Source organism: Felis catus, chromosome A1 (genome assembly GCF_018350175.1).
Source record: "Felis catus isolate Fca126 chromosome A1, F.catus_Fca126_mat1.0, whole genome shotgun sequence".
Classification (NCBI taxonomy): Eukaryota; Metazoa; Chordata; class Mammalia; order Carnivora; family Felidae; genus Felis; species Felis catus.
In genome coordinates this window covers 88,523,184-88,595,272 of record NC_058368.1, presented here as the reverse complement: position 1 = coordinate 88,595,272, position 72,089 = coordinate 88,523,184, and the positions used below count along the sequence as shown (strand labels likewise).

Genomic DNA, 72,089 nt, shown 5'->3' with positions numbered 1-72,089 from the left:
TTAAATCTACCCAGGATCTAAGATGTTTATTTAAAAAATAGCGTGTGTGTGTGTGTGTGTGTGTGTACATTGGAAGGATATACACTAGATTTAGCATTATTTATTCGGGGGAGTAACATAGTCAGTGATTTAACCTTTCTTATTTATATCTTTTTGTGTTGTCTAAATTATATTTCTTATGAAAATATTACTTTTTTGTTAAAAAGCAATCAGGTTATGTTTATTTTGGAAAGGAGAGTACTTTGGGATGGTGCTTCAGGAATAGAATAGATGGATTATAGTTCCACACAAGGCTGAATGCAAGAATCTTCATGTCAGGTGAAAGACACCAGACCTGGAAAGAATACGTGGAATGTGACTTTATTGATCTAAATTGCAAAGTAAGCAAAACACTGTTGTTTAGGGCTGTACTCTTAGTTGGTACCACTAATTAAGGATGAAACAGAAAGTGAGGAGTGATTCTCTCCAGAGTTTGGACAGTCGTCCCCTGTGATAGGGAATAAAGGTTATTGTTAGGGGCTCAGAGAGGTTGGGATGCTGCTAGTATTCTGCTTCTTGACCTTATTCCATAAATAATTCATGAATTTTTTATAGAGAAACAAATCACATACCATAAAATTCACCCCTTCAAAGTATATAATTCAGGAGAACAGAAGATACATGTTCATACAAAGACCTGCATACATATGTTCATGTAATAGCCAAAAAGTAAAAAAAAAAAAAAAAAAAAAAAAAAAAAAAAAAAGTTCAAGTGTCCATCACCTGATGAATGGATAAACCAAATGTGTTCTATCCATACAGTGGAATATTATTTGGTCATAAAAAGGAATGAAGTACTCATTCATATAACAACATTGGTGAACCTTGAAAACATTATGTTAAGTGGTGTCGTATGTGTTTTTTTTTAATTTATTTTTTAATTTAAATCCTAGTTAGCATATAGTGCAACAATGATTTCAGGACTAGATTCCTTAATGCCTCTTGCCCATTTAGCCCATCCCCCCTCCCACAACACCTCCAGTAACCCTCTGTTCTCCATATTTAAGAGTCTCTTATGTTTTGTCCCCCTCCCTGTTTTTATATTACATTTGCTTTCCTTCCCTTATGTTCATCTGTTTTGTCTCTTAAAGTCCTCATTGGAGTGAAGTAATATGATATTTGTCTTTCTCTGACTGACTAATTTCACTTAGCCTAATACCTTCTAGTTCCATCCACGAAGTTGCAAATGGCAAAATTTCATTATTTTTGATTTTGAGTAATGCTCCATTGTATACTATATACCACATCTCTTTATCCACTCATCCAATGATGGACATTTAGGCTCTTTCCATACTTTGGCTATTGTTGATAATGCTGCTGTAAACATTGGTGTGCCTGTGCCCCTTCAAAACAGCATACCTGTACTCCTTGGATAAATACCTAGTAGTGAAATTGCTGGGTCATAGGGTAGTTCTGTTTTTGAGGAAACTCCATACTGTTTTCCTGAGTGGCTTCACAAGTTTGCAATCCCACCCACAGTGCAAAAGAGATCCTTTTTTTTTTTTTTTTTTTTGCATCCTCGCCAACATCTGTTGTTGCCTGAGTTGTTAATGTTAGCCATTCTGACAGAGGTGGTATCTCGTGGTTTTGATTTGTATTTCCCTGATGATGAGTGATGTTGAGCATTTTTTCACAAGCCAGTTGGCCATCTGGATGTCTTCTTTGGAGAAGTGTCTATTCCTGTCTTTTTCCCATTTCTTCACTGGATTATTTGTTTTTTGGGTGTTGAGTTTGATAAGTTCTTTTTTTATTTTTTTATGTTTATTTTTGATAGACAGAGATAGACAGAGCACAAGTGGGGGATGGGCAGAGAGAGAAGGAGACACAGAATCCAAAGCATGCTCCAGACTCTGAGCTGTCAGCACAGAGCCTGACGCAGGGCTTGAACTCATAAACCATAAGATCATGACCTGATGCTTAACTGACTGAGCCATCCAAGTGCCCCGAGTTTAATAAGTTTTTTTTTTTTTTATAGATTTTGGATGCTAACCCTTTATCTGATGTCACTTGCAAGTATCTTCTCCCATTCCGTCGGTTGCCTTTCAGTTTTGCTGATTGTTTCCTTCGCTGTGCAGAAGCTTTTTATTTTGATGAGGTCCCAATAGTTCATTTTTGTTTTGTTTCTCTTGCCTCTGGAGAGGTGTTGAGTAAGAAGTTGCTGGGGGTAAGATAAAAGAGGTTTTTGCCTGCTTTCTCCAGGAGGATCTTGATGGCTTCCTGTCTTACAGTGAGGTCTGTCATCCATTTTGAGTTTATTTTTGTGTATGGTGTAAGAAAGTGGTCCAGGTTCATTTTCCTGCATGTCACTGTCCAGTTTTCCCAGCACCACTTGCTGAAGAGACTGTCTTTATTCCATTGGATATTCTTTCCTGCTCTGTCAAAGACTAGTTGACCATACATTTTTGGGTCCATCTCTGTGTTGTCTATTCTGTTCCATTGATATGAGTGTCTGTTTTGGTGACATCTTATGAGTTTTTGACTTGCATTTCCCTAACAACTGATGTTGAGCATCTTTTAATGTGCTTATTGGCCATTCAACTCCTTTGCCAGTTTTTTAATTGGATTTATTGTTGAGTTATAAGTGTTCTTGACATATCAGGATACTAGACCCTTATCAGATTACATGGCAAATATTCTTTCTCTTTCTGTGGGTTGTCTTTTCACTTTATTGATAGTGATAGTGAACTTAGATTTTGATAACGTCCAATTGATTTAATTTTTCTTTGGTTGCTTTTACTTTAGATACTATGTCTAATAAACCATTACCTAATCCAAAGTCACTAAAACTTACACCTATATTTTCTTCTAAGTCTTCTACAGCTTTAGCTGTTAGGTTTAGGGCTTTGGGCCATTTTGTGTTAGTTTTTGTATATGGTTTGAGCTAAGCGTCTAAACACATTATTTTGCATATGGATATCCAGTTATTTTGGCGCCATTTTTGAAGGGACTATTCTCTTCCCATTAAATATTCTTGGCATCCTGGCTGAAAATCAATTGAACATAGGTGCATGGGTTTATTTCTGGACTCTCAACTCTATTTCATTGATCTATATTTTGATTCTGATACCAGTACTATACTATTTTGATTATTGTGGCTTTATAGTAAGTTTTGAAATCCAGAAGTATATTCTCTTTTTCAAGATTGTTTAAAATTCTGGCTCTTGCATTTCCACATGGATTTCAGGATTAGCTTGTCATTTTCTGTGAAAAAGGTCAATGTAATTTTGATAGGAACTGCATTGGATTTGTAGATCAGTTTGAGAAATATCACCATCTTAACAATATTAGTTTTCCAGTCCATGATCCCAGAATATCTTTTCATTTTATTAGGTTTTTAAAAATTCCTTTCAACATTGCTTTATAGTTTTCAGGGTAAAAGTTTTTACCTTTTTTTTTACATTTATCCTTAAATATTTAATTCTTTTTGTTGCTATTGTAGATACAGTTGTTTTCTTAGTTTACTAGATTGTTCATTGCTAGTGTATAGAAATAAAACTGATGTTTAAAAAAATGATCCTGTATCCTACAACCTTACTGTACTTATTAGCTGTGTGTGTGTGTGTATGTATGTGTGTGTGTGTGTTGGTGTGCATTCATTAGAATGTTCTATGTGCAAAATAAGTCATCTGTAAGAGTTGGTTTTACTTCTTCGATTCCAATTTGGATGCATTTATTTCATTTCTTGCCTAATCGTGTTGGTTAGGACTTCAAATAAAATGCAATAGGACAGGAGTGGCAAAAGCAGGTGTCCTTGTCTTGTTCATAGTGTTAAGGGGGATGTTTTCGATCTTTCACCACTAAGCATGTTAACTGTGGGTTTCTCATAGATAATCTTTATCAGATTGAAATAATTGCCTTAAATTCCTAGTGATTTTTTTAGTGTTTTTATCATGAAAGAGTGTTGGATATTGCTGAATGCTTTTTCTGATCTATTGAGTGAATCATGTTTGTTTTTTTTTTTTCTCCTTCCCTCCATTATATTAATATGGTGTAATACATTGATTTTCATGTATTGAACCAACTTTGCATTTCTGGGATAAATCCCACTTGTCATGTTGTATAAGCCTTTTTATATGCCACATAAATCAGTTTGTTAGTATTTTGCTGAGGATTTTTGTGTGTGTATTCATAAAGCTCTTCTATTGGTCTATAGTTTTCTTAGATCATCTTTGTCTGAGTTTGGTATCAGGCAAAACATTTCTGAAAACAACTTAGAAAGTGTTCCCACCTCATTAGTTTCTTTGGGAGTGTGTGAAGGATGGTGTTAATTCTTTTTTAAATGTTTGGTAGACTTCACCCTTCACCAGTGAAGCCATCTGGTCTTCGACTTTGTGGGGAAGTTTTTGTATTGCTAATTTAATCTTTTAATTTTTACAGGTCTCTTACATTTTTTATTTCTCTTGGATTAGTTTGTTAGTATGTTTCTAGGAAATTGTCCATTCCATCTAGATTTTTCTGTGTTGGCATACAATTGTTCATAGTACTCCCTCATAATTATTTTTATATTTGTTAGGTGAGTGTGATAACCACTACCCTACAAAAACAATTATTTTTATATTTGCAAGTTCAGAAGTAGTGCTCCCTCTTAAATATTTACATGCTCTCTCTTTCTTGGTCAGTTTAGCTACAGGTTTGTGTATTTTCTCAATCGTTCCAGAGATTCAACTGTTGGTTGTGTTGATTTTCTCTATGTTTTTTCTATTCTCTATACCAGTTATTACTACTCTAATCTTTATTGCTTCCTATCCTCTACTTTTTTGTTTACTACTTTTTTGTCTACTGTTTTGTTTTTAGTTTAGTCTTCTTTCTCATTTGTCTTAAGGTGAAAGATCAATTTATTAATATAAGCTTTTTTTATTTTTGGCTTTTTGATATATAAATTTTAAGCACTGTATTCTTAGTATCTCATATGTTTTGGCATGCTATATTTTCATTTTAATTCATCTCAAATAATTTTATGATTCTGTCATAATTTCTTCTTTGACCCTTTAGTTATTTGGGCATGTTGTTTACACAAATTTGTGAATTTCCCAAATTTTCTTCCGTTATTTATTTGTAATTTTATTACATTTTGTATGTTCTTTTGTATGATGTGTGGTTTATACTAGCTAATGTTCTGTATACATTGATAAGAATACCTATTCTGTTGTTCGGTGGAATGTTCTATAAATGTATGATTTAATTTTTTATAGTGTTCAAGCTTTCCCTTTTTTGTTGATATTCTACTAATTGTTCAGATTATTGAAAGTAGAGTGTTGATATCTTCTATTTTTATTGAGTTGTATTTCTCCCTTCAATTCTGTCAGGTTTTGCTTCATGTATTTTGTGGCTATATTGTTATGTGTATATAATTGTTACGTTTTTTAATAATACAGACACATTTAACATTATCAAATGCCTTTCTTTATCTGTAGTAACAATTTTGTATAAATGTCTATTTTTCCTGATGCTAGGAAAGTCCCTCCCCCCTCCCCATTTTTGGCTACTGTTGGCATGATATGTCTTATAAAACCTTTTTACTTTCAACCTATCCATTTATATGTAACGTAATTACTGATAAGATAGCATTTATATCTGCCATTTTGCCACTTGTTTTCTTTATCTTACAGTTTCTTTCTGTTCATCTATCATTCATTACTATCTTCTTTTGTAATAGATGGATATTTTCTAGTGTATTATTTTTATTTCATTGTTGTTAAAAAAAAAATAACCTTAGCTATTTTCTTAGTGGTTGCCCTGAGGATTACAATTTCCACCTTAGATAACATTGTAATTTAAATTAACAGCAACTTAATTTCACTACTACATGAAACTTTGTTCCTATATAGCTCTGTGCTCTCCTACTTTGTGCTCCTGTCATACAAATTACATGTGTATATAGTGTGTACCCATATATTGTGATTTATACTTACTGAATTATCCAGTTGCCTTATATTGGATAAGAAAAAAAAAGAGTTACTAACAACTATGCATGTATGCATTTTTTAAAAATTTGCCTATGCAGTTACCTTTATTAGTGCTTTTTATTTCTTTGCATGGATTCAAACTACTATCTAGGTCCTTTCATTTCAGCCTGACAGTCTTTCTTTGGTGTTTCCTGTAGGGCAGGTGTGCTAGTGGCACATTCTCTTGGTCTTTGTTCATCTGGGAATCTCTTGTTCTTCATATTTGAAGGATCCTTTTTCTGCTTTTCAGAACTCTTGGTCAAAGGTCTTACTCCTTCAGCACTTGAAACATGTCATCCCACTGCCTCTGGCCTCCATGGATTCTGATAAGAAGGTAACTGTTAATCTTCCTGAGGAGCCCTTGTGCAAGAAGAGTCACTTCCTGCTTTCAAGATTCTCTGTCTTTGAATTCTGGCAAATTGATAATGGTGTGTCTTGTGGTGGATCTTGTAACTTGTGTTCTTGTGTTTTACTTGTAATTTGTTGAGCTTCTTGAATATGGAAGTTTGATCGTATTTGGAAAGCTTTTGTACATTATGTCTTCCAATATTCTTTTGGACCCCTTTAGTCTTTCGTCCCTTTCTGAGACTCCCGTTATACATGCTGGCGTGCTTAATGCTGTCCCATAGGCCCTGAGGACTTGTTCAGTTTTCTTCATTCTGTTTTCTTTCTATTCTTCAGATTGGATAATTTCTATTGACATAGCTTTCAGTTCAGTGGTTCTTTATCTCCCTGCTCAGATCAACCGTTGCACTCCTCTAAGGCCATTATATTTAACAACTCCAGAATTTTGATTTGGTTCTTGCTTAAAATAGTTCTTATCTCCTTCTGCATATTCTCCATTTTAGTTCAACTTCATTTTTGTACTTTATGTAGTTCTTCGGGGATGGTTGTTTAAGTTCTTTGAACATATTTAAAATGGCTGATTTCAGTTTTTGTCTAGTTAGTCCAATATCTGGGCTTCGCCAGGATATTTTTTCTTAATTGCTTTTTTCCCATGCATAGGTCATAGTATCATGTTTTCTTGCATGCCTCCTATTTTGTTTTTGAAAACTTCACGCTTAAAATTCTATAACGTGATGACTCTGGAAATAGGGTTCTCCCCCCTTCTCAGGGCTTCTGGTTATTGCAGCTTTCTGTAGCTGTTGTTGGTTTAGCGACTTTTCCAAGTGACTTCTTTGGTTTGTATTCTGTGTTGTATTTCGCCCCCCAGGGCTCTGCTCTCTGGTGAGGTAATGCTTGGTTAGAGATTTCCTTGAATGCCATGTGTAGAACTGATGAGTCCCCCAGTCTTTGCCTGGAGGCTCTGTGTGCATGTTGGGACACACCTTCAGCACATAGTGCTGTCATTCACAGCCCTGCCTTAGCCTTCAGGCTCTGCTTATGTAGAGCCTCCAGATCAGCTGGGGGCTAGAGCTTCGAGCCTTCTCAGCTATTTCCTGAGCCTATGCCCAGCTCACTATGAGTGGCCTTCTGGATTCCCAGAAACTTTTAGGAAGTTTTCAAAATGTAGGCATCTCATTCCCCCAGCTTTTCCTTTTAGGCTTTTGGTTTCTGTATTATTTACCCCAGCTGTTACCCATTGCCTTAGGCAGCTGTGAAGTGCCCGTAATTGTTTTCAACAAATGTCCCCCGGGAAAAGGCTTTTTACACTAAGTGAATTTTATAAGTTAGATGAGGGGCACCTGGGTGGCTCAGTTGCTTAAGCTGCTGACCTGGGCTCAGGTCATGATCTCATTCATGGGTTCGAGCCCCATGTCAGGTGCTGTGCTGACAGCTCAGAGCCTGGAACCTGTTTCAGATTCTGTCTCCCTCTCTCTGTTCCTTCCCCCATTCTCTCTCTCTCTCTCTCTCAAAAATAAGTAAACGTTAAGAAAATATTTCAGGTGAAATACACATAGTCTGTGTGTGACATTTTCTGGTGAACCACCTGATAGGTCAAATAATGAAAGTTCTTTGAGAATGCGGCTTTGAAGGAGCACCAGCTCATTCTGCTCTCTCCAAGCTGTTGGTTTTTAAGGGTTCTGCAGAGCCAGAGAGCAGAGCATGGGACTAAGTCACAGTAAAAACATCAGAAACACCACGGACACTACAATGTGGCTGTTCTTGCTGAGGATACAGCATTTTTTTTTTTGAAATAAATACTCCTGCATTGCTCTAAGTCTGGTGAATTTCCAGAGTTCTGAAAAACTGGATTTTGACATTTTTTACTATTTTGTTCTTCTATGGAGGAAAGAATTTTTAGAGTTCCCTATACCACCAGTTTGGCTGACTCCAATTCATAAATATTTAGGATTCTCTTCTATGATATGTTATTTTTCTCAAACATGTGCATATTAAATAAAAACTGTTTAAATTGGGGTTGCAGGAGATGGTGTGAAGCAGTCCCTGAGCAAAGTAATATTTTTTAAAATATAATTTATTGTCACATGGGTTTCAATACAACACCCACTGCTTATCCCAACAATTAAGGGGCTATTGATTGGGTAGAGTGAGGCCAGCCCTCAGAAGGGCCTGATGGCTTACAGGGTGTCAGCCCTATGATAGTCAGGAATTTTGCTGATCAGCCACTGTAGCTTTGTGTCTCCAAGATTAAGGCTGTCAGGGGATCAGCTTTGCTCACATCAATGGTACAGAGACCTTACAGCTCTGCACTGAGCCTGCTTGGGATTCTCTGTCTCCCTCAGCCCTTCCTTCTTTCTCTCTCTCTCTCTCTCTCTCTCTCTCTCTGTCTCTCTCAACAAAAAAATAAATCAAACCAATACCACATTAATCAACCTCCAAATCCCACTGGGGGCTTATATGCCACCTTATAGCTTAAATAGGAGTTGTTTGAGGCGACCAGTGTGCCTATCCATTCTTCTGGCTGCTTAGCATCTGCAGAGGAGGTGGGAGTTTATTGAGTCCTTCCTGTAGAGCCAGCACTGTGTGTCTTTAGGAGCAAACTGAGGGCTGGCCACGACCTGTAATGTTGGAAAATAAGGGAGACAAGCAGTGTCCTGGTGAGGTCATGTATTGTGGCCTTAGTGCATGTGGAGACTTCTGTGACTTTGACCTATATTTTGGGCATCTCTGAGGCAAGAGTGCCCTAGTTCCTTAGCATAAAAGTTTTGGAACAGCTCCTAGGCAGTGGCCCAGGAGTTTGTAAAAAGGTGCAGATGGAGCCATTTGCTGGCCAGAGCATCCAGTGATAAAATGGCAGGCTAAAGTTTGGCCATTTTTGCTGGCTATTGAGTGAGTTGTGTCCTTTATCAGGGACATAAACATTCCACTGAGCTCCGTGATGTAGTATGGTGGTCATATAACCCATAAAGTATACAAAGTCCATTGTTATTCACTAGGTTGATGTCAAGGGGGCTCTTGACATAGCCAAGGGGATTTGGGGAGGACCGGGGAAGGGGTTACCTCCTCTGGTATGGTAGCATCTGGCAAGGGACTAAGGAAGGAGAGAGGAGGCATCTTCCTGTGGTGGCATATGCCAGAGCGTCCAAGTTTGACTCTATCCTGTATTGAGTCATCAGTAACTATGCCTCCCAAGGCTCAGTTGGCTGCTAGGTATGGAGGGTCACAGGCCAGGGTCTGTGAGAGCCTCTCTTTACAGGAAGCCCAGTATGTAACTAGCAGTTGCTGCTCAATGGGTGTAAAGTTAGGCAGAGAAGGTATTTACTTGCATCCAAGGGCCTCTTTGGCAACATATATCCATTACAGGTATGTGGTCCAGGAGTCAAAGAAGCATAAGAAGATGTAGCTAATGCTTTGTCAGTGAAAGAATTTTTCAGGGCACTGATGGCAATGCCTGTTGACTTTAATTTTGACAGATTCTAGAGCCTTTTGTTTGAGATGCCTCATTTAAGGCAGCCTCCTTTGCAAGTGACAGCATAAATGGGCATAAGTCAAATGTGCAGAGGAGGACTGTGTTTCCTCCAGAATTCAAAAAGGACTACAACGACTACAAGGACTTCAAGTCCTTTTTGAATTCTGTGAACAGTTTATTAACAGTGTGGCTGCTGAGAGTCCATGGCTGTTTTCTGATAGTGTCAAGGATGGAGTTGACCTCAGTTTACCAAAATAATTTTTAGGAATTTGCCAAGGTGTCTGGCTTTGCTCCACATGCGGAGTAATGGCTCATCCTCTCTTTGCAAGCTCCTTTCTGAGTATTTTTCCCTTAGTGACTATGTCCCATGAGTCTCCCTGGAGGAGGACATCATAATGTGATGTCTGAACTGTGCTCCTCAAGAAAGGTGCATGCAGTTAAGATGTTGCCTTCAAAGACCATGCATGGCAGAGTTGGTGAGGTATCCCACGAATAGCCTGGAAAAGTCTTCTGTGTCTGTTCAGAGTTGAAGGTCACCTCAGCCTAAGAGGCTGTGGAAATAGGCATTGAACAGAGCATATTAGCCAGATCACTAGTAGCAAAATCCTTACTGGTGCTGATAAAGGGGAGTCGGTAACCTCAGTTACATTGGATGTTGGGCATGGGGGGTGCAGTGGATGGAACCAGAGCATTAAGGATGCAGTCATTCACTATGTGGCAGGTTCTTTTCAGACTTAAGAGCAGGTCAAGTAGGAGAAGCAGTGGGGATAATCACCCTTCACCAAGTAGGTCTGGTATGATAAATTTCAAACCTTGAAGACCCTGTGTTAACTTACATTAGGCTGTGTTAACTAACTTGTTTTTAGCTGGGTGGAGGGGAGTGTTCCATGGGGTCCCATCTTGACAGTTTAATTTATAAGTCAGACTAGGTGCAGGAGAGCCACAGAGTGCTTGCCAGATACAGACTGTCCTGAGGTGCCTCCTGCTGGACTATGGCAAGTTGGCAGTAGTTCTTGCCTTGGTGATGGGAGGAGATGGTATTACCTGGGAGAGACAGTGGGACATAGAGCAGACTAATAATACACGAGCTGGCCAGCAGTTAGTGGCTCCGTCCCAGGCAGCGCTGACCACTCCAAGAGCCAATCAGGCAACAAAGAACAGTTACAGTGAATGCTGACCTGGTGTCTTCTATCAGGGCTGGACAGTCTTTTTTGTCATGCCAACTGCTGTGATCACCCCCTCCTTACTCTGTGAGGGAGGGGTTCCCACCCTAGCATATGAAGATGGCAAAACGCATGACCCCAGCACTGGACCAGGAAGTCACAGTTCATTGGTAACACAAACTCACACTTTGGGGGAGGAGAACACTGCCTACCACCCAGGGACACACCGGAGCGTTCAGCAGAGGTGGCCTTGGGGCATGAGAATGGGCCTTTGGGGGTTCCTTTGAAGAGAGGGACTTCAGCAAGAGGAGGCAATGGTGATGCCAGAGAGAATGTCTGTTTGGGATATACACTGTGAGGTGCAGGGGGAGTCATTGGTGGAGTATGCTGAGTCAAGATGCACACAGACAACAAAGTGTGACAGATAGGGTCAGAGGTCATGACCCACTAGACATGGAGAGTAGTCACCGTGGAAGGGGCCTGACGACATGGAGGCAGTTCACCAACTGTAGTCATCAAGGTGGAGAGCCCACTGTGTTCATGTCACAGCCTCCTCATCATCAGCAGAGTGTTGGGACAAGGGAGGCCCCTCGATAACCATGTGCTGACTAGATCCAAAATGACCTGTGTTTCAGCTTAAATCACTGTATGAGAATGGATAAACCCCTCTCCTCCCCCTGTTTCAACCCTGTAGTGCCCTGGTGTCTGGAAAAGCCTGACACACAGTAGGCTTAGATGAATGTGCACCAGGTGAGGGAGCACGGAGCTTTAAGTGGGGTCACATAGGTGTCATGGAACATTCCCCCAGATTGAGAGGAAGGGCTTCAGAAGGACAATCTGGTGATGCTTTTGTTGTAGAGAGTTCTCTTTGTGTTAGCTAGGAGACAATGAGAACTGACTCCAATAGGAAGGCTGAAAGCAATCAGTAGGAGGATGGAGAAGAAACAAAACTAAGGAAGGAATGTGTTTTGTTTTGCCAGACCAGCACTTCCAGCCAAGGGGAAGCCCAGCTAGGTGTCTACCTGACAGCCCTAAATAGGAGCCAGAATGAGCAGTCAGGAGGTTGAGGACCTGCACAGAACACCAGCCTGAGTTGTCCTGAAGTTACCTTTCACTCATTATAAAACTAAGATCTCCTCCTGTGGGCAGAGATATCCACCATCCTGGGATACAGGATGCATGCAGTAGCATGCTGACAGGCCGGGCATCACAGCTGAACCTGTAAGCTCCTGTGCCTTGTCCCCTAATGCATTGCATAAAAGCTCTCTGTACTAACCTCTCAGGGACACAGTCTTTTGAGAGGTTTCTCCCTGTGTCCTTAATTGTAACAAGTAATAAAGAGTTCTTTGTTTTCAACTCATCCTTGGATTGTATAAACTGGATGCACCTCAGGCTGTGAATCCTTTCAATTCTGTTCCATCTGCTGTCTCAGAGAAGCCATAGTAGGGAAAGCAGCTGCTATACCCGGGCTCAGTCCTATATGTAAGAGCTGCTGCTTCCTAGAAGTCAGGTTAGATGTGTGGGTGTGCAGGTCTAAGGATGGCAATGATATTTCTCATCCTTCTAGTATCTCCTCACATCTCCCTATGAACCCTCATTCTCTGGAGACCTCTGGGCAATTCCTCCCAGTCCATGGGGGCCGGGTCAAGCTGTCAACTTTCCAGCCCAGGAAGACCAGAGTTCACACTTAACCTTGAAACACACCTTGTTCCCGATGATGTGATGACATATGTGAGACACCCTTGGCCTCCTGTTTCCCCATCACTCTCCTCCCACACATGTTTCTCTAACACATTTAACTAATCCAGAACCCACACTCCCAACCACCCCCCTCTATGGCTCTCACACTCAGGGCCATGAGTCTCCTGGACTAATCACCCAGGGACAAGCACCAGACAGCAAGGGAATCTTCTATGCTTCAGAGACCATAGAGCCTACTCCAATAGCCAATTTTGAGACTAATAACCCTACATCCACCCATCTTCACGAGGGGGGATCTTTTCCACAGATTAAACAATTTCTTATCATTAACAGTTTATACTCTTATGAGGGTATGTTTTAAAGGATTTAAACAACCACAAAAAAGAAGGCTGGTTTGGTCTACAGGAAATGAGGATTTAGTAGGAAGAATGAGGCATGTACAACAATAACTCAAGGGCACATTAGAGACTCCTGGTAAGGAAGACTTGAGAACAGAAAGAAGTGAGGATAAAGAAAGACGTTGTGGAGCAGGTGACATCTGAGCCACAACTTGAGGGGAGACGGTGAAACAGATATCAGCCTGGAAAGGGGGTCCATGTGGAAAGATAGGATGTGGGGGGTGTGAGAGTACCAGTGAGGGCTGCAGAGTCAGTTTTAACTAGACATAATGATGTTTGGGGACAACGAGTGTGAGGTCGTTCTTACGCAACATACGGATTTCTTGAGGATTTATGTTACCAGATATTTTCCTACTAGGGATCATGCTGTTTAATCAACATCAAAAACGTCCATCTTCTGTGGTTGTCATTCAGGTGAAGGGAGACATTGAACAAATGAGTCAGTAAAAGTTACAACATTTTACAACAGAAAAATTATACAGGGAAGGACATGGAGAGTAGGGGGAAAGCTGCATATTAAGGTGGATTACCTAATAGGATGACACTCTTCCAGAGACCTGAAGAAGTGGAGGATAGAATCCAGCACAGCTAGGGGAAGGGTTTCAGGGAGAGGCACAGCAGGTGCGAAGCCTAGGGACAAAGGCTTACCTTGATGTCCCAGCAGATAACAGAAAAGCAACCTTCATTCTACAAGATTATATTTTTGCAAAATCCCTACCCTGCTATGGTGACTAATCGGATGGGAGGTAAATCAAGGACAGGAGAATTAGAAGGATATGACAATAGTGCAGAGTGGTCACAGGACCCCAAATTAAATGGAGCCAGAGGGATACCAAGCCAAGAAGAAGCAAAGGAGAAGTCACTCCAATTGGAACAGCCACACTCTGGGAAACAGTGTGGTTGATTGCAGCCAATTTGTCAGAGCTAGGGGCCAGATATTTGTTCAAACATCACTGTGAATGTTTAAATTATAACATTTTTAGATGAAATTATCATTGAAATCAGTGGACATGGGGTCAAGCACACTGTTCTTCCCAACTAATCAGTTGAAGGCCTTGCATAAAAGAAAAGGCCGACTTCTCACAGGCCATGAGGCTGTCTCCAGCACACTACCTTTGGGTTCGATCTGCAACACTGACTCTTCCTAGTTCCATGGTAGACAGGCTTTTGATTCAAACTGCAACTTTCTCTTGAGTCCTCAGCCAGCAAGACATCCCCTTCAAACTTTGGACTCACCAAACTTCCACATCCACAAGGGCCCATTCCCTTAAATAAATCTCTCTGATAGCTAGCTAGATATATAGATAAGATAGAAAGGTGACAGGTTAATGAGAGCTAGGGAGCTAGATAGATTGGTAGATATGTGAAAGATAGGTGATTGGAAGCTAGATAAGATAGATTGTTGATGATAGATGATAGATAGATAGATAGATAGATAGATAGACAGGTAGCAACCCATATGGCTTTCTACTTGTCATGAAGCACTTTTGGCTTCCTCCCCGAGGATATCTCAGGTGGCCATGAGCACCAGTTCTGTTCCTCGCCCACAGGTGGGGTGAGGTGACCCTTGAGGGCAGATAAGTACCTATGATTAGGTTTAGTTCCTGGAAAGGGACCAGGGATGAACCAGCAGCAGTGCCAAGCTGTCCCCAGAGGTCTCAGTGGAGGGCACCTGATAGGGCACGGGTGAGCATGCAGAGCTGGCTTCAAGGGACGGCTAACTATGTGTGCCAGGTGGAGGTTTGGCATCTAGATCTCGTTCTCTAGGCCCAAGCCTCAAAAGTATGGAAATATCACTGTGAACATCAGGATTTCTTTCTGAGTCATTCTGAACCAGTAAAGTGCCCCACATCACTTCTGTCTTCACATCTGCTTGGTGGACAACCTCACAGCCAGAGGCAAAGATAGGGACAGAGTTCTGTTCCTGAGGCTGAGATGGGGTGAACTCAAGGAGTGCAGTGATCTCCTCCGTGGGAATGGTTGAGAGCATATGTCAGAGTGTGGATCACAAAAGGGATTGGCTTCAGGGATTGGCCGATCATGTGGGACAGGCTTTAGCTTTAGCTGAGGATCCCTTTCTGGAGTTCCAACTCGGACAAGAAAAAATCATGGTAATCTGACACATTATTTCCTGGCAAATGCCATGCAAGTCAGGTGTCTCAAGTCCTTCTTTCTACGGAGCTAGGATGAGGGACCCCTAAGACCACAGCCAAGGTTAGGGTTAGGTTTAGGTCCCTGGAGGAGACAAGGTCAGATCCAACATCAGGGCTGTGTTCCCCCCCAGAGGACTGTGTTGAGGGAAAGGGACAGGGTGAGCATCAGGCTTAGGGTTTCAGCTAGGGAGCCAGCTGATTGTGTGGGTGAGTAGGATTGGGTTCAGAATCCTATTTTGTTCTGTAGCCCCATTGTTGCCTTGGAAGTGGCATGGGGAACTTCTGGGATTCTCACTGAATTATTGTTTGCCTGGCATGGACCCCAATTCTGTTGTTTGCTGAGACCTAGTGGGTGGGCCCCCTGAGAGTAAGAATCATGGGTAGAGTTAGGATCAAGCACCTGGGGGACACAGCATCTGACAACATTCATGCAGTGACCTGCCTGAAGGCTAAGTGAGTGTGTGTGTTAGTGTTGTGGTCAGGCTTATCATGTGGCTCCAGGGTGTGGGCAAGCACCTTAGAGCGGCCAAGGTCTGGGCACATGATGCACTTCTGCAGGCCCATACGGCCTTGTATTTGTCATGATGAACTTCTGGCTTCCTCACTGAAGAAATCTCAGGTGGCCATGAGGACCAGTTAGATTCCTGGCCCACAGGTGCATACAGACTGCAGAGCTTAGAAACAAAATCATCTTATTTCTTAGTGTTCTGGAGGCTGGAAGTCTGATGTCAGGGTATGGTATGGACAACTTCTGCTGAGAGCCCTCTTTCAAGGTGCACATGACTGTCCATGTGCTGTGTCTTCACACGGTGGAAGGTACAAGGGATCTCTCAGGAACCTCTCTTAAGTGGGTATTAATCTCATTTATGAGGGCATCACTTGCATGACCTATTAATTTCTCAAAGCCACCTCCTCCTAACATCATCTCCTTGGGAGTTAGCATCTCAACGGATGAATTTGGGGGAACACAAACATTCAGAGGTGAGCCAAGATGAATAAAATGTTGTCAATCTGCCAAGAAAAAGTTGGGTTGCCTAGTCACCCAGGCATGAAAGTCACTGTGTGAATCAGACAAAGAGGCGGGAGAGAGAGGCATGGAAATCCCAAATGTGGCCAGAGATCCAATGGCCTCAGAGACAGGCCATAAAGAGACAGTGCTGCATGCCAGAGGAACAACCTTCATTCTACAAGATTGCATTTTTGCAAGCCTCCTCCCTGCTGTGCCAACTAATTTCATGGGAGCTAAATCAAGGAGAGGAAAATCAGAAGGATATGACAATAATGCAGCGTGGTCACAAGGTCCTCATATTAAATGAATCCAGAGGGATGCCAAGCCAAGAGGGAACAAAGGAGAGGTTGCTCCAATTTGAATAGCCATGCTCTAGGAAAACGTGTGGTTGATTGTTGCCAATTTGTCAGGGCCGAGGGGCCAGATATTTGTTCAAACATCATTGTGAATGTTTCAAGGAGAATGTTTTTGATGAGATTACCATTTAAACCAGTGGACATAGAGTCAAGCACACTGTTCTTCCCAACATGGATGGACCCCGTCTAATCATTTGAAGGCCTGCTAAAAGAAAAGGCCTACCTCTCACAGGCCATGAGGCTGTCTCCAGCATACTAACCTTGGGTTTCATCTGCAACACTGTATCTTCCTAGTTCCATGGTAGACAGGCTTTGGATTCAAACTGCAACTTTTTCTTGAGTCCTCAGACAGCAAGACTTTCCTTCAAACTTTGGACTCACCAAACTTCCACAACCACAAGGGCCCATTCCTTTGAAGACATCTCTCTGATAGATTATAGATAGATAGATAGATAGATAGATAGACAGACATATATATGGATAGATACTAGATATATGGATAAGATGATAGATGATAGATAATAGATATACACATAGATAGATTCATATAGATACATAGATAGAAGCATAGAATGAAGGATAAGATAGATTGGTGACAGGTGGATGAGAGCTAGCTAGCTACATTCATAGATAGGTGATAGATAGGTGATAGGAAGCTAGATAAGATAGAGACATGATATATAGTTTGATAGATAGATATATAGATAGATACTAGATATATGGATAAGATGTTATATGATAGATAATAGATACATAGGTATATAGATATAGATACATAGATAGATAGATTCATATAGATACATAGATAGAAGCATAGAATGAAGGATAAGATAGATAGGTGACAGGTACATGAGAGCTAGCTAGCTATATTGAAAGATATGTGATCTATAAGTGATAGGAAGCTAGATAAGATACAGACATGATAGATAGATGATAGATACATAGGAAGATGATAGATTGCAGGTCCATTCAGCCTTGTACTTGTCACGACGAACCTCTGACTTTCTCCCTGAAGAAGTTCAGGTGGCCATGAGCACCAGTTCTGTTCCTGGCCCACAGGGGGAGCATGGCACTCTAGAGGCCAGATCAATGACTAGGGTTAGGTTTAGGTCCTGGGAAGGGACTGAGGATGAACCAACAGCAATGCTAAGCTCTCCCCTGAGGTCTGAGTGGAGGGAGCCTGAAGGGTGTGAGTGAGCATTTGGGGCTGGCTTCAAGGGCCGGTTAACTCTCTGTTCCAGGTGAAAGCTCGGGCTCTGGATCTCATTCCCTAGTCACAATCCTCAAAAGTGTGGAAATGTCATTGTGAATATCAGGTTTTGCTGCTGAATGTTTCCACACCAGTAAAGTGCCCCAAGTCACTTCTCTCCTCACACCTGCTTGGTGGAAAACCTCAGAGACAGAGGCATGGATAGGGATAGGGTTTGGTTCCTGAGGGTGGCACGGGGTGAACTGCGAGCCGTGCAGTGATCTCCTCTGTGGAATGGTTGAGAGCACATGTCAGGGTGTGGATCAGACTTGGGTTTGGCTTCAGGGATTGGCCCAAAGTGTGGGACAGACTTCAGCTGTAGCTGGGGATCCCTTTCTGGAGCTCCATCAGGACATGAAAAAGTCATGATGATCTGCCGCATTCTTCCCTGATGAATGTCATGCTGGTCAAGGGTCTCAAGTCCATTCTTTCTTCAGTGGTAGGACAGGGGACCCCTAAGACTACAGCCAAGGTTTGGGTTATAGTTAGGTCTCAGGAGGAGACAAGGTGAGAATGAATATCAGAACTGTGTTCCCCCTGTAGCACTGAGATGACAGTGAGGGTCAGGGTGCATGTTAGACTGAGTGTTGTTCTTGGGATCTGGAGAGTGTGAACAAGGCGCTGGGTTGGAATAGGAGCTGGTCAGGTGGGCAAAGTGTAGGATTAGGTTCAGATTAGGTTCAGAATCCCTTTCTGTAGCCCTATTATTGCCCTGGAAGTGACATGGAGAACTTCTGGGCTTCTCACTGGATCATTCTGTGAATACATGGGCTCCGAACGTTTTCTTTGCTGAGACCTAGTATGTGGGCCCCCTGGAAGAACCATGGCTAGAGTTAGGATCAAGCCACTGGAGGACACAGCCTCTGAAACAACAGCTGTGCAATGATCTTCCCAGAGGGCTGAGTTGAGGGTGTGTGATAGTGTTTTTTCAGACTTAGCATTTGGCTCCAGAGTCTGTCCAAGCATCTCAGCAAGGCCCAGGTTTGGGCCCTTTATCTTCTTCTGAAGGTGTATCTGGCCTTGTACATGTCATGATGAATTTCTGGCTTCCTCCCTGAAGAAATCTTAGGTGACCATGAGCAACATTTCTGTTCCTGGCCCACAGGTGGGGCGTGGAGCCCCTAGAATCCAGATCCATGGCTAGGGGTACGTTTAGGTAGTAGGAGGGGGAAGGGAATGAACCAACAGCAGTGCAGGCTCCCAACAGACTCCTGAGTGGTGGGCGTTTATTAGAGCATGAGTGAGACTTAGGAGCTGTCTTCAAGGGCAGGCTGACTCTGTAGACCACACAGAGGTTTGAACTCAGGATCTCCTGTCGGCACAAGACTCGTGGAAATGTCATGGTTTACATAAGGCTTTCTTGCTCAGCAATTCTGCATCAGTCAAGTGCCCCAAGCCACTTCTTTCCTCACATGTGCTTGGTGGACCCCCTTAGAGCCAGAGGCACAGCTAGGGTTAGGATTCGGTTCCATGCAGTTACAGGGTGTGAATTGTGAGCAGTGAAGTGATCTCCCCCACACCACGAGTTGAGTGTGCATGTGAGAATGCGGGTCAGGCGTAAGGTTGGGTTCAGGGGTTGGCCATTCTTGTGGGACAGGCTTATGTTTCAGCTCCTCATTCCTTCCTGGAACTCCATCCCAGACATGAAAATGTCATGGGGATCATCTGCCTTCCTCCTTGACTAATGTGGCACCAGCCAGAGGCCTCAGGTCCATTCACTCTTCAGAGCTAAGAAAGGAGAGCCTTAAGGCCAGAGCAAAGGCTAGGGTTAGGGTTAGGTCCTATTCTGAGAAAGGTCTGGAAGCAATAGCAGGTTAGTGGTTCTCCAGGAAGGCTTAGTTGAAGGTGTGTGTCAGGGTGATTGTCATTCAGAGGGTTTGGGCTTGGGGTCCAGCCGAGTGTGTGGGCAGCCTTAGAAGTGGCATGGGGAACTTCAGTGCTACTCACTGAATCATTCTGTGCTGGGCACAGGCCTGCATTCTGTTCTTTTCTGAGCCCTAGTGTTGGGACCCCTGAAGGCATGAACCATGGCTAGGGTTAGGACAAACCACAGAAGGACACAGCCTCTGAAACAAGAGCCAGGCAGTGATCTTCTCAGAAGGCTGATTTCAGTGCACATTGTAGTCTTCTGGTCAGTAGTAGCATTGCTTCAGGGTCTGGCCAATAGTCTCAGTGAGGCTGAGGTTTGGTCTCATGATCCTTATGAGAGGGGACTGTTCTGTGCATCCTGGTGTGGGTAGCCTCCTCAACAGGAGGGTACTTTCCTCCACCACAGTCACTTCCCTTGGGAGGTGGGACACAGACAGGGTTGACATGGTGGGGCGGTTTGTAATGGTCATGGCTCTAAACTTGCTCCTCAGCTATGGGGATCAAAAGGAAAGGCAAAGTCCACTGAGGTCTTTATGCTACTTCCTCCAGAGCAAGGAGCCCGAGTAGACATGAAGATGGAGGTGTAATCATGAATATTCTTTTCCCAGATCTGTTTTCATTGCAGGGGATATATGGATGGAATTTTTAGTTAAATTACCAATTGAACCAGAAATGAAAAGGATTGACTTACATTTTTATTTTGAAAGGAATCTCAATGTCTTTGAAGAATACTTTGATTCTTTATTCAAGTTCTTGTTAGATAGATAGATAGTTAGATAGATAGAGACATAGCTGTAGATGTAGATGATGTAGATACAGATATGGATTTAGATATACATATAGATAGATGATATAGATATAGATATAGATATAGATATAGATATAGATATAGATAATTATATAGATATAGATACAGACATACATATAGGTGTATACTCATAAATTGTGTATCATGGCTTTGGTCCTGTAGGGAGGAAAGCCCTGTTTGATGTCTCTTGGACTCCTTGAGAGGACTGTTCCTATGACTTTCAGAGCCATCTCAGTGATAGGATTAACAGATCTCTAGGGTTGGAGTGCTACAGTCCTTGTGATTTGTGTCCAGTATCTTCAGGATAGAGCAATTGCTCATTCAGTCACCCTTGAAAGAAGGAACAGATTTTCTATTATCTAAAGCCCATGGGTTCCAGAAGTTTATTGTCAAAGGTCACATTACAGGGTTTGAGAGGTGTAGATAATGTGTCCCTGAGGTCCCAGGCCCTGTGGCCCTGGGTTAAGACTGAAGAGACATTAATAGAGATCCAGCCTGACTGGAAGTATCACTGTGTTGGGTGATGGAGTGACAGCCCCACCCTGAGTGTACAGGGCATGTGTATCTCATGTCCCCATGAGACTTGATGTCTCTGGGAGCAACTCTGAGGCTGCTGTCCCAGAATCAATGTACTGATCGGCCTTAGGTGCTGAGTGGAGCCTAAAGATGGTCAGAGGCTTAACTGACGATGGGTTAGCGACTCGCCCTGGGATTCCTGAGCATTAGCCTCGTCTCAGGAAAGCAGGTTCTCAGGGCATGTCCTGGCTGCCTTGGTGTCAGGACTGCAGTCACACTCGATGTTGTATTGTTTTCTGATGATGGACAATCTGACACTGAGGAAGTCTGGGTGAGCCCAGGTTGACCCTGACTTCTGGTAGGACTGAGAATCCGGAGAAACTGTGGAGTCCAGGATACTTACTCTCAGAAAGAGGAGAATACTGTGTGTGTGTGTGTTATCAAAAACCAGACAAGATGTCTTTATGTTTCTCTTATTGGTTCTGCACATCTTGCGAGATAGTTGTCTTGCATCTTGCATTTAAAGGCAATTATCTCAAAAACTTTACCCTTGGGACAGGTTTCCTTGAGGACTAAATGAGAGCAGACATGGTAACAATGTGCAGAATCAGAAGTCCAGGTGTTGGGGCACCTGAGTGGCTCAGTTGGTTAAGCATCCAAGTCTTGCTTTTGGCTCAGTTCATGATCTCCTGGTTAGTGAGATAGAGCCCCACATTGGACACTGTGCTGGCAGCACCACACCTGACTTGGGATAGTGTCTCTCTCTCTCTCTCTCTCTCTCTCTCTCTCTCTCTCTCTCTCCCTCCCCTGCTCATGCACTCTCTGTCTCTTTCTCTGAAAATAATTAAATAAACTTAAAAATAAGTAGTCCAGGTCTTGTCAAATGACAGAACCAGGAAGGAAAATGTTGGGGGAAACATGCAGTTCTTTTTTTCTCATTATCCTCTCTAGAGATGGGCCCATGAGACTAGAAACTGCAACAATAACATTTCTGTTTTCTCTGAAGTCTTATGTGGACATGGAGTTCATACCTGAAGCACCAGAAGGAGAAACTGAAGCCTGAGGGACAGATTGGCACAGGGAAGAAGTGGAGGGAGGGTGTCAGGGGTACTGTGAGGGGGAGTCTATAGGATTCGGTCCAGGATCATGCATAGCTGGCTCAGAGAGAAGACACTGTCTTGGACCAGGGTTATGGTCACTGTGTCAGCTGTGGATACATCAATAGTGACACAAAATCACACTGTATACAACAACATGATGAAAGTGACGTGTGGATGAATTTTCACTGGTATCACATTCAGGTTCAAAGACATTGTTTATTCCTTTTCATCTCCAGACCCCATGGGGATGTACAGTTGGCTCTGACACCTTATCTGTCCCTGTATTCCTGGGATGTCCTATGCTGTCTCACTTTACATTCAAACATGAGTCTCTTACCCCAGTTTTTTAGTGTTTATTCAATTTTGAGAAGGGGTGGCAGAGAAAGAAGGAGAGAGAGAATCCCACAGAGGCTTCACTCCTTGCACAGAGCCTAATGTAGGGCTCAATCTGATGATAGTAAGACAGTGACCTGAGCTGAAGTCCTGAGTCTTACTCTTCACAGACTGAACCACCCAGGTGCCTAGTTTACTGACAGGTCTTTCAGTAGAACAGCGTCCCATGCATGTGTCTCCACATCAGTTTCTCACTGAAAAGAAGCTCAGAGTCAAGGTCTGAAGGAGCAAGTATTTTATCTCCCTTCCTCATTATCTGAGACACTTTGAGTAATGGTAGCTGCTCCCCAGCCATGAGCTATAGCACAATTAACAGTCAGCCTGATCGTCAGGATGCAGCCCAGACATGAGCTGAAGCTCTGCATTGGCTGAGCCATCTGTGGGTTCAGAGAGGTGGCTAGTGACTTCAGAGCCGTGGTGCTCACTGAGTCTGAATAGAACCACAGGAGATACAGGGGAGGCCAACCTGGCTTTTTCTGGAATCAACTGATAGAATAACTGCCAACACTGAAGCCCCTGCTCAGCATGTAGTTGAGGCTGGGTTTGGATCCCAGGGTTGCAGACCTGGAGGGTGGCTGAGTCACCTCATTGGTACACAGAGCCAGAAAACACAAACACTCATGGGTGATGGAGAAGAAACGGTAAATTTTCTCAAAAATAGTGGCAGTACTGTTCTCACAAGCTCAAGGATGTCTTTGTGTCCTGAAGGCCTTGCTGGACCTGTGCAGTGAGAGAGTAACAAGAGGAAGACTGGAGTCCAGGCCATGGTCACCCCGCCTCTGGTCCCCACATTGGGCTGGGTTGCCCTGGGCCTCCTTTTCTCCTCCATCCCCTGCCACATGAGGGGCTGTCCATGCAAATGGGCTTCATTCAATAGCTGCCAATACTTTCCTAAGCCCTGGTTCTGGAGATCAGCTGACACCACACCCTGAGGTGGATGGGGGTTGTCTTCACCCATGGGGAGAGTCCTGGGATGACGCACCTGCTGACACAACACACACGTACCTGCTCAAGAGACTCTGCCAGGACAGAGGGGACACAGCTGCTGAGTCTCCAGCTGGGATCACGGAGCACAACACACGGGCCCTGGTTCCTATGACTGAATGGTCTCATTAAACAGTTGAGTAGGGGCCTCAGGGCGGTAGCACAGCACCCTCTACTGGTCACAGGGCAGGCGCTTGAAAGCTCCACCTGGGTTTTGCAGCTCACAGGTGTCTGTCTAATTTCTACATATGGTCATTCCAATACACTATGCCTGATTCTCTTAGAATCTCACTCCCAGGAGGAATCCCCATCTTTGGGAAGGGCAAGAATGTACATCCATGGCAATGTAAGGTGTTTTAAGTCCTGTCAAGATAGTACAAACCTTGTATTACTTCATTGGTAAGTAATTTAGGTGACACATTCATTATTACTTTTCCATGTGTGATTCATTAATGTCTGAGTGTTTCCCTACTGTCGCATAACTTGCATTGAATTTCAATCCTTCATTTTATTATAGGCTTAATGGTTTGGGGAATTGGTATCATGACAAAAGCTTCATGTATGTTTCTACTCAGGGCATGTCATGAGATGGAAAAAATAAAGTACAGAGAGGGAGTGCATTCTCAGATATTGATTTGATGGCATTGCTGTTAGGCTGTGTTTTGAGGTTTGTAGGTATAGGAACACACACACACACATCCACACCCACACTCAAAAAAAGTCAAGTGTAGGACACACAGTGAAGATAGTCACAGAGAAATGTCTCCATGTGGCTGTTGCCACCCATCCTGTGTTCACCCAGGGAATTTGGAGCACACTGCTGGCTGCTGGGAGCCTCTCACATCCCACAGGACATCAACTCTGAACTCCTCCATGTTCTTTCAACAGCCTGTCCTTGGTCTTCACACATTTCCGGTGCCTGAGTGTGGGAACCCAGCCCTTCTCACCTGCTGTTGTCTCTGAACCATATTGGGAGGGCCTGGTTCCAGCCCCTGGGGCATTCTTTGATTGTAAATTCTTTATGACATTCTTCAGACATGGGCATGCAGCGCTCCTCCTGTTCTTGCCTACCATTTTCTCATTTTCAATCCTTATTAGGAATTTCTTCATAGGGCTGCAGTTGGGAGGCTGGTGACCACCTGTTGAAAGGGACAAGATTCAGGTAGGGCCTGTGGGTGCTGATCAGTGTGGAGACAGTGAGAACTCCCCTCACGTGACCTGTGACATCATGGAGGAGGGTGAGGATGATCCATGCCATGGTGGATACAAGAGGTAGGTCCTTCTGGCCCCAAATCAAGGCTGGGCCACAGGGCTCCATCCCCTCAGTGCAGTGCTGAGCAGTGCTTGCCCTGTGTGCACATGTGCTCCCTCCTGTATGACTACTCCCACTCAAGTACACAGTTGGGATTGGTTCCCCAACTGCTCCTCTGAATCTAGATATATTTCAGCCAATGCAGGGCTTCTGCTCATCTCTGGGCTGCAGCCTGAGGACAAGACTGACTATCACTGTGTTCTCTCTCATGGCAGTGGGAACATCGACTGTTAGGCACCGTTTCTCTGATAGCAAGGAAATGAGACAAAACCCCCTGGGACCATAGACCTTATCTCTGAGGCTCTTTAATTGGGAAGCTTCTGTGGAGGCTCCAATACAGGAGTCTTCTCTGTGGTGAGACCTGTCCTTGAGGAAGAGGGAGTGATACCCAGATTACACTGTTGCCTGAGACAGCACAGACGTTCCAGGAGCACATGCATGTGAGCCCAACTACACATGTACCAGGGCCCGGAGAACATTTAAAGTAACAGAAATTAAATGAAGTTAAGTACATTTATGGGTTTTGGTCACCACCACCATGACAAAATTGATATTTCCACCACCTACAGAGAAACCCTGAGGCACCAGCAGTCAGGCCATTGTTCCCCCCTACACTCAGGGGGGACACTCAGCACTTGATACCTTCCAATTCCTTCTTTTCTACAGTGATCTCGCTATTGTGTACTTTTCATGGGTACTGTATCACAGGATATGTATCACTGTAAGCACTCCATTCCCTGGCGTCAGGAACGTGTGCATTTCTGTGGCCACAACACTAACACTGTCTTTATATATACAGAAAGTGAGGTTTATGTCACTTATATCACTCTAATGCAAAGCCATTCCCATCTATTGCTGTGGCTCCAATTTTCATGCAATGCCTGTCAAAATGCATATGATTTATTTTTCCACTAGTGGTCTATAAAATAACTGTACATTTCACACGTCTTCATCTTTGTTTTCTCATGGCTATTATCTCCTTGTCACTCTATCTTCTATATCGTTGCATCCTCCCAAGTTTATTCAAGAGTTTAGCCAGCGGTTGTTATATTATTTTTCAAAAAATGATATTATGTGCTAAGTAGACAATGTTTCTAGTTTTTATCTCATAGATTTTTGCTTTGATTGTGAGTGAGAGTTTGGTTGTATCTTCATTCAGTTCTTCCTGATCCCTTGTAGCAGGCAGATGTGAAATGTCCCCTTCCCTCCTCTCTTCCCTTCACCGTGGTGTCTCTAGAGCTCTCCTGTCAACTCATGAACCCCATGTGCCCACAACACTGCATGTGACACCTGCCCGTCCTGTGGTCAGGGCTAAGGTCTTCGCATATTCTGACATGTGTCTTCACACTTGGGGGACTTTCTCCTCTGAGGTTGGTTCAGGCCTGTTGCTGGCTTTCCCATTCTGTCTCTTACATACATTTATGGACCTGGATTTTCCCTCCAGGAAAGCTCTAGATATGTGGTGTAACCCTGGGAGGTAGTGAAGCAGAATTATGTCATTTGTATTTTGTTATTCGGATAGTGTCACATACAGCATGTGGGAATTTGGCACATTGTCTATGTCATGCCTTACTGAGGGTGTGCATTTTGTGTAGCTTCTTTGTCTTATCATTGTGCATGTGCTTTTAAAAGTGATACTTCGTAATTACACTTTCCTTGCTGGATATTATCCTATCACATACTCTTTTCCATGATGTTCTTTTAAATACCAAAATTCATGAGGAACGGTTACCTCCTCAAAAATCAGGCGAAGTTTTAAAAAGTAAATAGTTTTATTTTATGTCTTTCTGTTATCTAAAATTGGTACAGGGTAAAACATCAAAGGTAATTGCAATGACAAGCACGATTTAATATTTCTCTTCACTTTCTTACCACTACACCATGAATGTAAGTATCACTAGAAGAATGTGCTGTGAGAAGAAGTGAGGTTTTTCAGGTGAGAGATGAAATCTATTATGATGGGCTCAGGGTATTTACCTTAATATACCATACTGATAGGATAATTCAGAAAAACAATCAAAAGTTTATAAAAATAACACTTCTCTTCATTGTCTTAACATGAATTAAATAAGAATACATGTTCATATTTCAAAATTATGAAAGTTATTCTTTTTGTAATTGTTTAAATGTTTATTTGTGTGAGAGAGAGAGAGCAACAGAGAGTTGGGGGAGGGCAGAGAGAGAAGGAGGCACAGAAGGAAGCAGCCTCGAGACTCCCCACTGTCAGTACAGATACTGATCATGATCCCAAACTCAGGAACTCTGAGATCATCACCTGAGTGAAGTGAGATGTTCAAATGCCTGAGACACCCAGGTGCCCAAATAATATAAACAATTCTAATATCAGCACAAAAGTAAAACTGCTGAGTAAACCTCTTCAGACATGTGCAGTCTTTGTTAAAAAAAATGCAAACTCACTGAAGAATGTGAAAGCAAATTTTTAAAAAGTGATTTTTTTCTTGTATAAAAAAATCGTGAAAACTGGGGCGCCTGGGTGGCGCAGTCGGTTAAGCGTCCGACTTCAGCCAGGTCACGATCTCGCGGTCCGTGAGCTCGAGCCCCGCGTCAGGCTCTGGGCTGATGGCTCGGAGCCTGGATCCTGTTTCCGATTCTGTGTCTCCCTCTCTCTCTGCCCCTCCCCCGTTCATGCTCTGTCTCTCTCTGTCCCAAAAATAAATAAACGTTGAAAAAAAAAATTTAAATCCAGGAAACTAAAGAATAAAAAATTATAAAAAAAAAATAATAAAAAAATAAAAAAATAAAAAAAATAGTGAAAACATGTAAAAGGCAGTAGGAAATCTGATGTAGCCTACCTTATAACTTGTATTTTACTTTGTGTAAGTATAAAAGATATTTTTTAACTTGAAGGACGCTGAGTAAAGAGTGAGTATGTACTATAAACAGGATAAGACATAACTATGGATTACAGACAGGGTCCAAGAAATGAAGGATCAGGGAGGGTCTGAAGTAGGGACACCCTAAAGAGAGTCTCCTAAATTCACAACATGACTAGTCTCCAGGTCCATGGGCACCTAAAGCCACAGGCTGGTGGGGATTCACATGCACAGGAAACAGCATGGGGGATTTGCTGAGGCAGGGCAGTTACTGAGGGGAGCTGCACTAACACTGGGGGCTGTATAAGGGATGGAGTATGATAACAATGGCAACCAATCATGTTAAATAAGTGAGGAGGAACTGGGAGTGTCAGGTAGTGTGGGAACCTGCAGGGTAAGAGAGAGAGTAAATGTAGTTTCTCTTCTGTTCATGAATACTCATCACACCCTCACTTTGGACAGAAGGTGATAGTACCTCTACACCCTACTTCCTTCATTTTGACTTTCAATCAACTCAGAAATAAACTGGCTTGGTGACAGTTAAACTCTTAAAATAATAGAAGACAGTGGGCTCCCTCACCCTCTCAACGTTGCTTCTCTTCCACATCCTACTTCCCTGACCTGAAGTCCCACTTTTTCCAACTCCATGCTTTCTCTACCAATGACCACTCTTTCCATTTGATGCTCCCTACACCCTATGTGTTGTTTGCTACCCATGTTCATGGACGGCCCTCCCCTTCTATTGCCAAGAAGTGATCCAAACTATGATATCTCCACATAGTGCTTTATATGCTCCACAATTTTTGAAAATAAGGCAGGGAATTAATTACATAATCAGTTTCAAACCATGTGACAGCACCCACCTTGCTTCCCCAAATAGACTCCATGCATCATAATTATTTGTCCTCCCTTCCACCCACCAGGGACTGACCTGTTTACCGTTCCTGAATACTCTCTCTCCTTGTCATGTTTTAATTCATTCCCTCCTCCTGATTTCCCTGTGTAGCATTTCTTCCAAACTCTCTCATGATCCCTGTTTGCTTTCAAGCCTGCCCTGTTCTCCAGACAACTCTCTGCCTCCTGTCCTCAGCATGGGATTTCACGGACTTACATTCGCCATCCACCTGGTATGTCCTCTTGTGTCCTTGACCATCATCACCTATTATGTCTTCATGCAGGATACTTCTACATCTAGATTCGTTCCAAATTGACACTACATATTCCCACTTCTAGAAGCCTCATCCAAAGAAATTTCTTCATTATATGTCAACAAATGTATAGAGGATTCTCACATAGCAAAATTGCAAATAAAAAAAAAAAACCTGGTTCACAATGAGTTGTTTCTAAGGTGTGCATTGCAATACTGAGCATATTTTCACATGAGTGAGGTCACTGTGTTATGAATTTACAAACATGCTCTTAATGGTTTCCTGTAAATGACAACTTGCACAACAGGATAATATGAGTTAATCTCATTAGTAGAAAATTCACATAATTATGGACAAATATGCATTCATTTATGAATGGCAGAGAAAGCCTGAATACATACCCAAAAAAATGGTTTTTATATTGGAAAGGATTGGAAGGACAAAAACTTTGTTTCAAATGTTTATATTCCATGATATACTGTGGATTTGTTATTTCATATCATAGAATGCTTAAAGTTATATAACACCTATATTCATGTGGAAAATACTTCCATCATGAAGGCCCAAGGTAGAGAACTGAGGCCTAGTGTGACTCAAAAGACTTTAGCATGGGAATGAAAAACTAAATATTTTGTCTGCTATTTGAGGTTCACTGATTCACTAATATTGCAAATCATATTCTAATGTATAAAGAAACCAAATGAAATGTGAAAATATTTTATTCAGAGAGAACTACACTTTTCCTAAAGTATAAAATAAGATTTGCAGAGGTGCCAGGGGGTCTCAGTTGGTTAAGTTTCTCACTTGGCTCAGGACATGATCTCACAGTACATGGGTTCGAGCTCCACCTCAGTCTCTCTGCAGTCAGAACAGAGGCTGCTTTGGATCCTCTGCCCCTCCCCCTCTCAAAACTTAATAAATTAAAATAAATAAAATAAAATATGATGTTCAAATAAAGGATTTCCTGGAAAGAATGGAAAGACACTTTGAAGACTATCGCCTCAGAACCTATAGTTCAAGGCAGAAATTTGCCATGAGGGTGATAAGTAGAGAGCTAGAGGATTGATGTTGGCTTTTATCGTAGTGATTTCATTTTTAGCTTCATTGCATCATAATTGATATGTGGACACTGCACATTGCATATAACCATGAGGAGGGGCTCTGAGAGATCAGGTCCTGATGTGCCAGTGGAGGACATGAGTCCCTGATAGAACAATTCTTTATACACATTATGTTTTATTGTCTTATAACCATTCCAGAAGTGTTTCTAAATGTGTTTCCTTCCAAAACAGCTCATGAGGGTGGAGGCAGGAGTTTAACCCAACCTGTTCTTCCACTTGGGCCCTGTGCCAAAGGGCAACATGTCCTGCACTACAGACTTTGGCATGGTATTACAGCTAGGAAACTGTAATCCTTGTCTATCCATGTGGCAAGGTAACAAACCAGCTTGCAATTGTTTTGGCATGCTTTCTAGTGAAAGGTGGGGTTATTCCCTTCCCTGGGATCAGAGGGGACACTAGTGCTTACATGACATGGACAGGCACCCTAAAAATAATGCTGTGTAACTTCCACGTTTATGCTGGAAAAATTCCATGAGCCCCTGCTGGGTCACTGGTTTCACCACCCTGTGGAGCCCTCAGCCTTTAAGAAGCCTACATGAGCTGGAAAAGCCTAGGCCAATGGGAGGTCTCATTGAGGTCCTCCAGCCAAATGCATTTCCAGGAACAAACATGAGAAGGAGTCACATCCAGAGGACTCCAGCTCAGTGCCAGCAGGCTTTCCTTACTGAAGCCCCAACATCATAGAGCAGAAAAGATGCTCTTGAATTTGGCACACCCCCTGCCAAATTCCTCAATCTATGACCATGAGCAAAGTCAAGTGAGTGTCTCCTGCCAGCATTTGCAAGGGGATGGTTTTTTGAAAACACACACATACGAAATCAAATGCTATCATAGAACCTACATTAACATCAGAGTTTTCATCCTGACCCATTCTCCTGCCTTCTCGGTTCTGCCTCTGGAAGTCACAAGCGTTAACATTTCTGGATGTCCTTTGAGATGTATTAATTCAGCAACCATGTACCAGTGACACCACAAGAAGCATTTTCAGAGGGTTTTACCTAGATATACTGACTTACTCTTCATTTATTACTTCATTATTACTCCAGTTATTAGATACAGAGAAGCTTTCTCCCAATTGAAAACATTCTTTATTCAGAACAAGGTAATATTAACAGTTCTTTCCCAACCAGTTGACCCTCAGTGGGATAATCCTTGGCGAAAATAAAGCACCACGGGTATTATGCTAGTTTTCTACCTCATTCATGACCCATTAGGTTGGTTCCTTCTAGGTACTTCGATGAATCCACACTGGGAGAGTTTTGTCGCATAGGATTTTATTCCTTGAAGGGTACCTACTGCATTTTAAATATGGCAAAACTCTCCATTTATGTGATAAAATTCACTTGTTCCATGTTTTGTGTAGCTGCTCACCTCCATGCCTATGGTTGACTTTCATGACCATATGGTGAGGATCATGGTAATTATAGGATGAATGAAGAGTCAGAACACATATTTAATTCTATAGTTTTGTTATCTGCCATTATTCATTTAGCAAATGGCAGCTGGGTGGCTCCACATGTTGAAGGTCTGAATCTTGATTTCACTCAGGTCATAATGCTAGGGCCCTGGGACTATGCCCCATGTTGACCTCTGTGCTAGCATGGAGCATGCTTTGGTTTCTCCCTCTGTCTCTCTCTACCTCATACCCTCTCCCCATATCAAGATCTTCAGATAAGTTAATAAGTAAATACACACTGAAATAAACAAAGAAATAAATAACCACCTTAAGAAAAAGATTAAGAAAAAAATAGGCTTGATTATGTTTTTACTGAATACTTGCATGAGAATATTTTGATTCTTTATTAATTTCTCAGTGAATATGTATCACACTAGTGACAATATTCAAGGAGTTCAGAAGAATTAACTAAGTGTACAGATATTGTTGCATACACTGTAAATGTATGTAATATAGGATGATAAGATATAACTTGATACTTATGTTCCAAGAGAGTAATATGACTTTTTAAAATTGAATTCCTATTGATGCTCACTCTCACTTTCTCTCTAGAACAAATGCAAATTGTTTTATCTAAATGTGTCACATTAATGAGAAATAGCAGAAATGGGATGAGCTGGGATTTCTACTCAAGAAAGGAATCTTTTTATTCTAAACATGTTCTGTTAATTCCTTTCCAAACTGAAACTTTCACTGTTAACTCCCTAAGAAGGCAAGACATTTTTTTTTCTGTTATCCCCGTTTTCACAAACAGAGGATAGGAATCAGGTTTTGAAAGAAAACACACCATCTTAAATGGCCCACTTGCCCGTTAGGACACACACTAGGCCAGACAGGAGCAAGCTGGACCCACAGAATGTAGAGGTGCCTTTACTCTGGAAGTTCTCTGATGACCCATCGCCATGGAGATGTGATGATGCACCTGTACTTCCTTCCCAACTGTCACTGTGTGAGCTGAGCTGCTGCAGTTTGGTCACTGGTGAGAAGTTCCCCATGATGGGAAATGTGAATTGCCGTTCTTTAGGTATGTTCGTATTCATTTACTGAATTCTGTTCTTTCAAGTAGGCTATTTTTCACTCAACTTTTCTATTGGTGTTCATCTCCACCCCCAATTTGTCAACTGATTTCTATGAAGGTAGTATCTTGTTTTGCTATAATACTTAAGTTCTACTTTTGATTTTTCCACGGAGCTTGATTTCATAAAGATCTTCCTCAATACTGAAAACTGTGCTGTTTCTTAATGCCCAGTATGTACACAGTCTTACTGAGTAAACACAGAGCGAACGCACTGACACTGCTCTCACTGGGTCAGGAGAATCTTGATTCCACCCCAGCAACAGACATGACAGGGAAGGGAAGGGGAGCTCAACTCTTCTCAACACAGATGTCAAAATATGAATGTAAATATGAGTAGTCTAAATCGCGACATTTTTAGAAGTAAAGAAACTGGGATTTCTTGGGTATTGTCATGGGTTGATATGGAAGGGACCATGAGCTGTCTGGGTGATGCCTGAGTGCAACAGAGAAGGGAACATGCCATCAGGTCTGTGGAATGAATATTTGGCAACTAAGTAGTGAACTGTCTGATAACAATCAAAGGGAGACCTGGGGTGGGGTCTCCAGGCTGTGCACAAAAAGGAGATCCTCTAAGAAAAGACAAGAGTCTACCTTATGTACCTACAGTGTGCAGATAGGATAAAGAGACCTAAGAATAAAGACTAGATGTCGAGAGGAAGGAAGGAACGAGGAGGTGTTCACTGCAGCCACTGCATCCAAGCTTGCTCTAGGCCAGACCTTATTCCAGGCCCCTGAGGATTTTCCTCAGATCAATAGTAACACTCTAAGCATTGTAGGCTTAATTAATTCAATACTCAAGCCCCAGAACAGATGGTAACTTTCCTGTTCATTCCCATGAACTTCTCATCCAGGGTTGGCCAGTTGAAGGGAAGTAAATTCTTGTCTGAGTCCTAGTGTGGCATTTGGTCTGGAATGTCCAAATTTTGAATCAGCTTTGGAGCCAAGCAGACCACTGGTCCATGTGAGTGGTCAAATGGCTGCTGGGAATGTCCTAGGTGAGTAAGCTGACTTTCTGAAAAGATAAGGGAGGATGGCCAAAGTTGCACTTCCCTCGTCTTCCATTGGGGCTTGATTTGGGAAAACTGCACCGTATTTTCTGTCAGGAACTGAATCAGAGAGACAGAAGGCTGGGTTAAGATTCAGATTATTCTCCTAGCACAGACCCCTCCTGCCTAGAACCCACTGTCTTCCAAAGAAACCGTGGGACAGGAGGATGTCTGTAAGTGAGGACAGTTCTTGATTCAGAGTTCCAGAGCACTTCCTCACAGACCCTGGGAAGGTCTCAGGTGGCCAGGGATCTGTGACCCAGAGATCTACGTACCTTGCTGTCCAGGATTCATCACACATCATGGCGGACACTCCACTCAGGTCACTTCCTGTTCCTAAGTTACTGTGTCCACCACTGTAAGATATGAGTGTTAGCCTGTGCTTGCCCTCCCAACAGTGCTGACATGGGGTTGACAGGAGTAGATAATACATGTACTCTCTGAGTTGTAGAGAATAATTCCCATGGGAAGGCAAGAGAGTGAGCTTCCACCCTCCGACATGGTGCTGCCCTCCAAGTCTCTCTCAAGTCAAGCGTTATCATGTGTCTAGCTCCTTCTACAGACATGCAGTAACATAACACTTACAGAGCAATTGTGAAGCACCCAACATTTATTGTTCTCGAGGTTTCACTTGTAGTACATCACTTTTAACCCCATCACAGCACACGAATAAGCACAACATATTAACACGTTCACATGTGAGAACAGGAAATGGAGGAATGGAGCCCTCTCCTACCTCTCTCAGGTATGTGTAGATACTCATTGTGATGTCTACCCTGGCCATCACGTGAGGAGACTGTGCTTTACTGTATTTCTATTAATGCCTCTGCTAAATAACAGGATTGGGCCACCAATCCTGGCTGTGGGCCATTTTCAGTGCAAACCAAAGCTCAACATCTTTCTTAGTCCATTTTTGATGCATGAAATTTGTTGGGCAGCTGGTGAGTAGAGAGAATGGGAGTTTGAATATGAATAAAGTATGACGAATTGTTCTATGGTCTTCCGCAAGCAAGATGCCAACCTTACTCTCTATTTCTCTGCATTTCCCAGGAAATTTCTGTAGCAATGAAGCAGAAGATGTACCTCACAAGACGACAATATCCATAAAGAAAAGAGACTGCTTCTGCTCGCACATCAGGGTGCACCCTCTTCCTGTACCAGAGGAAGGTACCATGGAAATTTACTCATTAAGTTGATTAAGAATAATTTTTTCATTCATTGTCCTATACTACCAGAACAGTATAAAATGTTGAGGCAGGTTTTTCAGTGATTCCATGGGTACAAATTTAAATTTCTTAAGTCAATCATAGTACAATAACTATAGAAATTAAGAAGAATTTCTATTTCAATGCAGGATCTATGTTGAATGGTACACAAGTGTCTAGTACCTGACTGTATGCGCATTAGCTACCTTATGAACAGAAATCAATATAGATCTCCTCTGAAACAGTGTTTCCAGATTTTTTGAAAATAGTAGTCATGATTGACAACAGGTTCACCTAACATAAAGTTTGAACAAATGATTCAGCAAGTTCCAATATACCACCCCTCCACTTTCCCCCATTGACAACATCTTACATGAGGGTATTACATATGTCACAATTCATGAAAGAACATCAATACTTCTTATGACATCAAGTCTGAAGTTTATGTTGAAAGACCTTCTATGTGCTTTAGGATTCTATGCGATTGACAAATGCAGAATGGCAAGTATACCCATTACAGTAACAGACAGAAATTGTGAACCAAATGTTCACGACAGCACTATTCCCAGTAGCCTTAGAGACACCACCGAAAAGTCCATCAAGTGATGAGAGGATAAACTATGATCCATGCAGATAATGGAAAATTATTCAGACATAAAAAAACAGAAATTTTACAATATACTACAAAATGGATGGACCTTGAATAAATAATACGCTTTTTGAAAGAAGACACATCTGGAAAAACATACACCTATATGAGATATTAGTCCTGAGTCCATGACGTTATTCATGTAAAGAATGCCATTCAGTGTGTACTTGCACAGTCATAGAAGGATCAAACTGGTGTGTATTTCATTCAATACAAATCTAATAATGCAACAGAATAGAAGACAAATTTGGTAGCAGTGTATATGCAGGCCTGGAAGTTGAAATGGTCCTGTAGCAGGTGAATTAATGGGAAAGTGGCTCTCCTTTCAAGTGGGCAGGACAAGTCAGGGGACTCTGTCACTGAAACACATTGTGCATTGAGTGTTTCCCTATTTGAGACTAGTGATTTCACACCGAGTAGATCTCTTTGGCTTGAAAGCAAAAGCTCTCTTTCTCGTTTCCTTCCTTCTCACCTCTCCTCTTTCTTTATCCACAAAGCACATTGGACCAGCATCTCAGGTCTTTCTCATTCAAGAATCACATTCATGCACTATGGCTCCGTGTCCACTCAAGCAAAACTCCCTGAGTCATTCATGAGCAGCACAAGCAATGTCCTGGCAGGTACTCTGTGTCCTCCCAGATGCCAGATAGGGGCCAATTGAAGACCTTCTCGGAGACAGGGCAGAGGAAGTGGTCCCATTTTGTTCCGAGGTAGTCTCACCTCACTTTCTCTGAGATAAAAATGTTACTCTTTTCTTACCTCTTCAATCCAATCCAGAGAGGTAAATCTGACAACCTTAACCATGAGATATGCAGTTTCCTTGCTTGAGGGAATGCTGAACGAAAGTGTATTACAAAGTGACAGCAGCTACAAAAGGGCAATAAAACATGACAGCCCCCATTTCAAACTCTATGCAAGCGAACACTTTCCTCAGCAGGACATGTTCCTCCTAAAAAGAATTTTGCATTTGATGATAAGAATGAACTTGACACATCTGCCATAAAAAGCTCAAAATCCTTACATGTGTCCTCCTTAACTTGGGGGTGGGCAGTGACTCAACCACCGTACCCAGTCTTTTATTTCCTGATCTTCACCAAACAAAAGACCTGTGCCAAAGTGTATAAGATGGTGTGATCTTCACCGTGTTTTATTTTCTCAACTATAGGTCAACACTGGGGCAAAGGAAAAGTGTACATATTCAGGAAAATCAGTCTTTGGGGAAAACTAAGGGATAAAGAAGGTTGCGTCCTGATTCTGGGTTCCTCCTGGAAATGATGGTTAAGGTGTATGGAGAGAGAATGTCCAGTAAAGCACTATGACCATGTATTCTGTATGACCCAAACCCTTGTCCTATTACGTGGAAAGCCAAGGTATGAACACAGGAGTCAGTCCCCAGTTTCTCTGGACTACTGATCTGTACCTGGCATTCAGCCATCACACCATTAGTCACACAGGAAAGGAATTTTAGCAATGTATAGCTACCTGGAAGTGCTAGACTCTACAAAGCTCAACCACTTACCAAACCTACACAGTGGCCTAAATGGTCACATAAGCAGAGCACAGAAGAAGGTGCAGATGATTTGGACATGTCGTTGGTCTCACATGCACGTAGAAAGGCCACATTCTTCTGGTAGCCCAGAGATTCTGGAAGGTGTGGCACTGCATGGAGGACAGTGTAGGCCTGCATCTCTCATAGCTGGGGGCATTGCTTATACATGGCCAATAGCAGGAAAGGAACAGAGAGATAACTTAGTGTATTTGGTAACATTTCTGTAAGCATTATAAATGCTCCAATTCTGGGTCCTTTTGTGTGGCACAGTCAGTTCAGCATCTGACTCTTTATTTCGGCCAAGGTTATGTTGTCATGGTTCTGGAGATTGAGCCCCATGTCAATCTCTATGCTGACAGCACAGAGCCTGCTTGCATGTTCTCTCTCATTGTCTCTGCTCTTACCCCTCTTATGCACTTTCTAAAATAAAAGAAATAAACCTTAACACAAAAGGAAAGAATTACTATACTGTAATCATATACGCATAGGCCATTCTGAAACAGGAACTCAAAGTAAAACTGGGTGGTAAGCTATGTGTCTAGCACTCTTATTTCAAACCACCTTCATGGCAATAGTAGAGATTTTTCAGTGCTCATTCCAGGCCTCTCCTAAGTAAGGAACTTCTTATTTGTTGGAAGGCGTGGGCCATGATGGACAGCCACTGACTTACTGGACACACATAATTTGTATAGACCAAAGAAAAGTGGGAGGAGTGTATTAGGGGATTGATAGTGTTTCCTTTCACATGGTGAGATGTCAGTATATTCAAGGCTTGTAGATGTAATAATCTTTAAGACAAATGATTAATGAGGAAATCTCAGAGGATTCTTTTCCTAGGATGAAATACAGCTTCACATTCAAGGTTGCTTTTCGCCAAGTACAAATTCCAAAGTAGATATGATGAATACAAAATCCTAGCAAATACACGATGGGGATTCTGGCGGAAGAACAGATTTTCAAAGATTCAGACAGTGATAACCTGGCTGAACTTCAAACAATCAAGAGAGGCTATGAGACTCAATCTTGACATACAAGGCCCTTCAGGGTTCCCACGATTTTCAAAAACTATCTCATCTGCACCAGGATCATCTCTTCTAGAAAGACAAGAGCCCTGTTGCTCTTTTCTATCTTGTTCCTCTTCTGTGCCACCCTTGGTCCCCCTAGAGAATGCCCAGCTGCAGCACAGTCCATAATTACTATTCACTTATATGCACACACTCACCTCAGATTCAATCAATAAAACCTCTGACTAGTTCCTAAGCTGCCCCCACCAGTGTCTTGATGGTTGCTCTGGTTCCTCCTAGCTCATCCCAAGGGCCTGATGCAAGAGTTTCCCAGAACAAATGCAGAGGAAGTACCCATAACACTTCCTGAGGTAAATATATTTTCTGTATCTGAAGGAGCACCATTACTTTACTACAATTTCAAGGGAATTAAGATATGAGCATCTGTGCATGTCCATCTGAGAGGATATATATAATTTCCTGTTGCTGAGGGTTTTTCCTGAGATTCTTTCACCAAATGATATGATTTCCCAAGAGAAAAAAAATAATAATGACAAAACCAGTTGGAAACTGTATGGTAATAAGCATTTGTTGGGAGATAATCTTCTTCTGTGGAAACAAATTTTGTATTCACTAATTAAAGTCACTTGTGAGAAGTGACCCAGAAATTGGGAGACTTTTCATAGGTGACTTTATATGATTGTTTGAAGTCACTGACTCAAAATCTGCATCCCGACTAGCTCCTAACATCACCAAGGGAACAAAATCCACATGTAAACCCTGTGCAAAGGATGATGTGAATCTTATAGTGTTGCCTTTTCTGTAATTCCAGGGTGAGGCCACAGTAACTGTTCACAGTATATATTCTAGAATTGGAATCTTGTTGAGAACAACTCTTGCTGACTATGAGGGTGAGCCTTTCTCATCTGTTTTGGTCTGGAGAGAATCCTGATTTCTGGGTTCCTGCTGGGAGTGGAGGATGGGGTTTTGTGAGAAAAACTGATTGTATGGTAAAACAATATAACCATGTTCTACAGGTCTGGACAGCACAGAGGCCATTTAGGTAGTGTGGTTTTTGTGTATGAGGGTCGTGGGTTGTTTCAATGTGATGTGATGTGATGTGATGTGATGTGATGTGATGTGATGATGTGATGTGATGTGATGTGATGTGATGTGATGTGATGTGGGTGTGTGGAGTGTGTGTTTATTCAGAAGATATGTGCTTACACACAACAATGCAGGTATCCAATTTCCAGGACTATAAGTCAGGCTCACTGCATAAACAGCCTACAACAGCACATTCTTCCCTCAGAACAGCTGCACCTGAAAGTTTGTTTGATATTCCCTTTCTGGAGATGGAGATAAAGGAGAAATAAATGGCCAAACATCTTTCACACTTAACAGCATCTGTGATGTGGGGTCTAGGCAGCAAAGAATCAGGAAGTTTTCGAGTCAATTTCATAACAGTATCATAAGCCTTAAGACGTATTCAAACCTTGTAGTGTATACTGAAAGGACTGTGGCAAACAGGAACCCAGAGTAAACTTTGGCAGTGAGGATTGTTCACACCTCCCTGGTTGCATATCTCCTGGACAGTCAGGGCAAACACATTGTCTTGAAAATGTGCACAATGCAGGATCATTTCCTGAACTTCAAACAGGCATTAGGGTCATAGGACTCATCAGCAAAACATAGCATGCATCTCAGTGTTGGCAATATTTCACATTAATGAGATTCCCTGCAGCTAAAATTCAGAGGCCCTGTTTCTATTTTTTTTCCTGCTCCTTTCCTCTACCTTCCTTTATCTACCAAGGATCGCCCAGCAGCAGGTCAGTTGATACTCAGGAACTACCCATCTCCATATACTTGTATCCTTTGACCCCAACAAGCAAAGCCCCTGGAACAATTCCTGAGCAGTCCCACTGGCATCCTGAAACTATGTGCATATTTTCTTAGGTTCCATCAATGTCCTGATGGATGAAGTTTCCAGTGACATGGGAGACAGAGACACCACATGGACTTCCCATAGTAAGCTTGCCTTTCTTTGTATAAGAGTAAAGGTTGCTTTATTTCTCCTTAAATTAAATTAAGGTATGAAATACTCAGAATGTGCACACCTGTTGGTAAATACAACTTACTTTATAGGGAGAATGTCCAGTGAGAGTCTATTGCCAACAGATACATGATTACAAGGGTGTTTCAAAATAGCAGTATCAGGTACCGTCTGCAGGATAGTGAGTTTTTCTCCAGCAGCCAATTTTCATTCTTGGATATCATTTTTCCAATCTGACTTGGGGAGTGCATGGGTGGCTGAGTCATTTAAGTGTCCAGTCTGGGCTCAGGTGATGATTTCATGGTGTGTGAGGTTGAGCCCCACATAGGGGTGTGTGCTGGTAGCTTAGAGCTTGGAGCCTGCTTCGGATTCCGTGTCTCACTCTCTCTCTTCCCCTTCCCCAACTGCACTCTGTGTGTCTCTCTCTCAAAAATAAATAAACATGGGAGGGAGGAGAGGGTGGGTGATGGGTATTAAGAAGGGCACCTTTTGGGATGAGCACTGGGTGTTGTATGGAAACCAATTTGACAACAAATTTCATATTAAAAAAGAATAAATAAATAAACACTGAAAGATTTTTAAAAGGGTGCACCCTTCTGGAATGTGAAAGTGGTATGTATTCTGGAGACCTTCACTTGGTGAGGAGAAATCTGGAAGATGAGAAAGGTGGGGCTTTCTTGCAGGCTTCTTGTGCAGAGCCACCCTGATTCCAGCTTCTGCTGGAATAAGAAAAAGACACATGGCAGTCCATAGGGGTTTTCCTGGAAAAGACCTATGGTCACACTATAGTGCCCCTGGAAGCAGCCATAGTGCCATTAGGTTGTGTAGGTTTGTGTGCGGGGAGGTAGGTGTGTCTACATGTGCTGTATCCATGTGCTGTAACTCTCAGTGCTTGTGTGTGTGCGTGTGCACTTGTATGAGTGAATTTTCTGTATGGTGTGTTTTTCTAGATGGAAGTATACTTCCCAAAGTAATGATGTTGACTATCTCAATAAAAAATCCCGTCACTATTACATCAAGAGTGTTTATGCATATAAAAGTGCATCAAATAATAAAATTTAAAAGTGTTCATTCTATGCCCAACACATGTAAATGTACCAGGAAAAGAAATCTCACCTCATACAATATCTGTCACAGAGGCAGTGATAATAGGACCTCACCTCCTGGTAGGTCTTGTGGCATGATTGGTCATGATACATCATTCTTGCCAGTTTCTTCTCAGACAACACTCTTCATCTGAGGCTCCACAATGAGTCTTCCCAACGTCACTTGAGTCACAGTGTGCTGGGGCAGGGTCTCTTCCTTCTGCAGGTGGCTTTCAGTGCAGTCACCTGCCACACACAGATCCATAAGGAATTGAAGAAAGCAGAAAATGACAAGACTAGCTGGGGAGAAGTCATTCCTTCTTTTGCCACCTGTTTAGAATGGGATCTGACATTTATCTTTAGGTACTGTTGTTGATAATGAGCCTGTCTTTCTCAGATGGAAAATCATCACCCCCCAACCCAGAACCTAGCTGTAGTTGTGTGTACTGGGCAAAAAGTGGAACTCAGAGACAAACGAGATCTTCTTCAGAGACTGAGCATCAGTGTAAGCACTTGGCTGTCTTCCAAAGAGCACAGAAGGGTACATTGTGTACTGCAAAGTGGGGAAAGAGAATCTCAATAGTGTGACTGGACAATCGCCACTCACATTTGTGTCCATCTGCCATTGGCAAGAGGGTCTCGATGTAGTCTGAAGAAGGGATTTACAAGTAAAGAACTTAAGATAGTTATTCTAAGACAGTATGAATATAAACAGAGCCAAATTATAATTTGAGTTTCCTTTAGAGGGTAAATCTTGTGAAAAGTATCTATTTTGATAGAATTTTTTATTACCATGTGTATGTTTCCAAGAAAGAAACAAAAATAAAAAGGAGACTGCTGGATATATGAATGTCATTGTGTACTCCAGAAACTGAGTGGTGGAAGCAAGGTTGTCCAAGAAATTTTATCTACAGAGCATAATTTTGATTGATGGGGTTCATTACAAAGAGTCAAATCAGGAGAACCCAGATCACCTGAGCCCACCTTGCCCACAATTACCACGTTATTGGGCTCCTTGGTGAATGAGGATGAGAAAGGATAGGGCCACCTTGCTGGTGTGAGACATGTGTACACATCTTCTTCAGCACCTGGTCAAATGGGATTCCTGTCATTTCTCTCCAACAACCTCTATGACCCTTCTCCCTGTAACTCACTTTATTTATTTTTTTAATTTTATTTTTAACTTTTTAAAATTTACATCCAAATTAGTTAGCATATAGTGCAACAATGATTTCAGGAGTAGATTCCTTAGTGCCCCTTACGCATTTAGCCCATCCCCCTCCCACAACCCCTCCAGTAACCCTCAGTTTGTTCTCCATATTTATGAGCTCTTCTGTTTTGTCCCCCTCCCTGTTTTTATATTATTTTTGTTTCCCTTATGTTTGTCTGTTTTGTCTCTTAAAGTCCTCATATGAGTGAAGTCGTATGATGTTTGTCTTTCTCTGACTGATTTCACTTAGCATAATACCCTCCAGTTCCATCCATGTAGTTGCAAATGGCAAGATTTCATTCTTTTTGATTGCTGAGTAATACTCCATTATATATATATATATATACCACATCTTCTTAATCCATTCATCCATCAGTGGACATTTGGGCTCATTAGTGCTGATATAAACATGGGGGTGCATGTGTCCCTTCGAAACAGCACACCTGTATCCCGTGGATAAATGCCTAGAGTGAAATTTCTGGGTTGTATGGTACTTCTATTTTTAGTTTTGTGAGGAACCTCCATACTGTTTTCCAGAGTGGCTGCACCAGCTTGCATTCCCACCAACAATGCAAAAGAGATCCTCTTTCTCCGCATCCTCGCCAACATCTATTGTTGCCTGAGTTGTTAATGTTAGCCATTCTGACAGGTGTAAGGTGGTATCTCATGGTGGTTTTGATTTGTATTTCCCTGATGATGAGTGATGTTGAGCGTTTTTTCATGTGTCGGTTGGCCATCTGGATGTCTTCCTTGGAGAAGTGTCTATTCATGTCTTTTGCCCATTTCTTCACTGGATTATTTGGTTTTTTTGGGTGCTGCTTTTGATAATTTCTTTGTAGATTTTGGAAACGAATCCCTTATCTGATATGTCAGTTGCAAATATCTTCTCCCATTCCGTCGGTTGCCTTTTAGTTTTGCTGATTGTTTCCGTCGTTGTGCAGAAGCTTTTTATTTTGATGAGTTCACAGTAGTTCATTTTTGCTTTTGTTGCCCTTGCCTATGGAGATGTGTTGAGTAAGAAGTTGCTGCGGGCAAGATCAAAGAGGTTTTTGCCTGCTTTCTCCTCGAGGATTTTGATGGCTTCCTGTCTTACATTGAGGTCTTTCATCCATTTTGAGTTTATTTTTGTGTATCGTATAAGAAAGTGGTCCAGGTTCATTCTTCTGCATGTTGCTGTCCAGTTTTCCCAGCACCAGTTGCTGAAGAGACTGTCTTTATTCCATTGGATATTCTTTCCTGCTTTGTCCAAGATTAGTTGGTTATACGTTTGTGGGTCCATTTCTTGGTTCTCTATTCTGTTCTATTGATCTAAGTGTCTGTTCCTGTTCCAGTACCATACTGTCTTGATGATTACAGCTTTGTAGTATAGCTTGAAGTCCAGGATTGTGATGCCTCCTGCTTTGGTTTTCTTTTTCAAGATCGCTTTGGCTATTTGGGATATTTTCTGTTTCCATGTAAATAGTAGGATTATTGGTTCTAACTCCATGAAGAATGCTGGTATTATTTTGTAGGGATTGCATTGAACATGTAGATTGCTTTGGGTAGTATCGACCTTTTAACAATATTTGTTCTTCCTATCCAGGAGCATAGAATATTTTTCCATTTTTTTGTGTCTTCGTCAATTTCTTTCATAAACTTTCTATAGTTTTCAGTGTATAGATTTTCCACCTCTTTGGTGAGATTTATTCCTAGGTATTTTATGTTTTTTTGTGCAACTGTAGATGGGGTAGATTCCTTGATTTCTCTTTCTGTTGCTTCATTGTTGGTGTATAGGAACACAACCTATTTCTGTGCATTGATTTTATATCCTGCAACTTTGTTGAATTCATGAATCAGTTCTAGCAGTTTTTTGGTGAAATCTTTCGGGTTTTCCATATAGAGTGTCATGTCATCTATGAAGAGTGAAAGTTTGACCTCCTCCTGGCCAATTTGGATGCCTTTTATTTTTTTGTGTGTTGTCTGATTGCAGAGGCTAAGACTTCCAATACTATATTGAATAACAGTGGCAAGAGTGGACACCCCTGTCTTGTTCCTGACCTTAAGCGGGAAGCTCTGAGTTTTTCCCCATTGAGGATGACATGAGCGTTGGGTTGTTCATATATGGCTTTTATGATCTCAGGGTATGCTCCTTCGATCCCTACTTTCTTGAGGGTTTTATCAAGAAAGGATGCTGTATTTAATCAAATGCTTTCTCTGCATCTATTGAGAGGATTATATGGTTCTTGTCCTTTCTTTTATTGATGTGATGAATCCCGTTAATTGTTTTGTGGATATTGAACCAGGCCTGCATCCCAGATATAAATCCCACTTGGTCGTGGTGAATACTTTTTTCAATGTATTGTTGCATCCAGTTGGCTAATATCTTGTTGAGGATTTTTGCATCCATGTTCATCAGGGAAATTGGTCTATAGGTGTCCTTTTTAGTGGGGTCTCTGGTTTTGGAATCAAGGTATGCTGGCTTCATAGAAAGAATTTGAAAGTTTTCCTTCCATTTCTATTTTTTGGAACAGTTTCAAGAGAATAGGTGTTAACTCTTCCTTAAATATTTGGTAGAGTTCCCCTGGGAAGCCATCTGGCCCTGGTCTCTTGCATTTTGGCAGATTTTTCATTACTAATTCAATTTCCTTACTGGTTATGGTTCTGTTCAAATTTTCTATTTCTTCCTGTTTCAGTTTTGGTAGTGTATATGTTTCTAGGAATTTGTCCATTTCTTCCAGATTGCCCTTTTATTGGCATATAATTTCTCATAATATTCTCTTATTATTGTTTTTATTTCTGTTGTGTTGGTTGTGATCTTTCCTCTTTCATTCTTGATTTTATTTATTTGGGTCCTTTCCTTTTTGTAATTGATCAAACTGGCTAGTGGTTTATCAATTTTGTTAATTCTTTCAAAGAACCAGCTTCTGGTTTCATTGATCTGTTCTATTGTTTTTTTGTTTGTTTGTTTCAATAGCATTAATTTATGCTCTAATCTTTATTATTTCCTGTCTTCTGCTGGTTTTGGGTCTTATTTGCTATTCTTTTTCCAGCTCCTTAAGGCGTAAGGTTAGGTTGTGTATCTGAGATCTTTCTTCCTTCTTTAGGAAGGCCTGAATTGTTATATACTTTCTTCTTATGACTGCCTTTGCTGTGTCCCAGAGGTATTGGGTTGTGGTGTTATCATTTTCATTGACTTCCATATACTTTTTAATTTCCTCTTTAACTGCTTGGTTAGGCCATTCATTCTTTAGTAGGATGTTCTTCAGTCTCCAAGTGTTTGTTACCTTTCCAAAGTTTTTCTTGTGGTTGATTTCTAGTTTCATAGTGTTGTGGTCTGAAAATATGCATGGTATAATCTTGATCTTTTTGTGCTTACTTAGGGATGATTTGTGTCCCAGTATATGGTCTATTCTGGAGAACGTTCCATGTGCACTGGAGAAGAATGTATATTCTGCTGCTTTAGGATGAAATGTTCTGAAAATATCTGTTAAGTCCATCTGGTCCAGTGTGTCATTCAAAGTCATTGTTTCCTTGTTGATTTTTTGATTAGATGATCTGTTCATTGCTATGAGTGGGGTGTTGAAGTCTCCTACTTTTAAGGTATTACTATCAATGAGTTTCTTTATGTTTCTGATTAATTGATTTATATATTTGGGTGCGGCCACATTTGGCACATAAATGTTTAAAATTGTTAGGTCCTCTCGGTGGATAGACCCCTTGATTCTGATATAATGCCCTTCTGCATCTCTTGATACAGTCTTTATTTTAAAGTCTAGATTGTCTGATATAAGTATGGCAACTCTGGCTTTCTTTTGTTGACCATTAGCATGATAGATGGTTCCCCATCCCCTTATTTTCAATAAGCCCCTTAAAGTTTCTTGCAGGGCTGGTTTAGTGGTCACAAATTCCTTTAATTTTTGTTTGCCTGGGAAACTTTTTTATCTCTCCTTCTATTTTGAATGACAGCCTTGTTGGATAAAACATTCTTGGCTGCATGTTTTCCTGATTCAAAACACTGAATATATCCTGGCACTCCTTTCTGGCCTGCCACGTTTCTGTAGTTAGGTCTGCTGCAAACCTGATTTGTCTTCCCTTGTAGGTTAGGAACTTTTTTTTCCTTTGTTGCTTTCATGATTCTCTCCTTGACTATTTTGTGAATTTGACTACGATATGCCTTGCTGATGGTCGGTTCTTGTTGAATGTAACGGTGGTCCTCTGTGCTTCCTGGATTTTGACGTCTGTGTCTTTCTCCAAGTTAGGAAAGTTTTATGCTATGATTTACTCACATAAACCTTCTACCCCTATTTCTCTCTCTTCTTCTTCTGTCACCCCTATGATTCTGACGTTGTTCCTTTTTAATGAGTCACTGATTTCTCTAATTCTTAAATTGTGCTCTTTTCCCTTAATCTCTCTCTTTTTTTCTGCTTCGTTATTCTCTATAAGTTTGTCCTCTGTGTCACTGATTCTCTGTTCTGCCTCATCCATCCTTGCCGCTGCTGCATCCATCTGTGATTACAGCTCAGTTATAGCATTTTTTATTTCATTCTGGCTATTTTTTACTTCTTTTATCCCTGCAGAAAGGGATTCTAATCTATTTTCTGACTCCAGCTAGTATTCTTATTACCGTGATTCTAAATTCTGGCTCAGACTTCTTGCTTTTATCTTTGTTGGTTAAATCCGTGGCTGTCGTTTCTTTGTGCTCTTTCTTTTGGGGTGAATTCCTTCATTTTGTCATTTTGTTTTTAAAAGAGTATTCTTTTTTTTTCAACGTTTATTTATTTTTGGGACAGAGAGAGACAGAGCATGAACGGGGAAGGGGCAGAGAGAGAGGGAGACACAGAATGGGAAACAGGCTCCAGGCTCCAAGCCATCAGCCCAGAGCCTGATGCGGGGCTCGAACTCACGGACCGCGAGATCGTGACCTGGCTGAAGTCGGACGCTTAACCGACTGCACCACCCAGGCGCCCTCATTTTGTCATTTTGAAGGGAGAAAAGGAATAAATGAGGTAGAAAAAAATAAAATTAAAAAATAAATTAAAAAATATTAAAAGTAAAAAATTTAAAACACACACAAAAATTGAATAAATGATGCTAGATTCTAGGTGTGTTTTGGTCTGGGTGTTGAAAGTGGTTTGACAGATTAGAGGAAAAAATAAAAGGGGGGAGAGAAAAAGGGAAATCATTCAAGCATTTGAAAAAATGAGCACTGAAGAAGACTAAAAAGAGATGATGGGAGTAAAATAGAGTTTGAAAAAATATACACAAATATAAAGAATAAAGTAGAAAAAATAAAGAAAATTAATAAAAATTAAAAATAAATTTGAATATTTTCTTTTTCTGTAGTCAAGAAAAAGAAAAGAAATAAAAAAGAAAAAAGATTTTAAAAAAGATTTAAAAAAGAAAGAAGAAGAAAAAGGAAATCGTTTGAAAATTTGAAAAAGTGGATACACTGTAGTAGACTAAAGCAAAATGATGGAAGTAAAGAGAATTTCAAAAATTTATGTAAAAGCAAAAAAATAGGAAAAAATTAAAGAAAAAATTTTAATAGAAATTGAAAGTAAAAATGAAGTGTTTCTGCCAGTCAGAGTGGCCAAAATGAACAAATCAGGAGACTATAGATGCTGGAGAGGATGTGGAGAAACGGGAACCCTCTTGCACTGTTGGTGGGAATGCAAATTGGTACAGCCGCTCTGGAAAGCAGTGTGGAGGTTCCTCAGAAAATTAAAAATAGACCTACCCTATGACCCAGCAATAGCACTGCTAGGAATTTATCCAAGGGCTACAGGAGTACGGATGCATAGGGGCACTTGTACCCCAATGTTTATAGCAGCACTCTCAACAATAGCCAAATTATGGAAAGAGCCTAAATGTCCATCAACTGATGAATGGATAAAGAAATTGTGGTTTATATACACAATGGAATACTACGTGGCAATGAGAAAAAATGAAATATGGCCTTTTGTAGCAACGTGGATGGAACTGGAGAGTGTGATGCTAAGTGAAATAAGCCATACAGAGAAAGACAGATACCATATGGTTTCACTCTTATGTGGATCCTGAGAAACTTAACAGAAACCCATGGGGGAGGGGAAGGAAAAAAAAATAAAGAGGTTAGAGTGGGAGAGAGCCAAAGCATAAGAGACTGTTAAAAACTGAGAACAAACTGAGGGTTGATGGGGGGTGGGAGGGAAGGGAGGGTGGGTGATGGGTATTGAGGAGGGCACCTTTTGGGATGAGCACTGGGTGTTGTATGTAAACCAATTTGACAATAAATTTCATATATTAAAAAAATAAAAATAAAAATAAAAGTTTAAAAAAAATGAAGTGTTTCTCTTTCTGCATTCAAGAAAAAGAAAAGAAAGAAAAAGAAAAAAGAAAAAGAGAAAAAAAGCAAATTGAAAATTTAAAAAGGTGATACACAGAGGTAGACAAATTTACACAAATTAAAAAATATAGTGATAAAAATTAAAGAAAAATATTTTTAATAAAAATTGAAAATAAAAATGATTTTTTTCTCTTTCTGTATTCAAGAAAAGGAAGAGTGTAAAAGAGAAAAAAAAAGGAAAAAAAAGAAAGAAAATTGAATAGATGGAGCTGCTAACAGATTGAAATAGGAATGAAATTACTTGGTTTCCCCTAGAAGTCAGACTATGTAGTGCTTTATAGTCCATAAACCAAGTACACAGTGAGACTTGTGTTCTTGAAGAGTGAGGTTGGCCCAGTTGTGCGGGGCTCAGTGTAACAGCTCCGTTCACTAGATGGCGCTGCTAGCCTACTCAGGTGGATTGTTGCAGTGCTCATAGGTGTGTATGCGCATGCGGTGAAAATGGTGTCACCCATTTACCCAGTCTCTAGTGTGGGAAAATGATCTCTCTGATCATCAATCGTGCACATGTCCTCTGTCTTCAGCTTTTGTTCACTCCCCGCTTCTTCACTCTCCATGACCAAACCCCAGGCAGTACCTCTCTCCCAAGTTTTGTCTCAGATGTGGCTGTTTTCCCTGGCCCCTTACTTCTGAAGGACTTCAGCTTTGACCTGTTCAGCCCTCTGCCAGAGGGTTTCACTGAGCAGTGGCCGAATGAGCAATGGCCAAATGTCGGCTGCACCCAGGAACACTTGCTGGACCTTGCTGCTGCCAGTGCCCTGAGACTACTGCCAGGTGCCAGTCTGCCCCAGAAAAAGTTCGTGAGATAGTGTGGCAGGGGCGTTTCAGGGATTATGGAAAATCACAACACACATCTGGCACCAGGCTTCACCCCCAATGACTTTGCCCCAGCACCAGTGAATGTGGCTGCCTTCCGGGGTCTGCTGGGACCAGGTACTTCAACAGTCTCTACCAAATGTCCTTCCAGCAGTGGAACCGCTTTTTTCCAAGAACCTCCTGGACCCCACTCTGTTTCTGGTGATTCGCCCTTCCCACCAGAGCCCCGCCAGGTATCGAGCTGTGGAGTTGCAGACTGTGCTCCCCTTGTTTACAGTCTTAATGGAATTTAAACCCTCTCCTTTCTCCCTTTTTAGTTTAGTCCCTGCGGCTGTTTCCAATTTTCCACTTTCTCTCCAGCTACATTTGGGGAAGGGTGCTTTTCCCATATTCTCCGCCCTCCCCCCCTCAGTCTCCGTCCTCTCTCTGCTAACAAAAGCACTTCCCTTCCTGCACCTTCTTGCTTCCCAAATTCACTTCTCCGTGCCGTGTACCTGCTGAATTCTGTGTTTCAGGTTGTGCAGATTGTTGTGTTAATCCTCCAGTCAGTTTACTAGGTGTGTTGGATGGTTTAGTGTTGGTCTGGCTATATTTCATGGACACGAGACACAGAATAAACTTCTATGCTGTTCTTCCATCTTCCTAGATGATTAATTCTTCTGAATTCTCTTTTTTAAAATTTATACTTTGTTTTACTTATATTTTGGTGGTAAAAACACAGGGAATGTGACACATTTCCAAGGATACGGCACATTATTGTTAAATTGATGCAAAGGGTTGTGCCCCATGTTCCAGACTCTTCCATCAAATAGGACAAATTCTCCACACGCATCGAATAGCCACACCTCATTGTCTCCTCCCCAATTTCTTGGAAATCACCCATCTGTACTCTGCTACCAGGAAACCTTGAGTATTTTCCACTCCACATGTAAATGCAGTCAGTCAGTATTTGTTTTGCAGAGACTGACTTGTTTCACTTAGATGAATGTCTTCTATGACATTCCTGTTTCCCATAAATCACAGGATGTCCTCATCATCTAAAAGCTAAATAATGCCATATCCTATGAATATATCTCTTTTTCTTTGAAATTCCTGTGTTGATGGGCACTGGAGTAAAATATCCATATCCTGGCTATGGTGTACATATTGTGATGCACATGGGATCACAGGTATAAGTTCGACATAATGAGTTCCTTTCCATTGGATGTATATTCAGACGCATGATTACTGGATTTGATGGGAGTTCTATTTGCCATTATTTGAATAAACTCAAGACAGTCTTCCATGATATCTTCCATTTTGCCTTATGATTAACCACAGTCAATGTTTCAAATTTTCCCCATCCTTATCAACACCTGCATTTGGTGTTTGTTTTTTGGTTTTTGGTTTGGATCCTAGCCATGCTAACAGATGAAGCGATATCTCATTTTCCTTGCAGTTGCATTTCCCTCATGATTAGTTATGTCAGTGTCTTTTCTTAAATCTGTTTAAATCTTAAATCTGGCAATTGATTTTGTTTTCCCTTGGAGCCATGAATATTCAAGTCTTTTGCCCATTCTCAAATTGGTTAGTTGCCCTTACTTCCCATTTTGCAAATAAACACTTTTTCTGATAGAAGGCTTGGCAATACGTTCTTGTATTTTGTAGGTTTCCTTCTCAATCTGTGGATTGTTCAAGAGACTACCCTTGCCCCATGTGTAGTATTGGTGAGTATGCCTTAAGTGTGAGAGATTACGTGGGGGCTCTCTATATTTGTCTATCATCTATCCCCTTGTTTAATGATCCCAGTACCATGGTGTTTGCTTTCTGTATCTTTCTGATGTATTTTCCTCTCCGCAAGTATGGAGCCACCAGCTTGTTCTTCATTCACAAGAATTTGTTGACTATGTGGGCAAATTTGTGCTTCCATATGTTTTTAGGCTTTTCGATTTCTGGAAAGTGACATTGTGCATTGAACCTATGATAACTATTCTAGGAAGTGGCTGTTGACTTTCCTCTTTTGGTGTCCCAAGGCCTCAAATGGTGCCTGGCAGGATCCCAGGAACTACTTACTTACACATCAAATATCAGATCTGGCCAGAAATTGATGTCAGAGGAGTAAGCAGGGGAACACATGTTATGTCTTCTTCATCTTTGGATTTCATGCTGTATGATTTAGTGTGGAATAGGTGTAAAACCAATTTTTCACAATCTTTAACTCAGTGGCCTACACTATCATAATAAAATAACATAAAACCTCTGATTGCTCCATCATACTAGCAACATTTCAAGTGTCCCATAACAGTTGGAATTTCTGGATGTGACATTTAGAGAGGCAAAGTGTAATGCAGATGTAGAAATGATAGTATGAAAGTGATTTTGTTAGTTTCTTTGTCTAATGGGAAAGTTTGAAAGTGTGATCCATGTCTTCTTGAAGGGCTCTGCCTCCACTGAGCCCAGTGAACATTTGAGAATGGAACAGAAAGTTCAGGCAGTTGCTATATGACCCTCGGAAACCTCAACTTGAGTAGGACTGCTGGGCAAACCCCTCTTGCTAAGAACAAGATTTCTCATATTTTTCTTCTTACAGGTTTTTGTCTGGAGAGCATAGCAAACTCCAGCAGTGAAGAGGAAGACTCTGCAGGTAGGGAACAGCACTCAGGAGCAGTGGGAGAGGTCTTCAGGAACAGTGGGGGTGCACCTGCTGCTCCAGAGACCAAGGAAGCTGGCCAGGAAACCAGAGGGAAAGCTAAATAGGTGTAGAAGTCTGATGTGTTCTTCTCCTAGTTGATGGACATACTATAAATTAAATTGTGTCCATGGGCATTGAGGGAGCTGTGTTTGTAATAAACGTTTCTTACTTTGCTATTTTAAATCATCTTTCCCATCAAATCATCACTCCCCTCCCTTTGCCACAGCAAAATGTCAAAGCTTGGACTGTTTGGTTAGCACCTTTCAGGAAGTGTGCATGAGGGATTAGGGTCTTTCTTGTCATTGACCTACAATACACATGAGCTGAGAACGAAATATCCCTCTTCCAGGTATGAGAACCAGTTCTAGCTTGAGCCAGGAGGTAGATGAGAGGTAAACCCTCTCCGAGGTAACCTACAGGAGTTATAGCAAATCTTTACGTTTCTGTCCTGTTTGCTCTACCAAAATTACCTCCCCCTGAGCTGGATAAATCCCAGAAGATTTCCTCTGTGGTCATTACATATCCTTCCATGTCCCTTAGCTCATTGCAGCCTTCCCACAACTGTGGAATTTGATGTATGAATGTGCTTCCCTGAGAAAGAGCCCTGAGCAGCTTCCCTGGAGACCCTCCATTTCCAGCATGTGTTCTAGAGGCCTGTGTGAAGGGCATGCTGGGCCTGCTTCCCATACTTGCTGTCACAGCCCTGTTGCCTGTCACATGGCACTAGCTAGGCATAGGACAGAGCTTCTGGGAAGCCAGACCATGGGGTCAATATCCCTCTCTGAACCCAATTTTTCTGCTTCACAGCACCAGTTCTATCTCCATATACCGTGGTCATGGCCTCTATGTGACCATTCCTTAGTCCAGCCCAGGGAACAAGCCCTCCATTGTTTCCCTTGAGGACTAGTGAGATCCCTAGGAGTTACTGTGTGTTTGTGTGGCTCTGCTGTGGGACACTTTCCAGTGTCTCACATAGAGATTCTGGAGAATTTGACTCACTACTGTCCTCTCATTTCCACTCATTCTCTGAAATGGTTAAGGAAAATGTTGAGGTTGTTTTTGGCTAAAGTGTGTCCCAAGGAAGGTCATCTCAGTGACAAAACAGACACTGGATATGTTCATACTGTCAGTGCTCTCCCTTTCGGTACCTGGCAACACAGACACATGACAGGTGCTTCCCCAAACAGGAGAGATCAAGGATTGATTGAGTAGTACCAGGAAATCATCTATGTTTCCTCGTATTTGAGAACAGTATGACTGTAGAGGTTTGCAGAAGAATGGAAATGGAATATATCTGGAAAGGGAGGAGGAAGGGGGACATGGAATATGAGTGGCAAGGAGGGAACAAAGCAAAGTCCTGCACAGCCATGGGAACAGTGACCACCTGGAGGATGGGCGGGATGACACAGGCTTCATTCCTGGTCATGGAGAGAAACTGAGATGGTACAATTGAGTGTTAGATAGGAGACCCACTCCTCCCTGAAGTGGTCAAGGGCCTGAGGTCCGGAGGACTCAGAACTAAAGACCCATCACCCTTTAGCCAGGATCCATCATTCCAAGAGCAGAGGACCACAGGTTCTCCCCTCCACTAACTCTCCACTGCCCTTTTCAACAGCCACCCAAACATCATTGATGCCGTCCAAAGGAAGGCAACTCCAAGGATGGCAAGGATTCAGAAGAAAGGAGCAACGTGGTGCCTGTAATTCGTCTCCTCCTCCATGTCTTGCACAAACTCTCTTCTGCCATCCATAAGCAGCTCTTTGGAGCCCTCCCCATTCAATTCTTTTATAATTCCCATGCTAATATACCTGGTCTCATACAGGCACTGATGCCTTGCATATGCAGCTTGTATGCAACCTCTCTGCAGAATCTCTCAGTCCCTTTCTTAGTGTCCCTCTGGACACTTAGTGTCACCCTGGTGCTGAAGCATGAAGTCTGGAGAAAATGGTCGAGGAGGGAGTGGGTCTGGGACTCAGCAGGGCTGAGCCCAAATTTTTGGAGCTGCCTCAGGAAGTGGGGATCTACCTGGGTGATGTCTCTGTGTGCTTCCTCCCTAGATGGACCTGGTCATGCTGGATTCTGCTCTTCCTTTCAGTTCCCAAGAAGCACCCCTTCGCCAGATTTAGGATTAAAAGCAAGGGAAGCAGGTTTGCAGTCACCAGAGGAGCAAATGCATATGTGGTAAGGAAACCTGGGCACGTGTTCTCCATCTCTGCATAGCTTACATGTCAATTCAGGAAAACCATCCAAAACCTGGGATGCTGCCCAGGCTTGTGACCACAAAGAGGAGATAAGAATAATGCCATAATCCCTGTAGGCACTGAAGGATATCCTGAGCACATTCCCCAAGGAACCTTAATCTAGTCTATACAAGGCCCTGAAGTGCTGGGCTGTCATTCCACCAGCAGCTGCTGAACCTGGAAGGAGTGCTGTGGATGCCAGTAAGGGACCCTGGAGGGAGGAATCCAGGAGGCATATGCACTGTATTCTATGAGAAGAGAGCCCCAGGAGTTGATCATCATCTCACCCTGCAGGATGCAGCCCTGTCTTCCCAACCTGCTCAAGTCAACCAAGAGCTTCCCCAGAACATCACTAGTGGGCATGAGACATTGGGCAGTTTTTGATCACCCCCTTCAAACATCCAGGAGCTTAGGGAACATGACAGAGTTCCCGAGGTTCATGCAAGCAGGACAGCTCAACTCGCCTAGCTGTGCATCTCTGGAAGCACTTAGTAGATGCAGTTTCAATGGGGAGGGGGCTTGTAGGATTCCTACTTGATTGGGAGATTCCAATGTCCATGGGTCCCCTGAATCTCCAATGATGCCATGAGTGATGCGGGGTCACCTCAGGTACCACTTCCCAGTATGAGTTTCAGGTTCTGTAGATGCTGCCTCATGTGTAGTCAAGTCGATCAGGGAAGTCCACACTGTCTGTTACCCACACACTCATGTCCTGCAGTCAGTGTGTAAAGTCACATCCATGTGAAGCAGGAGCACATATCACCACCATGTATACCTAGACACTCAAATGTGACAGGGTCCACAACAGAGCAGAACATGTTGAGAGCTCTCAGAGTGTGAATAGGACAGGAAAGCAGTAGAAGAACTCAGCAGTCAAAAATGTAGGGCAATCAGGGATGGGGCCCTGATGACACTGGACTGTAGCCTTCATTCAGCCCTGGGACAACCATGGAAGGGTCTCTTCCTTCATGCCAGCCATGAGTTCTACAGGGAAACTTCCACCCCAAGACTTCAAAAGGCATGTTCCAAAATAAGCCCTAGACCTGTTGTCAGATCTGCCCCAAACATCCTGCCACACGATCTCGTGCAGCTGCACCTGATGTTTTCCTGAAGCTGCAAAAGAAAAAAGCTGAACCGTGTCCACGATGCTCCAGATGACGCAGAAGATGTAACAGAAAGTGAAGCAGGAGTGCCCTCAAACCCCAGCAACAGCTTCAGTGGTGGCCCAGAAGAAGAACCAGACGAAGATAATACCTAAGTAATATTGGAAAAGAAACAATGCTGGAGCAACTCCTCCCCTGCACCTGACACTTTCAGGCCATACAAACAAAAGATGTTTGGGGTTGCAATGAGCAAAGAAGACTGTGATTTCTGGGGACAAGGGGACCCGGCAAGATGGCCACCACACCCTGGGTGGGTTTCCAGGCATCACTGATGACTGAGGCTATGAGGAGGAAGCAGCACCCCATACCATCAATAGAGCACTGTGGGGTGAGTGTGTGCCCATCTTGAAGTGTGGGGCTGAGCAACTCCAGGGTTTCCCCCTGCCTGGTGTAGGGCTGCTCCTGCTCCTACTGTCCCTCCAGCCCCCAGCGGGAATGCACACAGGATAGATGCAGGAAAATTCAAGTCTTCCAGGGTCAATGGCCACCCTGGAATCCACTTCAGGGGCAACCTGGCTGTATCCTTTGTGTCAAAGGACACCAGGCTCAACTGGACCCCTCTCCTCCCTGAAATATCTGCTTCCAGACATCTCTTGACATTCATTGTCCTCAGTCTGTTGTACCCATATGGCCCTTGCTGACTTCCAAATATAAAGCCAAGCCAGCAAGTCTTGGGAAGCACCACACAGGTAGCTTTTGTTGATTCATCACCTATTACTTCTCCCTTGGGCACAGGCACCAGCACCCAGCAAGTCTTGGGAAGCACCACACAGGTAGCTTTTGTTGATTCATCACCTATTACTTCTCTCTTGGGCACAGGCACCAGCACCCAGCAAGTCTTTGCTGCCACCCAGCTAGGTTTCCCTCTGGCACAGTCCCTGGATCACTTCAAACCTAGCAGTGTTTATAATTCATGTTAAACACTCAAGAAATGTTGTCTGTTCTTATTTTAACTATGACCGATGTTACTGCCAAAAATCATGCACTAAAAACAAGGGTACTTGCATTCAAACCTAAATCTTTCTGGATCCAAATGAAAAGACATAGAACCACAAACATGTTTCAAATAAAGTGGGCCATGTTCTTTCCTTCAATCTTCTTGTCTTCATTTGCTAAATACTAGGCATGTTCCTTGCCACTGCAAAACAGAATAAATCAGGTAATTCTGTTTAGGGGATTATAGGCTAGCAGAGTAAGGTAAGTTGTATTATTTGTCCCCATGTTATTCACCTTCTCTTCCCGGTCATGGCTCTCCCCGTGGACCACATTCACATTTCTTTCCAAATGGGCTTGGCTGTATGACTTGCTTTAGCCAATGGAATTTGAATGGCCTTGTTGCAAACTAAGAGGTTAAATGGCCAGAACTCAGACCCAAGTGTCAACACAAACTGGTTGTGAGGTCTTAGGTCAGAAATGCTCTCTGCAGAAATATCTGTGTGCAGACATTCTGCTTCCATTTTCCTTTCTACCAGAATGGCACCCACCTCAGCATCTGGTCTTGAGTTCTAGAGGAGTCAATGTGTGTGACAAATGTTGACTAGAATCGCCATGTTGTGCAGTATGCCAGCACCCTGTAGTTCATGCCACTGTCTAAGAGCCATGGAGACCTTACCCACCACCAGGGAATGCAGGGAGTGGTGTGGAACTTTGGTGACCACAATCCTGAAGTATGCATCACAATCACCAAAATGCTCTTCTTTTGCATTTAATTAAAGCTGATAGACATACTGAAGCTCATGCTAGCTCCACTCCAGGAGGTGACCCACACACCAGCCCAGGTTTCCTTCTATGTCCTCCTGGGGTCAGCATGTGTGGTGACCTGTGTCCTTTGAAAATGTGGCCTAGAAGGCAAAATCTTCCAGGAAGCCCTGAATGTGGACAAAGTACTCTGAAGCTCAAAGATCTAAACTGCCCCTGACACCTCCCCCCACTGCCTGTCTGGAGGACCTCTCCTTAGGCTGGAAGAGCTCAGCCTATGACTCCTCTGTTCCCCTGGCCTGGGTCTCCCTCCTTGCTCCCAGCTCCCTCCTCACGTACAGCATGTTCAAGGAGACATGGTGCTCTGGCAAGGTCTTTCAACCTCATCTTTCAGGTACACCAAATTAAAATCAGATTTTTCATGCTGTGGTGCCCCCCCACACACACACACATGTGAGGGAATTATTTAACTCAAACTCTTTCTTGAAGAGTTATTTATCACTTTCCCTGCCTATATTAAAAGCATTTGTGTAAACATGAGTTTTCCACCCAAATTTCTCAAAGCTTTATCTATGGCTTTCTTTCGAAGGACAGGTTCCCAGATGAGGGTCTTTCCCTTGTCCTTAGTCATGGAAGCCTTTACTCACTCAAGAGAAAATTCCCAAAAAGATAATGGCTCCCTAAGTGCTATGTTACCAGGACATCAGACTGAAGTTGGCCCCAAACCTGTATGCCATGGATCCACCAGCACCTGAGCACAGTGACCCAATACGTGTACTGCACTTGATGGCTGAAAGCACCAACTGGGTCTTGGAATCCAGCCATGAATCACTGACATGTGGGAGTAAACCCCCCACAGAGGGATCAAAACAACCTCTACCTTCACAGGCATCCCTATACCTGACCCTCTGCTGGAGGGGGAATTGGTGCTTGAGTAATAGCCTCAAATTCCTCATGTCTAGGTAGAGATGCCCCACATTTCTGTTTGGGTTGTTCTTCCTGCTCTGTGTCCTGACCTTCCATGTGTCTTACAGAGTCACAAGATGTGTTAGGGTGGAAGGGTCCCTGGGGCCAGTTTGTCACTTTATGGTAATGGTTCACCACTTGGGGGCCAAGAACATATTCATAGCCAGGGCTCACAGGAGGCAGTGGGAGTTTCTGAGGTCCTGATCCTCACTGCCCAAACTTCTTGGCACACATTCTTGGAAGGCAGCATGGAGCAGTGTGCGTGAGGACTGGTAGCAGACTCTTTCAGCCAGATCCCAGGAACCAGGCAGTGGTGATGAGCTGCATAGACAGAGGATGGCTCTGGGAACAGCAAAGGAAAGCCTGAGGCTGGACCCCCACTATAAATACAGATGGGTCGAGGAGGGTGGGGGCAGGATAGGCAGCTGGACTTGCTGTATGGAAGGCCAGCTGCCTATCTACAGGGGCAAAGAGGTGCAGGTGGCTCAACCTATGGAATGGAAGATTCCCTTTGCTGAGCAGGGTGTATGGTGTGAAAATTATGGAATTAGAGAAAGGAGTAGGGCTGGATCCATGGCTCTCTGAGGACATGTTGGGGGCTCCACTGTGCTGACTATGTAGTCAGGAGCCATTGGCATGGTAGGGGAATGGAACCCGGTCTCTGCACTGGGAGCCATGGGTGCCTCGATTTGTTAATGTCCTTACCCCCCTAACGTAACCACAGCACCTCTTGGCAAACACCAAGGCCCTCAGAATGGTCTCACTCCTGTGTCCAATCACCAGGAAGCTCTCATGATGGTCTCACTCCTGTGTCCAATCAACAAGCGGCTCTCAGTGTAGTCTTGCTCACATGCCCAATCACCAGGAGCCTCTCATATTTGTCTTAGGTGTCCAATCACCAGGGCGCTGTCACTCTGCTCTCCTCCCCTCATCCCGGATGGGCCATCTTGGATCCTGCAGTTGAGGGACAGCACAGAACAGCATCGTGACCTTCCTCTCTCAGCACAGAGCTTCACTCCCTGTCCCCTGTGGCCCAGACTTCCTGTGCAAGGTGAGAAACTGGTGGTGAGGTCACTGACCTAAGGTTCATAGGCAGTGGGGGATGTGGTGTAAATAGGGTTGGACCTGCCCTGCGTTGGTGTTTCCTGTGTCATAAGTCAGGCTATTAGTCCTCAGAAGAGGTCAACGCACCTGCAGTTGTGTCTCATTTTAGGAGGTGGGGGTGCAGGTGCACCAAAATTGGGGTGTGCATATTTGCAACAGGTTGTTAAGGGACATTTCCATAGTAACAAAATGAAAAAGGTTAAAGATTAGGGCAGATTATAGCCCCACTTCTGAGTTCTGAAGGCAACCCCAGCGGAAATTTCTAGATGTTGGTCTGGAAGCATCACATTGTCCCACATCAGCCTGCATGGCTTTGGGAAAAGGGCACTTTAGTCCTCAGTGATTCCAAGTCAGAAACTAGGAAAAAATTGCAAACATGGGTTTGGAGAGTTGCTGCCAGACATCAGAAGAGCCTGGAAGGATCCAGCCCTCGTACAGTTTACAGTGAACAGGTTTAGAATCTAACATCCACACAACTGTGTGATGAATCTTCATTGTTCTCTTAAATTAATCACCCCATGTATATGCTAATGGTCTCCAACATCACTTTGTCATGACTTGAGTTCAATTTTCTGTGATTCCCGTCCTGCATGTGGGGACTGAGGACCATGGTGCTGTTTCCACTCATCCACTGCCTGTTTCTGTCAATTGAGGGTTTTCTTTACAAAAACTGCAGGAAGCTCTGTGCACAGAAAACTCTATTTGCAACTACTCGGGTCGTGCTAAATGCTGAAATCATAAATACAAAAACTAAATTATTCCCCTTACTTCCAACTATGGTGCAAGTGAGACTAAATTGTTTGCAAAGCAAGTGTACTTTCATGATTCTCAGCCTGGTTCTTTACATAAGTGCAGCAAGGATAGCCCTCAATCATGTAGGCTGTTTTCAACCCACTTTGCTGGAACTTATATGCAATATCAGATTAATTTCTAATAGCTCCTCAAGGGCAGAGGCCAAGCCATATACTTGCCACCAGACATTGCCTGCAGTCCCCACTGATTGGGGTTAACTCTTTTCTTCTCGAGGTCTCCGAAATATCCTGAGGTACTGGCACTTTCCCAGAGTGGACCCTTCACTCACCTGAAGTGACTGATGGGAACCTTGCAAGCAAGGTATCTGGCTGCTGTTTCCTGGGGCTTCATTCCTTCAAGCTGTCTGGTCACAACTGAGAGAGAGAGAGAGTGTGTGTGAACAGGGGAGGGACAGAGAGACACAATCCCATGCAGGTTCTGTGCTGTCCCCACACAGGACTCAATCTCACAGACCCTGAAATCATGACCTAGGCCAAAATCAAGAGTCGTACACTTAACAGACTTGGCCACCTGAGCACCCCTCAGTTTACTGCGATTCATGAATATTATGTTGGTATTATTTTGGTATTTCCTCCGCAATGTCTAGTAAAGATTTACTAGCTATCCTTCTTTTTTTAAGTGGGGTGGCTAATGTGTCTTAGTGGTTGTTTGAGAATTGATAACTTGAGTCATTAATCTGTCACCCGTTGCCATCAAATACTATTTCCCCACATACATATGTTACTTCATTGTATGAACAATACACTCAGAACAATCAACTTCCATTTTCCCTTTCTGACCTTTGTGCCATTGTTGTCCTATATTTTTCTTGACGCTTCCTACATACTCAACAGTATATTGCTTTTATATTTCTTTAAACTGTCTAGTATTTGTAAAGGAAAATTTTAAGTTAGATAATGAAAGTCTGATATTTTTCCAATTACTATTTCTTCCTTTTTCATTCCTCCTAGATACCAGTGCCCATCTGGTACTGTTTTCTGTTGCCCTGAAGAAGTCCCATTGACATTTCTCATAGTGAAAGTCTATTCACAGACATTCTCAGTGTTGATATTCCATAAATGGATTTAGTTTTCTTCCCTCATTTAAGGAAATTTTTCTAGGTGTGGAATTCAAGGTTGGCACTGGCAGACTTTAAAGATGCCATTCAACGTTATTGGTTTGCATTTTCTTCTAATAAAGAGTTGTCATCCCACTTACCATTTTCCCCATGTGTATCATGTTTTTTCTGACCATTTTCAGATTTTGTCTTTTGCAGTTATGTCCACAATTTCATTATTACAGGTCACCGTCTGATTTTGTGTTTGTTTTCTGCTTGGCACTCACAGAAACTCTTGCATGGGTGGTTTTATGGTTTTCATACATTTTGGACATTTAAGCCATTACTCTTGTGCCCCATCCTTTCTGGTGTTGTCCTATGAGTCACTGATGGTCTTTACATTGGTTTCCCATCTCCTTGTTTCTCTGGGCTTCTTGCATAGTTCTTATTGCTGTACATTTAAGCACTCAGTTGTTTGTTTGTTTGTTTGTTTTTTGTCTTCACCATGCCATCATTCATGTTTTAATATTTATTTATTTTTGAAAGGGAAATAGAGCACAAGTTGGGGAGGGGAAGAAAGAGAAGGAAACACAGAATCCGAAGCAGGTTGCAGACTCTGAGCTGTCATCACAGAGCGCAACACGGGGCTCGAACTCACAAACCATGAGATCATGGCCTGGGCCGAAGTCAGACGCTCAACCTTGTGAGCCACCCAAGCACCCCTCATCCAATTCTTAAAGCCCATTTGGAGTAGTTTTTCATTTCACATATCCTATTTTCAGCTCTCGAAATTTGATTTGATTCTTCTTTAGGAATTCCCTTTCTCCCACATCACATGTACGTTTTTCATTAGTTCCTGATCATATTTCTAATTTCTCTTTTCACTTTGTCACCTCTTATTTGGGAGTCTTTGGCTGTGAACTGTTTATTATCCTAGTCTTGAGTCCCATTTCCCTGCTTACTTAGACATTGAGTAGTTTTTTATTGGAGGCTGGACATGAGACAGTGACAACATTGAACCTCTGGATTATGTTATCCCCTTCTTATGAGTGCTGAATGCCATTCTGGCAATTAGTTAATAATTTCTCACTCAGCTTAATCTTCTCTATGTTTAATATTTTCATTATGGTAAGAAGTACAACACCTAATTTCTACCATTTTCTAACTTATTTCCAAGCTCAGATGGATGTGTTGAGTTTAGCATTTGCTATAGAACCATGTTGTTAGTCTTCCCACTGATGGGCCTTGTACATGTCATGACAAACTTCTGGCTTCCTCCCTGAAGAAATCTCAGGTGGCAACAATTCTGATTCTGGACCACAGCTGTGGCCTGGAAACTCTTGAGGCCACAGGGGTAAGGGGCTAGGGTAGGTTAGGACCTGAGAGGGGGCAGGGGATGAAGCAGTAGCAGTGAAGGGCTTTCCCTGAGGGCTAAGTGGAGGGTGATTTATAGTACACAGGTGAGCAGTAGGAGCTGGCTTCAAGGAGCAGCAAACTCTGGGAGCCAGGTAGAGTTTTGGGCTGAAGATATCCTTCTATAGGCACAAGCCTCGGGGTGGAAATGTCATGGTGAACATCAGGATTTCTTGCTAAGTGATTCTGTGCCAGTAAAATTACCCAAGACCCAGATAACTACTCTCCTCACACCTGCTTGGTGTACTACCTTAGGGCCAGAGGCATGACTAGGGTTATGGTTTCGTTCCCCATAGTGGCAGGTGGTGAAACACAAACAAGGCAGTGATCTCCCCTTTGGGAATGATTGAGGGCATATGTGAGAGTGCAGGTTAGGCTTAGGATTTGGCTTCATGGGTTGGCGGAACATGTGGGACAGGCTTATGCTTTAACTCTGGATCCTTTCCTGAAGTTCCATCCTGGATATGAAGATGTCATGGTGCTTGGCTGCATCCCTCCCTTATGGATGTCATGCCACTAAAGGGTTTCAAGTCCATTCTTTCTTCAGAGCTAGGATGGGGAACCCCTAAGACCAGAACCAAGTTTAGGGTTAGGGTTAGATCCCTGGAGGAGACAAGGTCAGAACCAACATCACGGCTGTGTTCCCCACAGAGGGTTGTGTTGAGCACGAGGGACAAGGTGAGTTTCAGACTGAGAATTTTGGCTAGGGCGCTGGCCAAGTGTGTGGATGAGGTGTACGATTTGGTTCCAACTTCCATTTTATTCTGTATACCCATCATTGCCTTGGAAGTGGCATGGAGAATTTTTGGGCTTCTAACTGAATCATTGTATGCCTGGCAAGGGACCTGAATCTGTTGTTTTCTGAGACCTACTAGGAGGGCCCCCTGAGGCCAAGAACCATGGGTAGGGTTAGGATCAAGCCACTGGAAGACATAGCATCTGAAACAACAGTCATGCAATGACCTGCCCAGAAGACTGAGTTGAGGGTGCGTGTTAGTGTTCTAGTCAGGCTTATCATTTGGCTCCAGGGTTTCACCAAGTGACTCAGAGAGGCCAAGGTCTGGGCTCATGATGTGTGTCTGCAGGCCCATATGGTCTTGTACTTGTGATGACGAAATCTGGCTTCCTCCCTGAAGAAATCTCAGGTGGCCATGAACAGTGGTTCTGTTCCTGGCCCACAGTTGGCGTGTGATGCCCCTAGAATCCAGATCCATGGCTAGCCATTCATTTAGGTAGTAGGAGGGGGCAGGGGATGAGCGAATAGCAGTGCAGGCTCCCCTCAGAGGCCTGAATGGTGGGTGCTTATTAGAGCATGAGTGAGGCTTAGGATCTGGCTTCAAGGGCAGGCTGACTGTGTGGGCCAGGTGGATGTTTGAGTTCAGGATCTCCTTCTATCGGCGCAAGCCTCATGTGGAAATGTCTTGGCTTACATGTGGCTTTCTCTCTCAGCGATTCTGTACCAGTCAAGTGCCCCAAGTCACTTCTCTGCTCACACCTGCTTGGTGGACAACATCAGAGCCAGAGGCATTGAAAGGACAGGGTTCAGGTCCCCAGGGTGGCATGGGATGAACCGCAAGCAGTGCAGTGATCTCCTCCATGGGAATGGTTGAGAGCACATGTCAGCGTGTTGATCAGACTTGGGTTTGGCTTCAGGGATTGGCTGAAAATGTGAGACAGACCAGCTGTAGCTGGGATCCCTTTCTGGAGTTCCATCCCAGACATTAAAATGTCATGGTGATCTGCCACATTCTTCCCTGATGAATGTCATGCCGGTCAAGGGTCTCAAGCCCATTCTTTCTCCAGAGCTAAGACAGGAGAACCCTAATACCACAGCCAAGGTTACGGTTAGGTTTATGTCCCTGGAGGAGACAAGGTCAGAACCAACATCAGGCCATGTTTCCCCCAGAGGGCTTTGTTGAGTGCAAGGGCCAGGGTGAGTGTCAGGTTTAGGGGTTCAGCTAGGGGTCTGGCCAAGTGTGTGGGTGAGGTATAGGATTGGGTTCAGAATACCCTCTGTAGTCCCATCATTACCTTGGAATTGGCATTGGCAACTTCTGGGCTTCTCACTGAATCATGTATGCCTGGAATGGGCCCTGATTCTGTTTTTGGCTTAGACCTAGTAGGTGGGCCTCTGGAGGGCAAGAACCATTGGTAAGGTTAGGGTCAAGGCACTGAAGGACAGAGACTCTGAAACAACAGCCATGCATATTGATCCCTTTGCTATGTAGAAACATTTTATTGTGATTTAATCCAAAATAATCCATTTTTTTCTTTTGACACTCTTGCCTCAGGAGACATATCTAGTAAGAAGTTGTTATAACAAATGTCAAAGAGGTTACTGCCTCTGTTCTCCTTGAGAATGTTGAGGGTTTCAGGTCTCAATTCATTTTAAATTTACTTTTTTCTATAATGTAACAAAGTGATCCAGTTTCCTTCTTGTACATGTTGCTTTCCAGTTTTCCAATACTAGTTGTTGAAGAGACTATCTTTTTCCCAATGTTTGTTTTTTCTTGATTTCTCCAAGAATAATTGACCATATAATTGTGGGTTTATTTTTTGGTTTTCTTTCTGTTTCACTGATCTGTGTGTCTGTTTTCATCATGGCACCGTATTGTATTATTTATGTCACATTTGTAATGTAACGTGAAGTCTGGAATTGTGATGCCTCCAGTTTTTCTTTTTCAAGATTCCATTTGGTATTCTTGGTCTACTGGGGCTCTATACACATTTTAATATTGTTTGCTTTAGTTCTGTGAAAAGTGTTAGTGGTATTTTGATAGGGATTGCACTATATTCGTGGATTGCTTTGGGTAGTAGAGACATTTTAATATTTGTTCTTCACATCCATGAATATTGAATGTCTTCCCCTGTCTTTATGTAATCTTAAACTTCTTTCATGAATATTTTAGAGTTTTCAGAGTATAAGTCTGTCACCCCTTTGGCCTGGTTTATTCTTAAGCATTTTATCACTTCTGGTGCAATTGCAAGTGGCATTGTTTTCTTAGATTTTCTTTCTTCTATTTCATTAATAGTGTATTGAAAAGCAACAGGTTTCTGCACATTCATTTTATATCTTGAAATTTATTGAAGTCATTTATCAATTCTACTTTCTGGTAGACTTTTTAGGGTTTTCTCTATAGAGTATCATGTCATCTGAAAATAGTGAAAGTTTTACTTTTTGATTACCAATTTGGATGCCTTTTCTTTCTTTTGGTTGCATAATTGCCATCTCTGTGACATCCAGTAAATCATAGGGCACTTGAGTGCCCAAAACACCAGGCTTACCAGGAGCACACATGCTAAACCCCTCCAACCAAGGTTGACACTGGACATATGTCACATTCGGACAGTACAGTGACCAGGAGCCTTAGTACAATAAGCACTGTAACCCAGGTCTTCACCAGGCAAAAGAATCCCCAAGACACTGGGCCAAGTAGCAGCCCTCCAATGCAACAGAGTAAAGGACACCAGGCCTCTTTGGAGCCCTGAGACCATGAAATTTCCAACCCAGCTAGGCACTATTAAATGAGGACCCTGGACACCAGGCTGAGGGAAAGTCCTCTGAACAAGAAACCTCTGAACCAGAAGAACACAAGGCAGTCAAGTCCACAGAACACAACGCTTGGGAGGAGCCTCCAAACCATAAGCCCTCCAACCCAGATGGACACTGGCAAAGGAGACCTCTGGACTTGATGAGTAGGAGTTCTCTAACTAGGTGCTCTCTAGACCAGTAGAGAACAGTGCAATTGGGTCCTCAAAACGCAAGACCAACCAGTAGCCTCCAGCCCACAAACCCTTGTACCCAGCTTGGCTCTTGGCAAAGGAGTCATCTGGACACTGTGCTGATAGGGATTCCTGCGCTCATGAGCCCTCCAAACAAGCAGAGCACAGCATCATTGAGTTCCCATCACACTGTGCCCACCAGAAGCCCTCAGGCCACAAGCCTACCAAAGGAATTGAACACTGGACACAAGAATCCCCTGGATACCAGGCTGACCAGGACCTCTCCTATCACAAGGCCTCCAGCTGAGCAGAGCACAAGACAATCAGGTCCCCAGAACACCAAGATTGCCAGCTGCCCATTAACCCCCCAACCAAGCTTGGCACTAGGCTTGAGTCCCTCAGACATTAGGTCTACATGAACCCTTACATGACAAGCCTACTAGCCAAGCTCAGCACTGGGTAAATATATTATTTGGACAATGGACTGATAAGGAGCCTTAAGAACAGAAGCCTTCCAACCCAACTCTGCACCAGGAAAAGGAGTCACATAGTGGGGAAGCCTTCTAATTAAGCAGAGAACAGGGCAACCAAGTCCACAGAACACGAGGCCCACTGAAAGCCCTGAGGCCATGACACCTCTAACCCAGTTAAACACAGGGAAAAGGAGTCCCCAGACATTGGGCTGAGTTTGTATTCTCTGAACCAAAACTCTTCAGTTGCGTGACACACAGGGCAACTCGGATGTCTGACTTACCATATGCACTCTGATGGGAGACCTCAGCCAGCAGACCTTGCAATTCAAACACGAGAACACCAGACCCACTTGGGGCCCTGGGACAATAAGTTCCCTGTCCCAATGCTGGGACATAGTCCCCACAGACACCAGACTGACCAAGTGGCCTCAGACTAAAACCCGTGCAACACAGCAGATTATAGAACAATCAGATCTCCAGAACACCAGGTCTAAAAGGAGCCCTCTGGTTGCAACTTCTCCAAACCAGCTTTGGACTGAGCAATCATGTGCCCAGGACACCAAGACAACTCGGAACCCTTCAACATAGTAGAAAATAGAGCCCTTGAGTCCCCCATTGACCTGGGATGGACTTCAGCCAGAGACCCTTGTGGCCTGCCACCTACACAACCTTCCTCTTTTGGGGGGTTCTCCTCCTCATAGGAAAACAACACAATGTAATAAAATAAGAGACAGACCAATGGTTTGAACACTTTGTATTAAAACTCATGGCCAGGGATGGGGGCCAAAATAGCAGAGAAGTAGGGGGATCCATATGTCCCGTATCTCTCAAACAAAGAAGTGCTGAAGGCAAAGGACTTTGAACCCCAGAGTCTGGGGGAAAAGAGACTGAATCTACCAGGAAGAAAATGGGTCAACTGGAAAAAAGATAGGTGGGTGATTGCAAAATGGGCCATGTAGGCACACAGGGGAGGGACCCCCTTCTGCAGAGAAACAAAGGGAAGAGAAAGAGTGGTTAGAGAAGTGTAGGACCATATCTGGACAGGAGAAAGACCTCAGACTGTGACTGAGAGGGATCCTGTCTCTAACTGCTGGGCTTTCTTTGGACTGGGGCCGGCTCCCTATTCGTGCACCTAGGGAGGAGGGGAGCCAAGCCTGGATTAGGTTTCAGGTCAGGGGCTCAGTCCGCAGTTGGAGAAAGTGGTCCCATCCCTGGAAGGCTGCATGATAGTACAAAACCTACCCGCGCCTGTCACCCCCGGGCTTAGTGGCTGGGCTGAGGGTGCAGTCTGCAGCAGGAAAAAGCCACCCCCTCTCTGAAATGCTGTGGAAAAAGACTAAGCCTGCCTGCATCTACCTGCATCTGCCACCCCCAGGGCTCTTCAGTGAAGTATGTGGCGCAATATGCGGTAGGAGAAGGTGGTCCTCCCTGAAGTGTGGCAGCACAAAGTCAACTGGGCCCACATATCGGCCACACTGAGAGGTGCTTCCCCAGTGCCAGAGTGCACGGAGTGGGACTTTGAATCCTAGCCAAGTGAAGGGTCAAGGGAGTTGGAGGAGCGAAGACCACCCCATCTGTGCCTGCAGCACAGTGAGGATGACTCAAATGGAGTGCACAGTTTCTGGGTCTGTGGAGAAGAGATTGGGGAATTTCCATTTCCCCCCACCCCCAGCACCACCAAGGCAGGGCCTCAGGGATCAGTTCCAGGACCCATAGTGGAGGTGGGTCCACACTACACCAAACAACACCCCTTCCCACTGGGTAACTGGGTATCAACCGGAGCTGGACAGACCCTGCAGACAGCTCCTCCAGTCCGGCAATGCAGCATTGCCTGGATTAACTCTAGGTAAATTCTGGATATATAGGTATATTCTCACACACACCACTCATTTCTCCTCCTTATCTGTTCCCTCCTCTGGGCTGGTTACTCTGGATAGTGGTTTGTCTAAACAGATATATTTAATCCATTCCCTTGATACATGCTCTACACCTCCTTCTTTACATTCCTTTCTCTCTCTCTGAAATAATCAAGCAGTATAGTTTGTCTGGGTAACTTTATCTTCGTTTAGTTTTCCCCACCTCCTTCTTTATTTTCCTTTCTGTCTCTCTGGATTAAGCCTTTTAGTCTCTCTGCCTAAGCAATGTTTATTTTTTCTTTGTCCCCGCTCCTATCATTTCTCTCTTTGTATGTGCTCTTATATCAGCACTGCTTCCACCCTGTTCTTTACTTATAGTCAGTGTTTTTGGTTTTTTTGCTTTATTTTTTAGTTTTTTTGTTTTTGCTTATTTGTTTGTGTTATTTGTTTGCATGTTTGGGTGTTTTTAGCTCCTGTTTGTCTGCCTCTTTGTTATCCTTTACAGGGCTACTCCAAGGAACAAATGAAAACACACCTGATGGAGGATCCAATATATCACTAAAACTAGGGTAATAAAATAACCAAAGTCACAAAAACAGAGAGCAAGTTACAATCTCCAAAAAACACCTCCACAGGGGCCAGGCAATGGACAGTGTATGACCCCCTTTGACATAGCAGTGCTCACAGTAGTAGAGCACACAACAAGCTGTTTAAAATGCATAAGGGACAAAAAACTAGCCAAAATGATGCAATGGAAGAATTCTCAAACGAAATTCCAGGGAGTAATGATAGCTAACAAATTGATCAAAACTGACTTAAGCAATATAACTGAACATGAATTTAGATTAATAGTTATAAAATTAATTGCTGGGCTTGAAAAAAGCATAGAGGACAGCAGAGAATCTATTGCTACAGAGATCAAGGGACTAAAAACCAGTCATGATGAATTAAAAAATGCTATAAATGAGGTACAAAATAAAATTTAGGTAGCCACAAAGTGGGATGAAGAGGCAGAGGGGAGAATTGGTGAATTGGATGATGAAATTATGGAAAAAGAGGAGCTAGGAAAAATAGATAAGAAAATCCATGAGTATGAGGGGAGAATTAGAGAGCAAAGTGATGCAATCAAAGAGAACAATATCTGTATCATAGGGAATTCAGAAGACGAGTGAGAGAAAGAGGTTGAAGGTGTAATTGAACAAATAATAGCTGAGAATTTCTCCTATCTGGGGAAGAAAACAGGTATTGAAATCCAAGAGGCACAGAGAACTCCCTTTAGACATAACTTGAATCGATCTTCTGCATGACATATGATAATGAAACTGGCAAAATACAAGGATAAAGAGAGAATCCTGAAAGCAGCTAGGGATATACAGGCCTTAACATACAAAGGTAAACACATAAGGGTAGTAGCAGACCTATCTACTGAAACTTGGCAGGCCAGAAAAGAATGGCAGGAGATCTTCAATGTGATAAACAGGAAAAATGTGCAGCCAAGAAACCTTTATCCAGTCAGTCTGTCATTCAGAATAGAAGGAGAGATAAAGGTTTTCCCAAACAAACAAAAAACTGAAAGAATGAATCACTATTAAACCAGCCCTACAAGAAATTCTAAGGGGGATTCTATGAATGAAATGTTGTAAGGACCACACAGTACCAGAGACATCACTGTAAGCATGAAACCTACAGACATCACAATGACTCTAAACCCTTATCTTTCAATAATAACACTGAATGTAAATGGACTAAATTCGCCAACCAAAAGACATAGGGTATCAGAATGGATAAAAAAACAAGACCCATCTATTTGCTGTCTACAAGAGACTCATTTTAGACCTGAGGACACCTTCAGATTGAAAGTGAGGGGATGGAGAAATATCTATCATGCTACTGGAAGTCAAAAGAAAGCTGGAGTAGCCACACTTATATCAGACAAACTAGACTTTAAATTAAAGGCTGTAACAAGAGATGAAGAAGGACATTATATAATAGTTACAGGGTCTATCCATCAGGAAGAGCTAACAATTATAAATGTCTATGCACCGAATACGGGAGCTCCCAAATATATAAAACAATCACAAACATAAGCAACCTTATTGATAAGAATGCAGTAAATGCAGGGGGACTTTAACACCCCACTTACAACAATGGATAGATCATCTAGACACAGGATCAATAAAGAAACAAGGGCCCTGAATGATACATTGGACCAGATGGTCTTGACAGATATATTTAGAACTCTGCATCCCAAAACAACAGAATATACTTTCTTCTCAAGTGCATATGGAACATTCTCCAAGATAGATCACATACTGGGTCACAAAACAGCCCTTAATAAGAGTAGAAGAATTGAGATCATACCATACACACTTTCAGATCACAATGCTATGAAACTTGAAATCAACCACAGGAAAAAGTCTGGAAAACCTCCAAAAGCATGGAGGTTAAAGTACACCCTACTAAAGTATTAATGGGCCAACAAGACAATTAGAGAAGAAGTTAAATAATATATGGAAACACATGAAAATGAAAATACAATAATCCAAAAGCTTTGGGATGCAGCAAAGGAAGTCCTAAGAGGAAAATACATTGCAATCCAGGCCTATCTCAAGAAACAAGAAAATCCGGAATACAAAATTTAACATCACACCTAAAGAAATTAGAAGCAGAATATCAAAAACACCCCAAACCCAGCAGAAGAAGAGAAATAATAAAGATCAGAGCAGAAATAAGCAACATTGAATCCAAAATAGTACAGCAGATTAATGAAACCAAGAGTTGTTTTTTTGAAAAAATAAACAAAATTGATAAACCTCTAGCCAAGACTTCCAAAAAGATAAGAGAGATGACTCAAATAGATAAAATAATGAATAAAATGGAATTATTACAACCAATCCTTCAGAAATACAAGCAATTTTCAGGTAATACTATGAAAAATTATATTCCAACAAACTGGACAACCTGGAAGAAATGGACAGATTCCTAAACTCTCACACACTTCCAAAACTCAAACAGGAAGAAATAAAAAATTTGAACATACCCATAACTAATGAAGAAATTGAATCAGTCATCAAAAATCTCCTGAGAAATAAGAGTCCTGGACCAGACGGCTTCCCTGGGGAATTCTACCAGACATTTAAAGCAGAGAGAATACCTATCCTTCTCAAGCTTTTCCAAAAAATTGAAACGGAAGGAAAACTTCCAGACTCATTCTATGAATCCAGCATTACTTTGATTCCCAAACCAGACAGAGACCCAGAAAAAAAAAGATAACTACAGGCCAATATCCCTGATGAATATGGATGTAAAATTCTCAGCAAGATACTAGTAAATCAAATTCCAACAGGATATAAAAAGAATTATTCACCATGATCAAGTGGGATTCATTCCTGTGCTACAGGGCTGGTTCAATATTTGTAAATCAATCAATGTGATACATCACATTAATAAAAGAAAAGATAAGAGTCATATGATTCTGTCAATAGATGCAGAAAAAGCATTTGACA

The 72,089-nt window shown here is 42.6% G+C and overlaps 1 protein-coding gene across 1 annotated transcript; it reads left to right on the top strand.

Annotated features, from left to right (window-relative positions):
• The first annotated feature begins 24,725 nt into the window (after window positions 1-24,725).
• On the top strand, window positions 24,726-61,278 carry LOC109492746. Its single transcript, XM_045062298.1, has 12 exons — window positions 24,726-24,769; window positions 32,184-32,392; window positions 34,543-34,659; window positions 38,200-38,270; window positions 38,732-38,810; window positions 39,856-39,927; window positions 51,997-52,050; window positions 53,714-53,797; window positions 54,156-54,279; window positions 59,053-59,216; window positions 60,296-60,382; window positions 61,033-61,278. Exons 1-11 carry the CDS (start codon window positions 24,726-24,728, stop codon window positions 60,352-60,354), a joined length of 1,077 nt encoding a protein of 358 aa, XP_044918233.1. The 3' UTR covers window positions 60,355-60,382; window positions 61,033-61,278.
• Window positions 61,279-72,089: the final 10,811 nt, after the last annotated feature.

Excerpts from the sequence above, each read along its gene's own strand:
- LOC109492746 (XM_045062298.1), top strand. The coding sequence starts at position 24,726 with ATGGAGGAGGGTGAGGATGATCCATGCCATGGTGGATACAAGAG. Across the intron at positions 52,051-53,713 it reads TGAAGAGGAAGACTCTGCAG|CCACCCAAACATCATTGATG; the intron begins GTAGGGAACAGC and ends CCTTTTCAACAG. Across the intron at positions 59,217-60,295 it reads GCCCAGACTTCCTGTGCAAG|GTCTCCGAAATATCCTGAGG; the intron begins GTGAGAAACTGG and ends TTTCTTCTCGAG.